The sequence below is a fragment of the Centrocercus urophasianus genome, unplaced genomic scaffold, assembly GCF_019232065.1.
Source record: "Centrocercus urophasianus isolate 14NV4802_14NV808 unplaced genomic scaffold, USGS_Curo_1.0 seq_12, whole genome shotgun sequence".
Lineage (NCBI taxonomy): Eukaryota > Metazoa > Chordata > Aves > Galliformes > Phasianidae > Centrocercus > Centrocercus urophasianus.
Window position 1 is genome coordinate 11,684,564 of NW_024884364.1, and position 68,178 is coordinate 11,752,741.

The following is a 68,178-nucleotide window of genomic DNA, read 5'->3' on the forward strand; positions in this document are numbered from 1 at the left end:
CAAACACCTCCAAAAATGGACATACCATCCTTCTCTGTAGTGGCAACCACTGTTTGATGTGCATGTATAAATATATATACTTCAGTCAGTGTATATTCAAACACACACACATGCATGCATACTTACGTGAAAAAAAAGTTTATATTCCCACCTTTCTCCTCCCATCTGTGGTGTTCTACACTTACAGCTCAATGCTTGATAAAAGAGATTTTTTTCTGCAGAGATAGGTACTGACATAGAGAACTGATCTTAGAATCATAGAATGGTTTGGGTTGGAAGGTACCTTTAAGATCACCCAGTTCCAACCCCCTGCTATAGGCAGGGACACTTCCCTCTAGAACAGTTGCTCAAAGCCACATCCAGCCTGGCATTGAATGCCTCCAAGGAGGGGGCATTCACAGCCTCACTGGGCAACCTGCTCCTGTGCCTCACCACCCTCACAGTAAAGAATTTCTTCCCATTGTCTAGTCTAAGTCTACTCTGTTATGATGCTAAATCTACCTGTTATGGTGCCATAACAAAACATCAGCTGGAACTGCAGCGAGGTTAGAGGTTACGTGTATTGCTCTTCAGCCATTCCTGTTGGAACAGAACTGATTTAAAATTCCTTTTCTTTTTCTTTTTTTTTTTTTTTTTTTTTTTTCCATTTTTAAAAATTTTTTTATTTAAAAAAATAAAAAAAAAAAGGGGGTGAAAAAAAAAAAAAAAAAAAAAAAAAAAATCAAACGATGCACTTGAGATGTATTGCACAGAGCCAAGGTACCTGCCACACACACAGCTTTAGGCACTTCGGTATTGCAATGCTCCAGAAGAGAAAAGCAAAAGAAGAAAAGAATACCACTTCTGGCAGAACAAGGTAAAGACTGACTGCTGTGAAAGTACTGAGCAAGAATGGAACTTGTGCCCTGCATCAGAGGGGACCTCTGAAGCCTTGCATTAAATACTGTAGCTCAGTGGCATGGAAACACCAAACAACTCATTTGACAGGACCACCAGCCCAGCTAAGTAACTTGTTAAATTTTCATCAAAGTTCACCCAACAGGAAACCTCAGGCTTTGATCCAGCACATCCCACAGAAACATCTCACCAGCAGCTCACTCTATTCTAACCTATTTATTTGCCAAAAGATCAATTGGGAACAGCCTCAATTCATAGGGCTGCATCTGCACGGCCCCGTGTGCAAGGCTGTTGGTCTCACCTCTCCCAGTGCTGTCCTGTACCTCTGCCATTATCCCAGTAACAGTTCCTGCACAGCAACAGCTGACTGTTTTTATTGGTGTAGCAGAGAGAAATGTGTATCATTTTAAAAATCGTCCCTGACATTTTTCAGAGAATCCAAACTTACAGCAGAAGGCTGAGCTGCAAAATCTGACACAGAATCTTAACAAAAATATCAACTATTTTGGGGTATGAAAACATGTTATGGAAAAAAAAAAAAAAAGAAACTTTATAAGGTGGATTGTTCGGATTGTTCTGTCTCTTGCTTGCGAGGATACTCTGGTTCTGCTGGAAACTCTGGTCCTTCTTGTCATGCTGCAGTTGGTAAACAGGGATTTTTCAGAGCAGAAAAACCCCACTTCACTAGTCACCTAAACATGCACCAGAAGAACGTTAGAGAAGGAATTGCAAGACAATTTCCATTGCATTTCCAGCATAATTTACACCTACACTCATCCTTTACTGACATGCCTTCATCCTTCACATCCTTCACAATGAATGATCCTTAGAATAATCATAGAGTCATAGAATGGCCTGGGTTGAAAAGGACCACAAAGATCATACAGTTTCAACCCCTCTGCTGTGTGCAGGGTCACCAACCACCAAACCAGGCTGCCCGGAGCCACATCCAGCCTGGCCTTGAATGCCTCCAAGGATGGGGCATCCACAGCCTCCTTGGGCAACCTGTTCCAGTGTGTCACCACCCTCTGCGTGAAAAACTTCCTCCTAATATCTAACCTAAACCTCCCTTGTCTCAGTTTAAAACCATTCCCCTTTGTCCTATCGCTATCCACCCTCATAAACAGCCATTCCTCCTCCTGTTTATATACTCCCTTCAAGTACTGGAAGGCCACATTGAGGTCTCCTTGGATGTCATGGTGATATGAAAATGATTGATTCTTTCTAGAAAAGAAAAGTTAATTGAAGCAAAGGTAAGGGCTGCATCCTGATTAGCAACAAGGTGTGTAGTTCCTGCTGCTGTCTCACTGTGGAGTTACAAAACTAATTGCCTCCATAGAAGATGGATTAAGCAAATCAACAGCAAAAGGCTGAAGAGCATGACAGCATGCTCAGGGAGCTGCAGTCTCCATGGTAAGACACTTCTGACCAAATGAGTTATCTCTTGGTCTAAAGAGAAGTGTCTTTAACAGTGTAAAAGCAAATGGCAAGCCACTCTTGCCAGACTAGTTTATTCTGAATCATGGAGAAAATCAAGATGTGAAAGGCAGACTTTACATTTTGAAAGGATAAGGAGCAACAGCACTGAGTGGCACTGTTGTTCAAAATAGAATAGGCAAATACAGTCAAATATAATAGCAAACCCATTATAATTCAAGCTACAGCACATTAAAATTTGACTCACTGTACACTGAATACACAGACTTGAATTGTAGCTACTTGCAGTGATCTCAACATTATAATGAATACACTTGAACTACGTCCAGTTTTCTATTGCCACATAGGGGGGGTGTGGGCTAGGAGTGATTTAAAAAAAAAACAAAACAAAAACAGAAACACAAACATTCAAATTGGAATGCAAGTTAAATTTATTTCAAGAAGAGAAGGAGTCAGAAGGCAGATGTGGATCCCTTCCACTTAGTTAAAGAAACACTGAGTCAATGAAACACTGAGTCTGAGCCCATCGGTAAGCACCAGCTTTGTCCCATGGCCATTGAATGCAAACAGGTCTAACTGACACAGGGCACATGTAGAGTTCAATGAGGAAAGAAAACATTAGCCAGAAAGGAAGCAGTCCTTCAGACTGCAGCTTCAATATGTGTTTTAGTGAGCATTACAGGCTATAAAAAAAGTTTGAAAGAGCACTTTCGTACCATGTAAAAAAGAAAGGTTGCAAAAGGGTAAATGGCACAAAACCCTCTGCTCTCTTTCCATTCCCCATCTCGCAGCCTGTTTGTTAGCAGTAACAACATGTGACATATCACACAGGGCTCTGCTGAGATGAGCTCCAGACCTCTGACACTAAATCACTGATAAAGTCATAATGTGGAGGGGGAAAAAAAAAAGGCTAAGTCTCTTCACAATAACCAAGCCTTGGTAGCAAGTAATGGCTGCCTTAATCCAGCTGTCTCCATTAAATGTCTCCCACCACTGTTATCACAACCAGAGGTGAAAAAGGCATTAGCAAAGGCAAGATATTTTTGCTCAGCACTCTCTCTGAATAGAGTTTTGTCTGCCTCACAGTTTCCAACTCAGCAACTGAAGAACAAGAAGAGAGTGCCTGTGCACCAGGGCATGCAGGAGGACTATCAGCCAGCTGTGAGAGCCACAAAGAGCCAAACAGTAATCATTCAGCTTTGCCTCTACATATGAAAACCCTTTAATTTTTCTTAGCATCATCTCCTCATTCTCCCTGCCTTAAGGCAAACAAGGAATCTGTTTGTGATCTCTCTCCACACCATTCTCTTTTTTGGAGCTGATGGAAAAAGATGGCAGAAGGACAGCAGCGTGGGATGTCAGCACTTGTGGCTTTGCTCGTAGAAAATAAAAGGCAACCTTATAAGGGCAATGAATGATAATTAGCAGACATCATTTCATTCTTACTCCTCCTTTATTCATTACTGTCTTCAGAGACTCCCACTTTCTCCCTCAAAATAAAACCCTCTTTGAAACAACAGGCAGAACACACTACCTTCGATGTCTTACAGCCTGACAGAACATGTTAAGCACCAACATTTGTTTAACATTCTCAAGATCCAGCACTTGTCATTTCTGGGTTTACCAGTCTGAAATCCCAAAACAGGAAGCCAGCACTTGCTGAGAGAGTACCTTCCTAGCCATGAAGAATTAGGGAACTTAAATAATAATAACAAATAAATGATAATAATAATAATAAAGCAACTTAAACCCAATAAACTTGAAAATCCTGTGTGAACTGATAATGGGAACTGTTCATTAGTATTAAAAATTACACAGAGGATGCACCATCCTCCTGCACTGACAGCATCTCTGATCAGGCTGCCTAGCTAAACTCAGCCTGGTATTTATGCATTCAACTTAAAGAGAAACACTTCTTACTGACAGAATTAAAACTAGGAACATGAAGAAGGATAAGACAAGGTTGCTGTGGCTATTTTCAAACCAAGCTCTTCAAATCAAGCATCACTGATTCAGGAATCTATGTGCTCAGATTAAAAGAAACTCGAGTAAATTAAAACAGATAAGATACAGCAAGGGTGCTCGAACAGCCTTAGTGCTGCCATACAGCAAAGACAGGCCATGACTAAGGCAATTGTTTCTGTTACTAGCTTTATTAAAGCTGATTCCACCTTTCCTGAAGTCATTAAATGAATGATTGCTAGCTTTACATTCATTTTAACAGGCTTTCGTTTCTACCTTTTTTTTTTTTTTTTCTCCCTTTCTTCCTCCAGGAAGTTCCTATTTCTAGAATCATTAAGGTTGGAAAAGATCTCTCAGGTCACCTAGTCTAACCATCAGACCATCCCCACTACGCCCACTTACCACATCCCTCAGAGCCACATCCACAGTTCTTGAACACCTCCAGGGATGGTGACTCCAACACCTCCCTGTGTAGCCTGTGCCAATGCCTCACTGCTCTTTATGAATATATTTTTTTCCTAATCTCAAATCTGAAAATTCCAGAAGGACTATGGTGAGACTCAACAAGCAACACAGGCTGCTGCTGTGCACCAGATTTCTGGCAATCTGGAGAAGCACAGAGCCAAACAGCACAGGACTATTTTAAGAATAGAGCTACTGAAGAAGTGTAAAGCAAGCAGCAATTGCCAGTCCTCTAAACAGGTTTTCACCTACTTTGCGTGACTGGAGCCTTGTAAAGCAGCCAGATCTACTCGCAGACTTCGTTTTTGCTTTGCAGCGGGAGAACACATACAGAGATATGGAATTAAGATCCTACTTTGAGTCCTGTTGGCACTGAACTTCTGCTGCTCTCTGTGGTTCTGTCTCATTTCCACAAGCAGCCAAGTTTCAGTGGTACAGGGGACATTCCCTGCAGTAGTAAGTGAGTCACTCAACTGTTAAGGTATTCAACTTTTAAGGACAAAAGCAAAGTGGCACAGTTAATCCAGCAGTGAAAATGTACATATGCTTTCCCTCCCCCATGAGTGGCATTTCAGCCAGCAACTTGCTTGCCTGCAGATAAGTTTGCAGAAGTCTCTTAAGGTTTTGCATTATTTCTGATACCACATTGGACTACTGATCTTAGCCTGGTTATACCCTATACGTAGCATCAAATACAGCCACTGCTGATATTTTAGCATAATTATTTCTAATTACTTTATATACATTTATATACATGCACTCACAAGATTTCAATTATTTATAATTACATGGAAAGTTTCAAGTTTTATTCTGCTAAGATCATTCAGAACTCAGTAAAAGCCACAAATGCTTAATTTTTGAAATGACAGTTTCTTATGAATTTGAACTCAGGCTAATTAAAGGACTTGCAGATTCCAACAACCTAACCCCTTTTCAAAAGGCAAATCTTTAAGCTTGCAGAAAATATGCTCTACTTTCCATTAAGATTAAAGATTCAGCCTCCACTTTAAGCGCAAAAACTTCTGCTCCAAGGTACAAACAGCCTCCTGAGGACACCCAGCTCCATTGCTCATACTCATATAAAAATCTCAGCGCGGGATACAGCCTTCAGTGGAGCAGCCTGGGGTAAGTACCTTCCCCTACTCAGCAGTTATGTTCGTACTGTATGAATAGAGAAAACAACGACCAGCTCTGACAGCCACTGGCCATCGCCTTGCAGCATAATAGCGGAAAATGAGTTTGGTAGATATCCACAGTAACACTAGATTCAATGGATAACTTCAACAAGGGAAAATAAAATCTTTCGTCATAGCCAACAAAAATATGGTTGTGTGGAGCTCTCACCAGCTACAGTTACTTTTACCCTCCCTGATCCATTCCAATGACATTTAACATAGGGAAAGTCAAAGAAATAGCCCTACAAGTCAGTTGCTGGAAACCAACATAGGCAGAAATTAGTTTTGTCATATTCTGTACTGTAACCATATACACAGGTGGGCAGTGATAGGAACAAGGGGAAATGGTTCTAAACTAAGTTGGGGAGGTTTAGGTTAGATATTAGGAGGAAATTTTTCACACAGAGGGTGGTGACACACTGGAACAGGTTGACCAAGGAGATAGTGGATGCTCCATCCCTGGAGGCATTCAAGGCCAGGCTGGATGTGGCCCTGGGCAGCCTGGTTTGGTGGCTGGTTACCCTGCACATAGCAAGGGGTTTGAAACTGGATGATCTTCATGGTCCTTTTCAACCCAGGCCAGTCTATAATTCTGTATACCAGAGCCCATTTGGCCAACCAGTCCATGGTCATCACGTGACATTTCTTCCTCGGTGAGAATATCAGTAGTGGCACAGAGGCAAGGAAGCTGAGTTCACCTTTTGTGGAACAAAAAGTGCCTTCGGGAGGACAAAGAACCCAAAGTTTTGCAGCATTCATCATGCATTGTTTTAAAATGCACGAAAACTTTCAAGTCATTGACTGGCATGAACAAAGTTGGATTTTAGCTCAGCAGCTTCATGCAGCTGCCAGCAGTGAGTTACCTTCCTATACAAATGAAGTTAACGGTGCACAGCTATCATTAGCTTGATTTCTCCATGCAGAATGAGCAAAACATACAGCCATAGTAACCAGACCCTCCCTCCAAGTTCTCCTGCTCTTCTGAAGGACAGGTATGCATGGATCTGTGAGGAGGAGCTTCCATTTCTCCTGATTGCAAGAACATGGGCAGGAGAGCTGGCTCTGCTGTTCTGTGACATGCTGCAGCAATGACATGGAGTGACCTTGCCTATCGGCCTGTAAGTGGTTTTCCAACATGTCACATGTATCTGTTATCGATCCACTTGAGTCCATATAGAACAGCCAATATTTTCTCTGCTTACTAGGGTTACTGAAAATACAACAGTAATGTGCAGCAATATCTCCAAACAAAAGTCCCAGTTGAGGTATTAAAAGACATTGGAAAACAATTTGAATGAATTCATGGAGTTTAACAGTGAGATGAGCTTATAACTAGCCTTACATTAGCATTTTGTTGGCCTAAAAATCTCACATCTGATGACACTTAGCATGTAGTGTTTGAAAGATAGTTTGTTGGCCTAAAAATCTCACATCTGATGACACTTAGCATGTAGTGTTTGAAAGATAGAAGTGTGTCAGAGCCTTTAACACAAGATAAAAAAATCCAGTCTCACTTGCACACATCAGCATGCATAAGTGTTGGCACCCAAGATATGAGCTCAAGCCCCAGACATACTAAGTTTTTATCCATTTCAAAACAGGTAAAAATAAATACATCCTTTCTTACCCGTTATGGAGACAAAAACATTTTAAAGAGGAAAGTTCACTTGCACTTCAAAGAGCAGAGCTGAGCAAAGTTACCTCATAGTGCATACAGCAAACACTGTTTCAGCTGGAGATCATTTCACACAGCTGTGTTTATATATAATTAATATTCAGCTGGTAGCAGAGCTGTGCCTAGAAGAGGGCAAGTCCTACCTCCATCTCCAGAAAGTGCTAAAGAGATAGAATCATAGAATCATAGAATCACCAAGGTTGGAAAAGACCTAAAAGATCACCCAGTCCAACCGTTCACCTATTCCCAACAGCTCCTACTAAACCATGTCCCTCAACACAACATCCAGTCTTTCCTTGAACACCCCCAGGGTCGGTGACTCCACCATCTCCCTGGGCAGTCCATTCCAGTGCCTGACCACCCTTTCTGAAAAGTAATACTTCCTCATAGATAGATAATACTTCCTCATAGATAGCAGAGACCTTTGCGTGAAGGAAGAGTATGGGTAGTTTAAGAGAAATCTCAAAGCTCTTGCAATTTTCTGCTGCTCCACAGTACCTTGCTGAGTGGAATGGAAGCTGACCATCAGTATGAACAGTGTACAGCAACAGATTTTACCTGTCAGTAAAAGAGATTTGACCTTAATTGCTGAGCTCAACTTTACCTTGGGCTATGGACAAGTGCAGAAGATGCTACCAAAGTCCAGCTGGCACATAATAATAATCTGTTGATTATTATTGATCAACATAATAACGTGTTGATCATCCCAAAGGTGTGCCCATCTAACAAAAACCTACCAGTTGCTATCAGTGGTATGAATAATCACTGCTTGATATTTCATCCATCTGGGGTTCTCATCCAATGTCTCCATGTTAGATTCATCTGAGACAGAGTCTGGGAGAAATCCAGGAAAATATTATCACTGAACAACAGCCAAAGTCTGGCACTCGTCTCTACCTGCTTTAAAATTTTAATCGCACTTCAACACTATGATGAATGGAAAGTACTTAGCAGAGATTAGCACCATTCCTTTCATTTCTCCTTGGATCACTTTCTACCTTAAAGTCTGAGAAATGGGAGAATTTGGGGGAGGTGATATTCCAGTTTCTGTAATGCAAGTCATCTCATCATGGGTGATCTTCAGGGTCCCTTCCAACTCAAACCATTCTATGATTCTATGATTTAGCAGTCTTTTGTACTCATCCTTGCTTGCAGACTCAGTAAGCTAGTAGAATTATATCTGCCATTTAGGTCTACTCCTGTCCTTTCTTCACATCAACTCATAAATAAAGATAATGGTAGCAGGCTGAGTTGTTAGAATTCTAATAAACAAGGCTTAGGAGCAGGAGAGAAAGGGGGAAGGAAAAAAGCTATTTGAGTACTCCTGGCTTCAGAAATAGAACTAAAATGGGAGGCTGCACGACCTCTCTCCAGCACCTGCCTGCGCAAACTCCCTGCTCAGCAACGTGATTAGATGCTATTTTCCCCCGGGGCTCTGCCTCACTGTGCATGAGGGAGGCCTGCATATGAGGGAGGCCTGAGTGGGAAGGAAGGCAGGCAGGTGACGGGGCAGATACTGCTGTCGGCTTGCCCCCTTCACTCTGTATCAGCAACACTTCTACATGACTCAGAAGTGAAAAAAGGAGGATGATTTTGAGATCCAAGTAACTGCTGGCTGCATGAGCAAGCCAGTACACTTTGCCACAGAGCAGCTGCGTGATAGCAAGCGAGGCATTCACACTAACCTTCAGACAGGCAATCACTATAGCTGGCTGTATTTTCAGTGAAACTAGGTTGAAAGTAGGGTCCTCCATCTAGGGAAGAATACCTGCACACGTCAGTATGGGCTGGGGGCTGGGATTATCATGTTGGCAATGAGTCAGCAGCATGCCCTTGTGGCCAAGAAGGCCAGTTGTATCTTGGGGTGCATTAAAAGCGCACGGCCAGCAGGTCAAGAGAGGTCCTTGATCTAGATCCTCCCTCTATGCTCTGCCGTGGTGAGGCCACATCTGGAATACCTTGTCCTGGACTCCCCAGTTCAAGAAATATAGGGATCCTCTTGAAAGAGTTCAGCAGAGGGGCACAAGGATAATTAAGGACCTGGAGCATCTCTTGTATGAGGAAAGACTGAGAGACTGAAAGACCTGAGACTGTTCAGCCTGGGGAAGAGAAGGCTGAATGTCATTGCTCTTCATACATATTTTAAGGGCAGGGGCCAAGTAGATGAGGCAAGACTCTTTTCAGCGATGTGCAGCAACAGAAAAAGGGGCAACAGCCACAAACTGGAGCACAGGAAGTTCCATACAAACATGAGGAAGAACTCCTTTACTTTGAGGACAACAGAGCACTGGCAAATGCTGCCCAGGGAGGCTATGGAGTCTCCTTCTCTGGAGGTATCCAAGACCTGCCTGGATACTTCCCTCTGCTATAGTAGGGGCTTGGACACAGTGATCTCTACAGGCCCCCTGCAGCTCTGTGAAATGCTCTTGTCTTGCAGAAGCCTGCAAGAAATGCTGAGTAGAAGCATGAATGTACTATGTGCCATGGACACAGCCAGTGCTACCAAGAACCACTTTTTAGAGATATAGATACTTGTATAAAGGCATATTTGTTCATGCATGTATAAAATAGTGAGTTTTGACATTTCACATAAGGAACTTGAAATTACCTCTATTTGTTTCTTGGATCTCTGCTGGTAACATAAGGGAATTGTGGGGAGGTACATTATGATAAGTACTATAATGAAGTTAAGTGATGAATAGGAGGTTGTGCATTAGATATTTTACTTTCATTTGATATATAGCTACAGGTCAGGTTCTTCACATATGCACAAGTGCTTGGGCACAGCAGCAGATGTCCAAGCATGTACTGTTGTGGCCACATCCAGCTCACAGGGAGAGTGGCAGTGTTTATCTTGGCATTGCCCAAGGCCTGTAACCCCTCCAGGGAAATACAGCCACCTTGTACCTGTCAGCCCAAAGACTGTGCTTCTTAAGTGCACCAAGCCTAAAAATACATGGCAATTCAGCCGTGGACATTGAACAGGTCAAGGAATGACAAAACCCTCATGTGCACAGGATTCTGCTTCCCAGTGTACTGACACCTCCCCAGTAAAAGATACTTTTGTTCTTGCCAGTGAAAGGCATGAAGGAATTTGCTTGGCCTTTGCAGAATTACACGCGAGGCAACAACAAAGAACCTGTATTAATTTGCCTCACCTTGAACATAAAGAAAATTAAGGGCCTCTTTTAAAACTTAGATTCAAATTCAATTGCTAGATATGTGATAAAGCAAAGACGTTTTGCTCAGCCTTATCCTCAAGAGATAAAAAGAGAAACAATTAAGGCACTTGATATGGCACACAAGCAGCAGAAAGGGCTCTTGACGATGGCCCCAACCCCCATTAAGATTAAACAAAATATTGTAACTGAGCAGCACTAGACTTTTTTTCACTGGGGCTTATTGTAAGCCTCTGGATTTTTAAATTACAACGGCCTTTTACTTCCTTCAAAGGTTGTAAGACTTTTTTGGCTGCACTGTAAAACACGGCCGAAATGCAACGCTTGAGTATCAATATGAGCAAATAATACATCCAAATAGATTATTGTGAAGTAAAACTGAGCGAAAACAACAGCTGCTTACCCACAAAATGAATTTTTAATAACTTAATGCAGCGCAAACCCCTAGAACACATTGTAAGCTCAGTTACTTGGAAGAAAACTCACTAAAGCAATATTTACTCTCATAAAGGCTCAGATACATATGAGGGAACCAAGGGCTAGCCCTTCCTGCTATGTGGGATATCTCAGCATTGCGAGGTGTCTGCTTTCCACGCAGAGATAACCTTCTCAGAGATGTACTTTGGCTCAAAGGGACGGGATCCTACAGAATGTAATCAGTGCGTATTAGGTGACAGCCTGCAGGCTGGAGTAAGAACAAAGGCTCCGCAACACAAGTCAGCCACATTAAAAGAAAACTGCAACCAATTATTATGCTGCAGTGGCTTAGCCAAGGAAATCTGGGGTTTTTCCACTCCTATCAACTTATTTAAGACAATATTCTCCCTTTCCCTCCACCCCACTTTTCACTTCCTGGAATGTGCTGGGAACATCCCACAAGATCACAGTTCTACTTGCCATCTACCTGGGTTCCCTAGCTCACGACAAGGGGTGTATAATCCATCTTCATGTTTATCAGACACTGAAGAGTTTGTTTCTGAGACTTCTTGCCAAGAGCTCCCGGAATTCCCTACTTTTATTTGCAGACAAATGCCATAAAGCCAAACAAAACTGGAAAAGAAGGAAAACGCTGTCTCTCCTTCTTTGTTCCCCTTTACAAGACAGCAAAACGCTCCAGCAAGCAAACGCCAGCTCACCAGCCTGGACTGCTGTCAAAGAGCAGTATGCCAAAAGGGACATAAGGTTGTTCCTTAGGAAGACAAGTTTAAGAGACTGCAAGGATGAGAACCTCAGGCACAGCACATTTAGGCAGAAGGTGGGTACAGAAATGAAGATCATAACACCCTATTACTTCTCTTCAGGGATGGCTACCTCCTTTGATTAAGATGTTGCCTATTTTCTGCAGTGACCAAACAATTCAGATTTTTTTTTTTTTTTTTTTTTTTTTTTTTTTTTAAGTTGAATGAGGGAAGATTTAGGTTGGATATCAGGGTTCTAGTAAAGTTCTTTACTATGAGAGTTGTGAGATGCTGGAAGCTCAGTTACTTGGAAGAAGCTGTCCAGAGAGGCTGTAGATGCCCCATCCCTGGAGGTGTTCTAGGCCAGGTGGATGGAGCCCTGTGCAGCCTGATCTAGTATTAAACAGGGAGGTTGGCCCTGCCTGTGGAGGAGTGGTTGGAGATTCGTGATCCTTGAGGTCCCTTCCAACCCAGGTAATTCTGTGATTCTGGGATTTGCCATTGGAAAATGGAAAAGGTCCTTGCTCCAGCTGTTAGGCTTGGTCCAGGATTACCAGGATATTTGCATGAATAGCTATACAGTTTTCAGTTCAGCAAAATTCAGCCTAATACGTTATGCCTCATTCCTGTGTACTCCTAGAAAATGATCCAGTTTATCTGGCATAGAGATACAAAAATGCATCACCAGGGTTGTAAAGACAACAGACTGATCCCACCTTCATCGCCCTGCAGAAGGGAAACTGGTGAGAAAGTCGGATGGGAAGCCTGTTTCAGAGAGCGGACAAAACTGATGATCTCAAAAATAACAAGATGGGAGTGCACAGAGCACTTTGTTTACATACAAACCAGATCTGCAAGGTTGAAAGCATTTTTTGTGAAACAAGTATTTGTCTAAAAATATATATTTGGCTGCTAACAATAACTACTTGTAAGAAAAAGCAGAAAACACCTCCTTAAATGTTCACAAGACCGCTTAAGCCAAACCAGACCCATAAGGCTGAGTGTCATAGTTTCAATAGAATTTGTTTCATTTTCACTTGCAGTTGTTTCAGAAAAGTGCACTGTTAAAGAATTCCTGGAGACGTACACACTCATGTCTGAATCAAGAAAATCATAAGCACAAACAATGCATCACTCCTGGTCCGCAGTTAACACTTCAGGCATCGATGAATGAGCACAGTAAGTGGATTTTCAGACTTCTTAATGCAGAATTTTATATTTTGCTTACACTACTTCTAAATAAGTCCTATGATTTACAAACAGTACGACTTTCTGAGTATCCATCAAAGAGGTTAACTGTATCACTCATTTTAGAGAGATTTACTTACCACCGCTTGCACTTAGGATCACTTCTTAAAGCAGTGCCTGGCATTCAATTTGTAAGGCTCAAAAGCTGTATTATTTGTGCAGGACATTAGTCAGAGCATGAAGGGAAAAAAAATAATCCAGCCAAGCTTTCTGACTTTTGAGTGGTCCTGTGTGGAGCCAGGAATTGGACTCGATGATTCCTGTAGATCCTTTCCAACTTAGGATATACTACGACAACGATTCATATGCCCGTGAGGAAAGGTTTTTTTGTTTAGTGTACGTTACATTGCCCATTTGATAACACAAGTAGAACAACATAGATATTTTGACCATGCCAATAAAGATATGTTCTGTCTTGTTGGTAACAGCAGTGAACATGGCAGAAGGACAATGTTGGCATGTGAACTGGTTCAGGAAAAGCTTTGTGTTCCATTTTGTTCACAAAGATGACCAACCGTTCTTACTTCGAAGTTTGAGTGAAGCCAACTTTTTTATCCAGAGGTGGAAAAGACTCCATACTATCAGATCCAAATAGCACACAAGAGAAGATTCCGGATTTAAATGCAAGCTAGACTTCATTAGGTAAAAGCAAGGGGTAGAGCACAGTCCCTTAGAGTCAGTGGTGAAAGGGGTGGAGAGATGGGAAAGTACGAAAAAGTGAAAGCCTGGAATAAACCAACAGCAGGGAGGCAGAAAAAGAGCAGAGGACACAGAGTTAAGACCAAAGAGAAGGGGAACAGTAAGATGAAGACAACATAGCACATATTATGTGTTGAAGGGCATCAGCTCACAACTGTTCATTGCCTCATCATCTCAAAGACGTACATCAAAAATGAGCTGAATAGAACAGCAATCAAAAGCTATAGAAAAAGAACTATTTTTTTCCACCAGCAGGACTCATGTACAAAGCTATTCAGAGCCACATGCAGAGTGAAAACCTTCTCCAGATTATATAGGATAAAAGGCATCCACTGTCAGATAAAAAGTACTAGAGTGCCCAATAATGAGATTTGATGGCGCTTTAAGACAGCTCAAGTGTCTCTGCACTTGTAAAACAGGCAATTGACAACCTGACACAACACACACATAATTAAAAATCGACTCTATTGAGGAGCTGTTCGTTGTGCCAGATGCTCTCTGCACTAACTGAGAGAGCCTGTGGAAAAAAAATATAGTTCAATAGCACACTATGTGCAACAAGAACTGCCCAGGGTGTAAAAAGTGACTGATTTATTTTTCTTTTATTTATATATCATAGACCATAGAATGGCTTGGGTTGCAAGGGACCTCAAGGATCATCAAGTTCCAACCCCATTGCCACTTTCAAGGCTGCCAGCTGCTAGATCAAGTGCTAGATAAAACTGCCCAGAGCCCCATCCAACCTGGATTTAAACATCTCCAGGGATGGGGCATTCACAGCCTCTATGAGTAACCTGTTTCAGAACCTCACCATTCTCTCAGTAAAAAACCTCCCCTTGACATCCAATCTAACCCTTCCTTCCTTGAGTTTAAAACAATTCCCCCTTGTCCTATCGCTATCTACCCTTGTAAAAAGATTTCCATCTTGTTTATAAACTACCTTTAAATATTGGAAGGCCTCAATGAGGTCTCCCCACAGCTTTCTCTTTTCTAAGCTGAGCAAATTCCTTCAGCCTCTCTTCATAGGAGAGGTGCACCAACCCTGGATCATCTTCGTGGCCCTCCCCTGGACCCTCTCCAAAAGCCCCATATCTTTCCTGTGTTGGGAATCCCAGACTGGACGCATTACTCCAGCTGGGGTCTCATGAGGACAGAACAGAAGGGGACAATCAACTTCCTCACCCTTCTTCTGATGGAACCCTACAATACCATTAGCCTTCCATGTTGCAAGTGCACACGCCTCTGGTTGCTAAGCTTTTCATTTACCAGGACCCCTGTGTTCAGCTCTGGTGAGGCCGCACCTCAAGTACTGTGTCCAGTTTTGAGCCCCTCAAGCCCCTCACTGCAAGAAAGATATTGAGGCCCTGGAGCGGGTTCAAAGAAGTGCAACAAAGCTGATGAGGGGTCTGGAGCACAGGGCTTATGAGGAGCGGCTGAAGGAGCTGGGATTGTTCAGTCTGGAGGAGGCTCAAGGGAGACCTTAGAGCAATAACTGCCAGAAGGGAGGTTATAGTAAGCTGGGGGTCTGCCTCTTCTCTCCTGTAATTAGTGACAGAATTAGAGGGAATGGCTTCAAGCTGTACCAGAAGAAATTCAGGCTCAACGTTAGGAAATACTACTTCTCTGAAAGAGTGGTCAGGCACTGGAATGGGCTGCCCAGGGAGGTGGTGGAGTCACTGACCCTGGAGTTCAAGGAATGCCTGCATGTTGCGTTGAGGGATATGATTTAGTGAGAACTACTGGTGACAGGGGGATGGTTGGACTAGATGATCGTGTAGGTCTTTTCCAATCTTGGCGTTTCTGTGATTCTGTGAGTCCTAAGTCCTTCTCAGCAGGGCTACTCTCAAGAAGTTCATCTCCCATTTTGTATACACATCTGGGATTACTTCGACCCAAGTGCAACACTTTGCATTTTGCTTTGTTGAACCCCATTAAGTTCACCAGGGCCCACCTTTCCAGTTTATCAAGGTCCCTCTGGACAGCATCCCTTTCTTCTGCTGTATCAACACAACACAGTGAGAAGTGCTACATATTTTGAAGAAAATTTTAAATAGAAACCAATTTATTTGCTAGTTCTGTTATCTACTACTCATTACTGACTGAGAAAACACTGCCAGGAAGGCACACAGAAATACTGTCAATGCAGCTAGACATGTCTACACATTTATCTGTAGTGTGTCCCAACAGAGTTCAGTGACACTTGGCTTAGAAAAGCATATTGACACAGCACATTTTTCCAAGGGAAATAATAAAAAAAAAAAAGCAACAATCAATATTTGTATACCACAATACAAATATTTTACTGTGGATTCTATAATGTAAACTCCAAGGATTCGTCATCTAATATTTTCTGGGCCCATGAGCCTCATAACAGTATAACCTTACTTTGTTGAGCAGCATGCCATTTTGGCCCTCCAGTGCACCATCTGAAATCAAAGTTAAACCATCATTTATCAGTTTAATTAGTAACATGCTTGACATTTTCTACTTGATTTTTTTTTTTTTAAGAGTAGCTTGTGGCAGAAAGTGAGAAAAAAAAAGCATTCAGCTGCCCTTTCCCTGTGACCAAGAGACTGAAATAGTAACGAATTCATGTCTGCAAACTTACTTTGACTCTCAAAGTTCTTAATCCACTACACTAAAGTAGAAATTTATAGTTAATGAGGCTTTCTTTCCCAATTGGGTTTGCAAAACTAACAGAAACCCTCAACTCAGCATTTTTAACACCTATTTTCTGACCATTCTAAGCAACAATGATGTTTTATGCAAAAAGGGAGCCAAACAACATGTTTTATATACTAATTTACCTCACTTAACAGAATACATAAGACACAGAGCAATTTGTTTTTTATTCACCTAGTCTTCACGGAGACCAGAACAACCATAAGTTAAAGCTGTAGACATTAAGACATAAAAATAAGTACATTTTAGAAACAGGTTAAAATAGATACAATTCATATGACTTGTATAATTGCAAGTGAATGCACAACATTATACTTAGTTGTGAATTGAGCAGATTCAGTAAAACGTCTGCAACACAACGGAAGGTTTTAAGACCTAGTCATAACAAATAAGATACAAATAAAACCAATAATGCTACAGAAGAGGACATATATGAAATAAACTCTGGTAGTTCTACCAAAATACATATATTAATGAAGTAATTCTGACAACTGCTAAAAGACATTCATGTCATATCTGAACTAAGGACAGGAAAGTGTTCAGCCATGCATATGAAAGTATCCTTTAGAAGAAATTTCCTAAATAGTTATGCTATAAAAAAAATATATGAAATCCTGTTTGAGCAGAAAGTGGCAACGTTGACAGCAGCTAACAAAGTATCAGATAGGATTGTTAAAAAACTGCGGAATCTTTTGAAAGAATGAAAAAAGTGATGTAGGAAAGCATTACCTAGTATTTAAGAAATATTTTTGCATTCATGCATTTCATTTTAGCATGCTTTCTCTAAACGTTTCTACTTTAAAAAAAAAAAAAAAAAATCACTCAAATTCAGTGCTCTGCTTCCTCAAATTAATCTCCTCAAAATTAGAAACACATCCGCATATTTATTTCAGGAAGTATTTGCACTAATATGCTGAAAAACAGCTTTCAATATAACACATTCTAATTAACATAATCCATTTCATTTCTATTCTTGTGCCTTAGGCATCAGAAAGCAACGCTGCACAAATAATAGGTGGTATTCAGAAGAGTGAAAATTATCAAGATTAAATGATGAAAGCACTTACCCAATGAAAAATGCTTTCCTGATGGCCAATAGCAGAGTAAACTAACAAAAAGGCTGAGTGACTCCCATTTTGCTATCTATCCACTTAGGAAGGTTAGTCACCAACAACAGTTATATCCAAGTCCCAGTACAAATAAATAATAGATCTACCAAGATCGTCAGAACATCTATTTGCTGTACAGTAGCTCGGTGTTTTCAAAAAAAACTTCCATAATTCTATCTTTTATTCTCAATTGATATTGAGCTACTGCAGTTTTTAGGTGACTGTTCTTTAGCCAGATAGTATATTAGCTTCATGTTTTAAAAAGTTTTTGTACATACGTTAATTCATATGTATTTCCTACTATAACCTAGATGACAAGAGCCCTATAAACTGAGGTTCACTGCTTCTGTGCTTAACTTGCCACCACTTAGGCTGTGAATCATTGCAATCATAGCGGAATGTTTGTTCAGTTCTTCCTTCTGTAATTTTACAAGTGCTTCTTTTTCTTCCAAGCGTACTTCCAATTGGGATTTTTGAACTTCCAGAGAAGATGCCTGCAGAAACAGCCGAAACGTTACTATTCACTCCATCATTAACTGAAAAAACATACAAACACAGTAAAAGCTAAGTAGTCTGGTGATGAGTTTAAGCAAGCAATTAATTACAACTTTGTCTCAGAAATACTTTCTTCAGGTGTACATTTGGTGTACATGGACGTTTTACAGCAACTGATGCACTTCAAAACATTGCATACCAATGGGATGCACTAAACCCCACTTGATCATTCTTCTACTTAAGTAACAAGAATGTTCACAGTTCATCCATCCATGTTTCATTTCAGTCCACACACTGATAAATATTTACCAAGAAGATGGGAAGTATTTGCTGTATACTACATAGCATTGCCCTAGGGAGTGGGAATACTGTAAATGCTTTGACAGACTGCATACTTCTTTTTGATTACTGATTAGCTTTTATGTAAAATGAACCACACATTATCCTGTTAACTTCGGAGTATGGCCAAACTGGTCTCTATTTCTGCTTTGAGAGAAGACATTCTTTTTCTTGGAGATGAAAATTAAATGTTTTATTAGAATTTCAAATATCAAGAAAATCAGAAGTGTTTTGGTACATCCCTATGCAGTATCCTAATGCAGACTGCAAGAAAGGGGAAGGAAAAAAACAGTAACAAAAAAACAACAAATAACTCAGATTTTATATATATAATAACTCTACTCACAGTAGACAACTAGAAACTGAAGAGGAATGTGCTGTTTACTTACTTAATATTGCGCCACAGTTTTTTTTTCTTTCCAAATACAATGTAGACTATGTTTCACACAGCCCTTAGACTCTGACTTTGCTCTTAAATTCAAGCTCAGCTATTAGAAACTCAAAAGTTATATAATTAAGAGTTCATTCTTCTTCACTATAGGGTCAATTCTAGTTTTATTGAGTCATTTCGAAACCGAAATAATGATTGTTCAGCTCTATCAGTCATATAGATACTTAAAACTCCAGTCTCTAGCGTGCAGGTGGAAATAATTCCTTACTTTAATACTCAGTTCCTTCCTCGCTTGTTCTGTTTTGCTCAACTCCTTTCTAAGAACATCAACAGTTTCTTCCATATTGTTTTTTTCTTTCTGTTGAGCTTTCAGTTTTTCTTCCAGAACTTTCATTTTCTGTTGCAAGCCTTACAAAAAACAACATGTTAAAACATGAGTTGTCCATCTTAAAAAAGAGATACCGTATTGCCTCAGAAACAAGTATATACACATTTTTAGTACTGAACATAGCTGCTAATAAGTGCACTACTGAGTGCCACCTACTGCTAAGTTTTAGCAGTTGTTTTTTGGTACTTGCTGAAGAGTTAAATTGAACTCTTTCAAGTTGCGATTCCCACAGAAAATGGGTCTAAATGGACATGCTGTGAAGAGAAAGCACAAATCATGCTGTGTATGGATTTAGTGAAATCAATATAGTCTTGGAAAAAATATATTTATATAGTCTTGGAAAAATATATCTATATTTTCTTAAATACACAAAGATATATCTGTCTCATCAACTGTCAAATTACGCATGGCTGGCTACCTTTTAGATTTACAGGTTACTAAGAAAAACATTGCTGCTTTTCTACAGCACATAACAGCATCTTTTAAATTGAGCTTTGTAGGTATAATGATTTTTTAGTTAAATGACTTACTTGCTATTTTGCTATCTCTATCATGTAGCTGTTGCTGTAGTTGTTTTCTATGTTCTTCAGATTCTACCAACTGTGCAGCAGTCCTAATATTGAAGAGAGAAATTTTTAATTCCCAAAGCAAAATACATCACCATTTTTTTGCTCTAAAAAGCTAAAACGATTTTCACATCATTTGTAACTCTTGTCAGGAGCTTAAAAATCAAATCAACAAAAAGATGAATTTGCAGGGTGTGAGCCCAGTCTTTTTCTTTTTTCCCTCCCATGAAAATTATTTATCTCCCTTAATCTAAGACAATGTGGAAATTTCTGGAAATGTTTCTTTTTGCTACAGCCTAGACTGTTGCTCTTGATTACAGCCACAAGACATTCAAGATCACATGGCAGAAATGAAATCACCTTTCAACCTGAGTCAGAATTCACTGCCATTAGTGACTGACAATACGGGCTTTTAGCTCTTGGTACGCTCCTGAATTGACAATGCCACTACTAAAACCTTGTTTCAGGTAAGTGTTATCATCTGTGTGCACACTCTGTGCATAAGGATTTTCTGATACCACACTAAACATTTCCAAACAACTGTGCAACATGCAGGAAAAAAAATGAAGTGTCAAAAGACCTCACTGCAGCTCATACATAAGTTTGCTGCAGTCTTTACTAGTTAGAATAATATTTAGATCTTACAAAATATATAGGCACTGTCATCCGCCAGCGTTACAGCTGTAACCCAAGCACTTCAAACTCCATTAAGTTAATTTACTGTCTCCATTGCTAGCTAGCTTCTAAGGCATATTCCATCTAACTTCTAAGGCATATTCCATCTCCCATTTGCCCCATTTAGGTGACACCTATTGTTATTCTTGCTGGCCTGTTTATCCACTTTCTTATCTGCAGCCTCTGGCAACAAGAGGGGAAAAGGATAGTTCAGTCTGTTTTATGTAACTAATCAAGAATATTTATACAGCAACTGCTATCCCATTTGCCTTAAAAAAGGGAGATCCTTCTCAGAACACTTCCCCAATTATACTCAGCTGCATATTGCTCCAATGAAAGTAGGCGCCCACATTTATTCACAAGCAAATGCATCTCAATGAAAGTTTTCCATTTGAATCAGAACTCAAGGCAGAAGTCAAGAGCAGTCCCAGTCACTAAACAAGGCAAGAAGCTGGAAGGATGAAGTGAACTTTGAAATCAAGGATAGCACTTTATCTCTGAAGTGAATATAGGGTCTGACGGTAAGCATATTTTAAAAACGTGTTCTGCAAAATTAAGTATCAAACAAAAGTTCTCAAATAAGAGCCCTACTTATTTAGCTAAAAGGGTGAAAGATACACCAAGTCTCTATCTTAAGCCATCAGAAAGAAAAAAGTTGTAATTTGTTCTCAACAAGAAAGAAGTAGCGCTAGCTTTATAGTTGAAGCACCAAGGATGGAATGTCAGTCATCCCTATTTCTAGTATAATTTTAAAGTGTATTAATTTATTAGGTTTTTTCCCCCCCCCGCCTTGTCCCTATTCTCTTTTTCTTCCAGAAAACAGAATCACAGAATTGTAGGGGTTGGACCTCTAGAGATCATTGATCCAACCCTTCTGTTAAAGGTTGTTTGACAAAAAGGAATATGTGAAAATCTTGGCTCACAACAACATTTAAGAATTCAGTAACTACCAAGACACTCTCTCCTCCCCTCCAACAAAAACCCACTCCCAAAATGACTTCTTTTCATTTGTTTTTTAAATTCCTACTGTTGCTGCAGTCTGTAGGGATCCCCTCCTGCTCTGAACCGACACAAGAGAAAAAAATCACAGAAATCACTAATACAGATTCTCATCTAATATACACATAGAAAACCACTCTAAAGGATCTATTACTTCTTCTAGCTACACTTAGAATCATTTAATGGTTTGGGTTGGAAGGGACCTTCACAATTACTTAGTTCCAACCACCTGCTATAGGCAGGGACACCTCATACTACAGGTTGCTCAAAGTCCCCATCCAGACAGGCCTAGAATGCTTCCAATGAGGGGGCATCCACAACCTTGCTGGGCAACCTGTTCCAGTCTCACTACTGTCATACTAAACAATTTCTTCGTAATATCTAATCTAAATCTATCCTCTTCCAGTTTAAAACTATTTCCCTATGTCCTGTTGCTACCTTCCCTTGTAAAAAGTCCCTCCCCAGCTTTCCTGTAGGCCCCCTTCAGGTACTGGAAGGGCACTATAAGGTCTACTCAGAGCCTTCTCCTCTCCAGGCTGAACAGCTGCAACTCTCTTAGCCTGTCCTCACAGGAGAGGTGCTTCAGCCCTCTGATTATCTTTGCAGCTCTCCTCTGGAGCTGCTCCAACAACTCCATGTTACTCTTGTGTTGGAGGCCCCAGAACTGAAAGCTGTACTCCAGATAGGGTCTCACGAGAGCAGAGTAGAAGGGCAGAATCACCTCCCTCGACCTGCTGGTCACACTTCTCTGGATGCAACCCAGGATATGGTTGGCCTTCTGGGCTGCAAGCACACATTGTTGGCTCATATTGAATCTCTCATCAATTGACAACCTCTAATCTTCCTCCTCAGGGCTGCTCTCAAGCCATTCTCCACCCAACCTGCATATGTACTTGAGACTGCCCCAACCCAGGTGCAGGACCTTGCACTTGGCTTTGTTAAACTTCAAGGACCCATCTCTCAAGCCGATCCAGGCCACTCTGGATGGCATCCCTTCCCTTTGGTGCATCAACTGCACCATTCAGCTCAGTGTCATCTGCAAACTTGCTGAGGGTGCACTCAAACCCACTGTCCATGTCACCTACAGAGATGTTAAATAAAACCGGTCCCAACAGTGATCCCTGAGGAACGCCACTCATCACCGGTCTCCACCTGAACACCGAGACAATGACTGTACTGGTGCGACCATCCAGCCAATTCCTTATCCAGCCAACAGTCTATCCATCAAATCATTTTTTTTTCAATTTGGTGATTTGGTGACCATGATGTCATGTCAGACAGTACCAAACACTTTTGCACAGGTAGATGGCATCAGTTGCTCTTCCTTTAGCCACTGATGCTGTAACTCCATCACAAAAGGCCACCAAGTTAGTCAGCCATGACTTACCCTTGGTGAAACTATGTTGGTTAGCAACAATCACCTTGTTTTTATTTTCCATGAGCCTTAGTAAGGCCTTCAAGACGATCCGCTCCATGATCTTGCCAGACACAGAAGTGAGACTCACTGGCCTGTACTTCCCTGGATCTTACTTTTTTCCCTTCTTGAAATATGTTTCCCCTTTTCCAGTCAGTGGGAATTTCACCAGACTGCCATGACCTTTCAAATATGACGGATAATAGACCTCTAATATTCTACTTGAAGCACAGATAATTGACAAATTGAATGCTGAAGTGCTATTTAATTTTACTGTTTTTCTTTAATTTGCTTAGAGACTGAACCTAACTTACCTGTCATTCTGCTGCTTCAGTGATTCATTTTGTTTCTTCATTGCTTCAATTTCCTTATTTAGGGAATTGCATGTAATCTGTAGATCTTTATGTTGTCTTTCAGTTGTTTCATACCTACAAATAAATTAGAGGCTTATGGTTGAAGATAAGTGCTTTTGAAAAGCTTTTAGTTTAATAGTTTGTAAAAAAAAATACTTGACTTCTCTTGTTCAGCCATTCCACTCAAGTTAAAAACAAGACACATTTTTTAAATGTACATTCTTGGGGGGAAAAAAAAAAAGCTTCATTAATTATTATTGATCTTCCCTCCTTCCTCCAGTATAAAACTCTTCAAGAATAAAAAAAAAAACAAAACAACAGAGACGTATTTAAATGTTCGATATGAACAAAATGTTACAAATAAACTTTTTGTAGTCACTTTTTTTTAAGAGATCCTCTGAGACACCTTTCAGTTCTACAGTGCTCAAGTTTCTGGAACTTGAAAATACTGAAGATGGTGCAAAGTGCAATTTACAAAAGTTTGAGGCACATCTCACGCTTAAAGCAAATCACTTTACTGCTTTCCGAAAGGAAAACTCTCTCCTCCCATGTCAGCTTTCTGGTTATGTTTAAGGAACAGCACTTAAAGTCTGCAGATTGAGAAAGCAAGTTTTTACTTTATAAAACCAGTGCAAAAATCACTAAGCTATTTTATTCCAACTTTGGGAATTTACAGCTTTTACATAATAGATTAAAAGATGCTTTCTTCCAAACAATTGCTCATAGAACATACAATTAAATACAACTCAAGCAGAAAAGGAGGAACTTCCACAGTGACTATACCAGATGTATGCATCTTGTCCATTGCGGATTTTCCTGAACAAACATTTTTCCTCCTTGAATGACTACTATTGGCAGAGATATAACTTCAAAATTTCCAATACAATTCCTGCACCTGTTGTAAAGCAAGTAAATTGCTCTCAATTTTACCAGCTTCTTTGCCTTGCTGACACCTAGTGATGAAAACAACTCATGCAAGTTGAGATGCCAAAGCTCTTTTGAGCCTTTATTCTTCCTAAGCATGTTATTTCTCCATTAAAATTTTCTACCCTTACGTACTTTTTATTTCTCCCATGCCTTAGGTGTTTTTTAGCCTACAATCCTGAGGAAATAATGCTTATAAATAATTTAAGACACACACAATACATCTTTCCTCCCTACATCACTTGATTTCAGTCAGGCTTACTACAGAAGCAATCAAACATACAAACTCCTACATTAAACAAACATATTTTGCTGACTGTTTCTCTAGACAGTTTATAGCATGTCATCAAGACAGCATAAAAGGTAAAGAAAGAAGCCAAGAACATGCTGTAGAACCATTAGAAATTAAGCTCTGTTGGTTTGTTTTAGAAAGCAATACACAAAATTCTTGTCATTCCCTGAATTAGATCTTCAACATCTACTACTTCAGTTCTCATCCAGTTTAACCAGGCCATTGAGGACCTTCATCATTCTAGCTGAATATTTCAAATTTCTTTTAAGATCCTGAGCTTCTTACCTCTGAAGAAGATCAACTGATGATTTTTTTAGCATTTCATGTTCCTCAGCAACTGTTTGTAATTTCCTGTTGTGTTGAAAGAGCTGTTCAATATCAGTCTGTGCCCTTTCAGATTCTACCTGCTGAGCTTTCAGCAAAACATTAAGTTCTTCATTTTTTCGTTCTGCGTCCTTCAGCATTGCAGCAAGAGTTCGGGCCTTGCAGTGGAAAACACCCCCCAAGAGAAAAAGCAATTATAAACATTTCTGTCTTATAAATCATGTCTTAATAGGCATATTTGAGGTCATACATCTAACACTAAAATGCCATCAGCTACGTTAAGAAAATAGTTTATGTCTCCTAGTATTAAATACAAATTAATTAATTCATTCTAATTTCCTTCAGCTCCCTCTATAGCCAGTGCTAGAAGTGAAGAAAAAAAGAAAGTAAAATATGATATAGTTTAGCCATGGCTTCCATAATTTGCAACCCAAATTATCAAATCTTTATTTGAATAACAGAAATTACGAACCTTCATAGCACACCTCAAATAAAGCTTGCATCACTGCAGTATATATTTGAGAGTTAGTCTTCGTATGAAATGACAAGTAGTTAAAAGGCACAAACAGTAAACCATTCATCATGTACCAGTAATATTTACATAGAATACTAATTAGTGGTTTTATTCATTTTTGAATTTACTACCATTAAATAACACTAATGGCTAACAAATGTTCACGTACAGTAAGACGGTTTTGTTGGCTTCTAATATGAAAGGGCATTAAAGAAAAGAGTTCCAAAGAAACATCTCGTTTTTCTTTGCATTGTTACAATGAAAATTAAGATTGTCCTAATTTTTAAGTATAGGTTAGTTAAACAGTATAGGGTTTCCACATGTGCAAATACAGTCAAAGCTACCCAGACAGTCTTTACTTTGCCCCAAAACACTGGGGAAATGGTTTTAAGTTGAAGGGGGGAAGATTTAGGTTGGATGTCAAGGGGAAGTTCTTTACCAAGAGAGTGGTGAGGTGGTGGAACAGGCTGCCCAGAAAGGCTGTGGATGCCTTGGCACTGGAGGTGTTCAAGGCCTTGGATGGGGCACTGGGCAGCCTGGTCTAGTATTAGATATGGAGTTTAGCAGCCCTGTCTGCTGCAGGGGGCTTGGAACTTCATGATCCTTGAGGTCCCTTCCAACCCAGGCCATTCTATGATTCTATGATACCAGAATCCCAGAAGGAGATCATGCTCACCTCAGATTCTGCCTGAGCCCTTTGACATCGGTACTGGGCCATCAGTCTGTCAGCCTGAGCCAGAGCCAGAGCCTTTGCTTCCAAAAGGTCTTGAAGCCGAGTTTCCTTTGACTGTGCAAAGGAAGAATGTTATTCATTAACATAATCTGAATCTACCAACAGCATCGTATCCATACACATTAGGTTGTACTCACAGCTAATGATGAAAGCTTCTGCTCATAGATATCCATTATGTCAGAAATCCTCACGTCAGTGATTGGTTCCTTAACCTGTGGAAACGTTTTGCAATTACTGCTACTATAAATCTGCATTTACTTGGACAGATAATGTGTCTGAAAAGCTTAGTTTTGTGAACTTTAATCTGTCCACTAGAGTTTTTTTTAATTTTATATTAATCTCTGAGACTGACTACTTAATTATATTCATTTGACTCTTGCAGAAAGCCTGTAAAATAAGTTTACTAGGGTGAAGATTACTCATCTTCAGAGGCAGAGGCCTATCAAGTCAAATCAATCATACACTATGAAAAGATAATATAATGACTGTAACTTTGCTCCTATTCTTTGCTACTGGTCTATTCTTTGCTGCAGAATTAGCAATCCCCTCATAGAACATTTGCCTCAATATCAACAACCAAAAATGCAAAGATGAAAATACTGTTCACAATACACAGCCTTCTCAGCATTTAGACCATCAGAAAAGGTTGAAGCTCTGAAAGAATACTAACTGGAACAAAAATTGTTAGTTTAATCCATCAAATTACTAGAGGAGTACTTCACATGTATTGTTCAAGAAGTCAATTAGTTCATCAGAATATGCCCGAGTCAAGGAAGTATGCAACTGGGTAACTTTAGGATTTTTTTTTCCCTTAGGCAGTACTATAATAATGCCAATTTTGAGCAGGCATTCATGTGCTCTCTCCTGGGACTAAGTGTAAGCTATTTCTCTGTTCATAAAATGGACACCTAATAAAAATGTACCCTCTCTGCACTGCTTTGAACCATTGTGCAAGATATATACTTTTGGGCATATTAATAGTAGCTCCCACATAGCTCCAGTTTCTTTTCCTGCTTGCAAAGATGCAGTAACACATAAAAGCACATAGAACTGACTACAAGAAAAGCTTCTGTAAGTTCCCTTCATTTTCTCTCCGCAGTAATACTACTGAAAGTGATTCATATGTTTTTATACATATTTGAGCCTCGTGGAACACTAATGAAGCATCAGGTATTTCAAGTGATCATGTAAACTAATTTTTAATTAATGCACTGTTAAAGGAAAGTTCTACTACTTAGAAGGCCTAAGAAAAGATTCATTGAACACTAATGTTTTCTCTACTTCAAAAATTTAAAGAGCTGCATGAGCTGTCACAAGACTGGGAGCTGCTGCATGTAATGCCATTAGGTACTTTGACTGTGCTGACTTCCATTAATGCATACAGAGCCACGCACTTAGGAAGGGGGAACTCCCTGTACACACCCCACCAACTCCAGCTACTTGCAACTATATCTGACACCTACCTCCACACCCAGCATTTAGGAAAGGGGTGGGAAACCCAATCAGAGAAGGGAATTCCAACAAGGGAGCCCAACTTAAAATACTTCACAAAGAAACATCACTGACCTCTGCTCAGGAGCTCAGTAGAAGAACTCTTAAAAAGGTAGGAACATAAACTGAGCTCAACTGATATACACACTGTAGCCTAATACTCTGATTAAAAACAGTCAAATATGTAGCAAAGATAACATAAAATTATACTAACTTCTAGTCCAGAATGAAGTTTTTGTATTAATTCCTGAACACTTGGAGTTGTGGATTCATCACCATTAGCACAAGATGAAGAACTTCTCACTGTAATGTTGCTGATCAAGGGTGACTGCAGTTGGATTCTTTTTGATGCGTGTTCTTTTTCCTGTTGTCTGTAAGCATTATTTGCAGCAATGCTTTCACCAAGCCTGTGAAAACATGACTGATATTAAAAACAATCTGCTTCAAAGACTGCTGCAAGGATTGAAGACGAGAAATATTTCACAGCATAATTAACTTATCTTTCATTGAAAAGACAGACTAGAGAAATAATTACATTTGAATTACCACACAAACTTGAGAAAAGTTAATCCTGAGGTACAGAAGTCACTATTATACTGTCAAGGATCCGCTGTTAGTTGTGTACCAGTCAGTACCACCTCCTCCAGCCTCTAAAACCACTACTGTCTCTTACCTTTAGATTAGGAGGAAATGACAATTTTTCTTAAAGTTTCTGTCTCATATAAACTGGAAGTAATAACTCAAGAAACGTGAGCATCACTAAGGTTATAAAAACATCAAATCTTATTAGATTATCACAAAAATAAACTTACACTATAGCAGGAAAATCTGGTAAGGGTGCAGCCTCAAACAATATTCTAAGCCCTACTTGGACTTGTTCTCTGTAGTCTGACGTTAAAGCAAACGTCAAAGGTGTAATCAAGCGCTGATCCTAAACAAGAAACTATTTTGGTCAGCACAATACATAACAGTCAAAAAAAACAACAACAAAAAAACAACCCCAGACATCACAATACCAAGGCCTATGAGAACAGACACAAATCTACCCTTCTGAATACTGCTCTTCTACATTTCAGAACACTAAGATTAATGAAACGATTTAAAAAAGAAAAACACACTTCACATTTTGAAGTGTTTAGAAATTTGTTTTCGTTAGTCAGCATGACCCATAAAGAGACTACATAATTCCTTCAAATTTTCATCTGCTTGATTTTCATCATAAAGAGTCACAAGCTTAAGTTTTATGAGGATTTTCCAATAACTTTGAAACTCTCACTGTAAACAATTCCCATTCTTCAAAGAAAACTCTTCCAAACAATATGAAATGCTTGATTACCCAGATTATTTTCTATCTACAGAGCAAACATCTTGACCAACAGAAACCAAATACTTACCTGTGCAAAGTCACAGAGTAGGTGGATATGTTTCATGCTAAATAACCTCAGAAGCTATTCAACTACATAGCTGTGTTAACTTTTTCTTATCCCTCACTACCCTCAAACCACAATCCTAATGTGGCTTTAGAAGGATAATTCTTAACAGGCAACTGAAATATTTCACGTGCTTTACTGAAATAAGAGATGTAATAGCAAATTAGTCTTGTTTTAGAAGAATTAACAAGATTAAGTTCTCAATCTTTAAGAACTGTAGCTTTTCCCTAAAATTTTTAGCGTGACAGAGATAAGCATGAAAAAAGATTCAGAGCTAGAATGACTAGAGCTCCAAAATACTTTCCTTCACAGATACCCTTTATAAGACATTCTACTTTATAAGACGCTTTAAACTCATACCTGTAGGATTTTGTAGAAGCTGACTTCCATACCAGGTACATCCTGCTTCAGTCTGCTCATAAGATCAAGTGTTTTCAAAATAATATCAGCAGCAAGTTTGCTTTTAGATACACAAAAGCAAAGTGGAAAAAAGGCAAACAAATTTGTCAGATCAGCACTGATAAATAAATTAAGACAAAGCAAACATGTACCTTCATAAATAAACCATCTCTAGCAAGGCATGAGTGCCAATACCATGAGAGATCATTCAGCTCCTTAGATGCTCTGTTGAGCTTTTCCAGCATACTGTGGATAGCAGTGAAGCTTAAAGCACTTTCACCTTGAAAGTAAAGAGGTTTTAATCACAGGTCAATTTATTTTATTGGGAATATAACTATTAGTTTTATTGACATTCAAGTCAATGACTCTGAACTGAAGGGATGTGTTTTCTGTTGTTTTGGTTTTTTTTTCCCCCCACTGCAACCATAGCTTCCTTGTTTCCCCAGTACTGGTGGATGATATTGTTTCTGAAAAGCAACAACTCAGATAAACTTGTGGATGAGATTTAAAAATCACTGTACCACATAAATGGAACTCCAACCTACACACAAAACAATACTAGAATGTTTAGGCTAGGTTTATTCATTGAACTGACTAGCATGTTACATCCTATTGGTATAAAAATACTAAATTTGATTTTAAAACAGTGTAGACTTATTTGCATTTAAATAGTAATTTCAACTATGGTATACTTTCTACTAGAACAATATCACAACTCTCAAAAAAGTCTATGTAAATTAAATTTTAGATAAATTTTTGTGCTCACCACATTTTAGAGTCCACTACCTTGGTCCCAAAACCAGCATCAATCCCACTATAGGTAAACTGGTGTTCGATTAGAGACACACATTGGCTGGCAGTCAGGAGCTTTGAGGCATGCATTTTCAGTACGTCGTCTCTACACAGCAGTAGGCTGAGTTAAGAATAAAACTTTATCTATGCTTAGGTATTGGCATCATAAGGCACTGTTTTAATAATAAAAGAGAAGCTAGCATATCAAAGCACGATACACTAAAAAAATGCTTTTGAAGCCCAATTACATAAACCTCTCAGGTCATGCTTAACACACATGTCAAGCGTTCAACTGTTCTGTTCAACTGTTCAACTAAAAAAAAGCATGCACTTGGAAACAGACAGCCAAGGAAACTACAATAATATGAGTTGCATAAAGAAGATGAACAAGAGGGATTGAACAACCAGTACCTAAAAAAAGGACTAGTTCTAAGGGAGAGCCAGTCAAGATACTTCTTCAGAGAATTCAACTGAGATGCCAGACTACATCCTGCAGTTGTGTTCTCCTTATTTCATTACACCAAATTCAGAAAAGCAACACAGAAGCAGAAGGTAGCATGTTTCTCAAGGAATTCATAGCTAGATTCTTGAAGATGACTTGATATATTTGCTTACTCACCAAACTCACCCCAAATCTGGTCCAAATCCTGTCACAGACAGGAGGTTAGATTGAAAAACTGCTCTTAAATTCTAATGAAAGAAGTCCCATTAAAAACAGGGAGTATAAAAAGAAACAATTTCACATCATTCTTCCTCTTGCTTCACTGATGAAAACTGTCACCATTTTTGGCTGGACACTGCAATGGACTTAGCTAGACCAAAATATTACACCGATTAAGAAGAAGCCCACCCAAAAGCCTCTTGTAATTTCAGTAGAAAACACTCATTTTTTAATCTGTAAAGTGCTTCTATACTGTTGAACAATCACCATGTTTTATTTGGAATCCCTGTACTGCACAATAATTTCACAGCAATTATAAAGCTACTAAGGGTCCTTCAAGATGACAGTCCTAAGTAAGATTAGTACAGTTATTGCCATTAACAGCTGTTAGAGTGACCCAAGATGGATATTTCTTCTAATGCCTTAGAGCAGATGATAGTGGAGAAATAATAAATTAGCAGACAATAGGCACATAAAAAAGGATATCTGTGAGAACGTTAATAGCCTTGACCATTCTTTCACACTTTTTCTTCACTAACAGCTCATCCACAATCTGTTCTGGCATCTGAAGATGATCAAGAAGAGCAGGCAGCAAAAGATCCACAAAGTGTTCAGCTGAGGCACTGTTCCCACTACTAACAACATCCTGTAATAAACAAATTTTATGTCAATATTTAGAACTACAGAATAAGGAAGACAAGTCGATTCTACTCCTTGTATTCAAGCTTGTATTCAAGTTTTCCCAGACTATTTCTATTTCAGGTTTAAGACTTATGACCAGTATCATACTGGAGAATCAAGTTTAACAAATAATGCTGGAAAAGCAGAAACTCACTTCTACAAGTCCTTGAAAACAAGTACTGAATAGTTTTGTTTCTACTTCATGAACAGCCAACATAATTTTCAGAAAAGATATCTTTCTAATACAGTCCTCAAAATATATTTCTAATGTGCTTAAAAACAGATGTTTGATAAAGTATGGAATTTTAAAAACATTTCTGGTATATTTTTATGTCCCATTTTTCAAGTAAAACACTAATAAATACTTAAAAATTGATCAAAGCAAAACTGTAACAGCTAAGTAGCACTTTAAGCTCAATCATTAGCATTCATACCTCAAAGACCTCTTTGAATAGCTGCAGAGCTAGAACTGAACAGTCTTCAGAGCCTTCCAATGGTTGGTTTGACAAATGCACCAATGCAACAGATGGTTCAAAAGTCTTTGAGCGAGTCACAAATCTGGTATTTCCAGAGACTGGCAAGCCAGATGGTTCCAATATTGCCTGCCGCAGGGTATGACGCAGTTCTACCACAGAACAGAAGGCAAGCAGCAGTTCTAAGATCTGTATGAAGTGAATGAAAGAGTTCAAATACTTCTAAACCAGCTACTCATATAAAAATTGCAACTCCCGTGGCACAAATCTAAGAGATATCTAAGTTATAAACAATTGCTCTTGACATTTTAGAATTCTATGAAGGATATTTTTTCTGTGAAGTCAAGTCAGCAGCACAGTCCATTAGACTAGTCATTAAAAATAATTTTAAAAAAGGACCAACTGCTCTCTAATTACTCATCAGTTGTAGAAATGCTATTCTGAGATACAGACAGATAGCCGTGAGATGAAGACCCCTGGAAAGCTCCATGTCAACACATTTCTCAATAATAACCAATAATCAACAAAAAAAAACCATACATAGAAACATTAGCTTTCATCATTTACTATGATGCAAAAATGCTTTGATTAGAAAAGTTTAAGATTGGTCAACATATATCTTTGAAACATTTTCAGGACAAATCATATTTTAGCATTTAGCACCACGTAGCCAATGTTTTAATTATGTAAAGTGGTAGTGAGACAAAGTTGAATGCAATAGAGAAATGTTTAACCCAACGTGACATCAAATTGTCCACATACTGTGGAATAATGTGTTTCTAAGCTTTTAGAACTACTAGGAAATAAATACCAAGCAAAAAACAAACAAACAAACAAACAAACAAAAAAACAACCAATAACCCACAAATAAACAAATTCAACCATAAAGTCTTTTGAAGAATTAGATTTAAGCTGATAAACACTGTAGGGTCAATAAAGAATCCTTATGTCAATTTACTTCATTATCAGTTCTCACACACAAGGAATCTATTTATGGCTTCAGATGTGGAACTATATTATGACTTGTACCCTCTTGGTCTTCTGATGAAGTACCTTAGATAATGAATCTGGATCCTTTCCATGAAGGAGATCTAATACTTGACCAAGGCATGAGGTGAAGTGCTCATATCTACAGCACAAATGGAAGCAAAGATGGAAAAAAATAATTTAGTATCAATAATTTGGTATCAATATCTAATAATGTTCAAGTAATGAATACCTGAGTCCAATTTTCTTTTCACCCCCAAACACTTCAAGCACAGTAATACTTTTGATGGTGTAGTTTCAATGCAATATAAGCTAAATTTTAAAAATATTCTCAGAATTAGAACAAGTATTTTTACTGCTAGAGATTTGGATTGAAGTTCAGCAACTAAGTTTGGCTAGCGGAATGTGCAGAACCAGTAGACAAGCATTTCACATAACAACTCTGTGATGCCCTGCAGGAAAATTCTTATCACTTTGCCAGCACTACTACACTTCAAAATATTGAAGGACTATAAAAAAAACGATAGCTATTCATCAGATTGTCTGACCACCAATACTGACCAAAGAATTACTGAACACAATCATTAAACATTTCTTAAGCAGCAATTAAAGCGCAGGTTTTGATTCATGCTTCTGTGTAAAACAGGTAACACAAGAACCTTTTAGCTTCGGATAGAGCAGATACTCATCTAGCAACACTCAAGAAGCAACCATGAATTTTTAATGAAGCCATACCTGCTAAGATAATCTGCAACTTTGGGGTTTTTCAGAAGATCCATAAGTAGATCAACAGAGTATTTTCTTGTTAGAGTACCATCTCCATTTACAACAATATTGAATATTAACTGAAAAGTCTGATGGATATTCCGTGCATGAAAGAGCTGAAAGGAAAAATAAAATTACGCATGTGAACATGCCTTGCTTGCTCAGGTCTCTTGCATATAAAAATTAGCTAGAATTATTTTCTGAGTTTGGCCAATAGATTTATCAACAACTTGAAAATAAAACTGATTTCAAAATATCACTTACTTTTTCTCCTACTTCTTCATTTAAAGTCAGGCTTGATAATATTGAAAGTGCAAATACAACCACAGTCAAACTGCTGTGCGCCAGGAAACTTATTAAGGTACGATAGAAACTCTTCACATTATTCTAAAACACACAGAAGCACAGGTATTAAAAACTGTATTTTGTTCTGTAAGAGCACCAAACTTACATATTGCAAATATTTATAAACAAGAGATACAAATAATGAATAACACAGAAATATGCCATGACAAATGTTCTCTAGGAAATTTATTTTAGTATTCTTCTACTGCACAGTTACAGAGGATGACAAAAATGACTAAACTCCCTGTTGAATTTGTTGAATTTGTATAGGATAGAATGGAAAAAAATAGGAAGGAATTACATCATTATTTTACAGGCTGACGAGAAAGTCACGTCACTAACATCTCTAAGATAAAACAACCACTGAAAATTAACCCTATCTCCTATCTGCTCTTTGAACAGACTTGGACATAGTTATTTCTTTTTTTGTCCTGCATTTCTTCCAAGGTAAGTAGTACAACGTTCAGTGCCGTGTAGACGAGTTTGTATTCCTCCACCGAGGAAATAAGCTGTTTGCATTGACTGATGAACAGACACACTGCATAGATCAGATTTGGATGTGTATTTGAAGATTCAAAGGTCCTGACCACTAAAAGATCAGCAGTATTTTATTGATTTATCTTTTGAAAGAGCAAGTCTCTTTCCAGGCCAAACTTATTACAGCTTAGAATAAATATATATAACATAACAACATTTAGTTCTTCTAAGGAAGAGATACTCAAACATCAGGTTCACCTTTTGCTTGTAGAGAACAGCTGGAATAACTGAATGCATAATGCAAGCCTGTGCAACAACACAGCAACAAAAAACAAAAGAGAACACACAGCTTTCAGTTCTACTGATTGTATCCTCTAATGTGAGAGAAATATCCACCGTTGTTTGACAAAACAGTGAACAACAAGGTCAGGATTATTACTGCTGCAAAAAAGAGCTCAGTGAAGTAACTCACTCTCACCCCTAAGTCAAAGGATCACTCCACTAAAACAAAAGACTTACCAAAGATTTTATCTGAGTTTGAATAGATAAGTTGTGACGACAGAGATTTGCCAGAAGTCCTAAGCATGGTATTGTTAGCTCATCTTCTGTGGACTGACTTAAAAGACAAATCCGGAGGTTTAAACAAAGATGTTTTCATTAAAGCATCCAGAGATTAGTTACAGTAAAATTGCTTTTTTCGTGTATGTAAGTTACCGTTCTTCCAAGAAAAGTGCAACTAACATTTGCAGACCCCAGACTTAAGGCAGATTTTAACTGAGCTTAAGAGGAAGAACAAGTATCAAAATAAATGCTATCAGAGGTCCTTTATTGCTGGTGTCTAACAGTCATTGGACGTGCACAAAATTTGTATTATTCTAGAAGAAGGATGTTTACAGTGACAAGAATGATTTTTTTTTTCTAGCTTTTGTCTTCATTAGCTCACCCTCCCTGGGGATGGGCTAAGAAGCCAATTAATATTCAGCCACCTAAAGTTGCACAGCCATAACATTAACAACCTTTAAAATGTATTCCAGAAACATCTCTGGCAACTTCAGAGCAAAAATATCACAGCAACCTCTGCAGACCATGTTAGTGCAATAGGCTCACGGGCTTCAGAAAGGTTAGAAACCTAGCTAGGTATTTCCCATGAGCAAAGATAAGTGAACACAAACTTACACATGATGCATTAGAAATGAAATCAGTTCATTGACGTTGGCACCAGCGCAAAAGATGGGAACGTTGTAGGTTAGCCTCTGTAGCAACTGAATACTCTGAGGAAATAAAGAGCTATTCACATGCCTTTCCATCAGAATCTCACTGAAAAATGTTAAGTACATAAGGTATTTTCTTACAGCTGAAACTAAATAGAGACATAAAGCACGACAAATCAATTCATTTTTCAATTGTAATGTTAATATCACAATTACGCATGCTGCTGCAAGCACACTGAGTAATATCCTACCACACTGATCTCCACGTACTTAATAAAAGACCAAACATATTAGTGAGGTTTTATTTTGGCAGAGAGGCAACTTTAGCCCATCCAATTCTCCCCTTTTTCCTCATCAGTCAATTCTCCATTCTGTCAGTGAAAGACCTAGAAGTTTCACAAAAAATCCAAAAGCACTTTGCAGCCTCTAGCAGGAATTATGTTTATAGTAAAACAGGTGTGTTGTAAGGACTGCCAACAGATCTAATGATAGTACTGTCTTTCATCCAGGATTATTGGGCATATAACTTATTTAAATGTGACATGAGTATACTCAGACATGACAAAAACCACAGCATAGCTAAGGATAGCAGCTGAAATAAAATCTTACTGTGTAGAATAGCTGACATAAGAGCTTAAAGGTCTTATAAATGGGTTATTTGGTGGCTACAAAATCTTTTCCCTTGACTGACAAGTCAAGTGGGATTCTTAAAGCTTCTGGAACTCCTAGTACTTTGAGAAATATGCAAAACATTAGAAAAGTTGCACTGCACTGGATGTTTGACTAATCTTCCCACTGAGTAAGGGCAATGTAGCTGATAGCAAACTACTTTTTTTTTTTTTTTCTTCTTTTTTTTCTTTCCATATGCAGAAAAGAGATGTGACCACAGATGGCCAGCAAATACATGCTGAAAGCTGAAACCTACATATGAGAAAACCTGTATGTATTTAAGGGGGGGGGAAGGGGAGAGGGGAGAGAGAAAAGCCCAACTTTATTGTTTAGCACACAGAAATTATAGGTGCAAGTTGGTGAAACTGGCCTGGGAGATGTAACATACTCACTGAAAATAAATAAATGAAGCAATAATATAATGATGTCTGCACTAGGCTCCTAAAAGGAGGCTTCCATTAGCACAGTCCCTTTTATTCGACAGCAGATACCACTGACTAAAGAGAAGGAGGCATATACACTCTGCAAACCTCCAGAGAGCCAGCAGCCACAGCCCTTTGCTCCTTCACAATTGCCAACCTACTGATTAGACAAAACAGTATTCAAATTTTTGTTAGGAACCTTAGAATGAATTAAAAATAAAATGAAAAACAGAATGAAAAATAAGCTTCCAAGCTCTCAATCAGTAGTGTCACACAGTAGAAGCTTCCAATTTAAAAATGTTTTCTCTTTTTTTCTTCAAATGAATTAGAACAGGTAAGAAGCACAAGCAATATTGCAGACAGAATACATAGAATCTGCAGTGCTAAAATCCTGTCACACTAGACTCACACAGCAAACAAAACATCCAGCTTGTCAACTTTTACTCAGTAAGCAAACATTAAGCATTAATTCCTGTTACCTGTAATAAGACTGGATCACTAAGATTAGTAGAACTTCGATGAACCACTCCTGCCAGCACACTGGTCAGACTATAGGTATCCCGAAGAGCTTCTCTTGTCTCATTGTCTGAAGCTAGAATTTAAGAAATATTTAAGAACAAACAAACAAACAAAAAAAACCCACCAACCCACAATCATATGTAACAGCAAAAGCAATTATCATTTTAGCAACTGATCTAAGCATAACCTAAAGTCTTTCATCAGTTTTCCATAATATATTTCACAAATAATTACAAACCACAGCTCCTATACACTTGAATCTCCACCTCACTTCTGAACTTACAGTCAGTTAAGACCTTTCCTTGAAATGTTTGGACAGTGAAGAAAGCATCCATCTCCTCCCAGCAAAGTTTAAGCTTTATCTGAAATCTTGAATCCTGCACTTGAGAAGCTTTAAAGCTCAAAATCAACGACATTAGTTTCCTCCTTCATGCCAAGATAGGCAAGCAAACTAAAACTAATAACTTGATAAGGTTATATAGCAACAGTAATACAAAAAAAATCTGTTCTGCTTAGACTCAGAAAAGACATAGCCAACAAGGAACTCAGATAAAACAACAGACCAATTGGAGAACTGATTCTTAAAAGTTTTCCAGAATCCAAGAGGTTGGGAAATACATTTATGAAGCCCAACAATGTATCATTTTACAGTAATCATTAAAAAAGAGAAGATAAACAATGGGTCATCCTAAACAAATCTCAAAGAACTACCCATATCTAACAAGAAAGCCTAAGTTGAGGGATAAGAGAATTTTTTCCCCATACATATAACCTACATATGCCGTTATGGTGAGCACAGAGTTCCATCGTTAAATGAAGAAGTCACACTTCTATGAAAGAAAATCAACCCCACCAAACAAGTGAAAGGCTCTAGGATCTGTTTTCTAACTGGGAAACTTGAAGCATGTGGGCCTATGACAATTCTGACAAATATGAAACATTGTCATTTCACAATAATGATTTCACATCTGTTTTGAACAGTGGTTTAACACCTTTATCTGATCTTGAATGTATTGTCTAGTGGATCAGGCAAGCACTTGAAAAGCTCCTTATTTTTCATACCTTTGGTTTTTCTAAGAAGTTCATCACACATGCCACAGAATCAACACCTGCCTTGTCTTCTCTTTCTAAGACCGAAGATTTAATGTTAAAATGCAAATCTTACCTAGCTGTGATAGTAAAGTCACCAAAGACAATGTCAGAGAAGGATCTATATTAGCGTCCTCGAGGAGTTCTACTAGGCAATTAAGACATTCACTTGGTAGAATCTGGTTGGAAGCAAATAATCTTGTAAGCTTCAGTCCTGAGATTACCTGGAGATAAAAAGGAGAAAAAACTTACTTAACTGCTAGGTCTCATTCCTCTGTATGCATCTCTGGTACTTCAACTCAATAACCTCTTTTCTGAAGAACTGGACTGAAATACAAAGGTTTTATTCCGCTTGAAGATAAGTCGTAATAGATTGGTGCTGTTTTGTGAGAACTCTATGCTTATAATGAAAAATGGAATCCTGAGTCAAAGAAAAGCCCATTTAAAGGGATATTAAAAGTAATAGACCTGCATATAATTGGACTTGTGTTATATATGCATGATAGAACAATGTAACTTCTTTTTTTCCATATCCTCTGTGTACTTTTCTACAATAGATCAGAGAAGGAAGTTAACTGCAGAATCACTGAAGTTGAAAAAGATTATGAATGGTATATCCTGTCTGACAAACCTGATTTTGTTCTACGACAAGATGACCTGCTTAGTGGACAGAGGTAAGGCTGTCGATGTGGTCTACCTGGACTTCAGTAAAGCCTTTGACACTGTCCCCCACAACACCCTCATGGAGAAGCTGGCTGCCCATTGTTTGGATGGGCATATGCTCTGCTTGGTGAAATACCAGCTGGATGGCTGAGCCCAAAGAGTTATGGTCAATGAAGTTAAATCCAGTTGGTGGCCGGTAACGAGCAGTGTCAATCAGGACTCAGCAGTGGGGCTGCTTCTGTTCAACACCTTTATTGATGATCTTGATGAGGGGATTGAGGTGAACCCTCAGTAAGTTTGCAGGTGACACCAAGTTGGGAGGGAGCGTTGATCTGCCAGAGGGGAGGAAAGCACCTACAGAGGGATCTGTATCAATGGGATCGATAACTGGATCGGTGGGCCAAGGTAAACAATAAGAGTTTCAATAGGGCCAATTATCAGGTCCTGCATTTTGGTCACAACGACCCCAGGCAACTCTACAGGCTTGGGGAGGAGTGGCTAGAAAGCTGCCTGTCAGAAAGGAACCTTGGTGTACCAATGAACAGTCAGCTGAATACGAGCCAGCAGTGTGCCCAGGTGGCCAAGAAGGTCAAAGGCTTGTACCATAAATGGTGTGATGAGCAGAACTAGGGAAGTAATCCTGCCCCTGTACTTAGCTTTAGCATAGGCCCCACCTTGAGTACTGTGTTCAGTTTTGGGCACCTCAATAAAGAAAGAGGTGCTGGAGCAGGTTCAAAGAAGGGCAACAATGCTTGTGAAGGGCTGGGAGAATATCCCCCTATTCCCTATGAGACTGAAGGAACTGGGAAAGAAAAGGCTGAGGAGAGACCTTATTGTTCTCTTCAAATACTTGAAAGGTGATTGCAGCAAGAACAGAGTTGGTCTCTTCTCGCTGGTGACAGGATGAGGGGAAAAGGCCTCATGCTGTGCCAGAGTAAGTTTAGGTTGGATATGAGGAAAAACTTCCTTACATAAAAGGTTGTTAAGCACTGGAGTAGGCTCCCCAGGGAGGTGGTTGAGTCACCACCTCAGAATGTGTTTAAAAACCATTTGGATGTGATGCTCAGGAACATGATTTAGCAGAGGGTTGTTAGAGTTAGGATAGTACGGTTAGGTTGCAGGTAGACTTAATAATCTTGAAGGTCCATTCCAACCTGAGCAATTCTACGTAGTCCAACAATCAATCCATTGCCACCATACACACACTAATCATGTTCCTCAGTGCCACATCTACACAATTCTTGAAGGGCTAAGCCAAATAACATCTTCTATATTGATGTTTTAGTAACTATGATTTTTAAGAAAATCTGAATTTGAGAAAGGTAATGCAGATGAAGCAGCTCCGTCACTGTCCCAGTCACTCACCACAGTACAATGCCAGCTGTAAGGGCTGCATCAGGACAGCAAAAGGTATGGGTGGCTACAGCAGCTGGCATCTGTGAATACACATCACTTGAAACCGGCTAAAGGCAGGTACAAGGCAAGTTCATCGCTCAAACTGTATTTTTAAGCTGGGAAATCACAATGATCTTCATGGGCCAGAGAGTAGAAACATGCCTGACTTCTGTGAATAGCACACACATATGTAAACATCCAGTACATCTGTGTGCATGTATATACAAAAACAGCATAAAGCGCTACGATAAAGGACAAAGCAATAGTACGAGGGACAGAAATAAGCTGTTTCTCCCTCCCCCGCCCCGCAGGAGACAACCCCGACAGGGGGTTTCTCAGTCTCCAACCGCTGAGCCGAGAGGGAGGCCGCGGCCGCCTCGAGGCTGATTCGACCGAGCCCACGGCAGTTCGGAGCCCAGGCCGACCGCCAAGAAGTGGAGCCAGCCGCGGCCACTGAACAGTGCCGAGAAGAGCCGCTCACGCACCTACGCCCGAGAGAACGAACGCCGCGGCCAACCCCTCGCTCGGACCAAGGCGCTCCGCTCTCACCTCCAGGCTGCGCTGGACCAGAGCAGCGTTGGACGGCGTCTTAGCAGCCCGGTACTGCGTGGCTGCCAGGAGCAGGGACTTCATACAACCTGAAGCATCCATGACGCCCCGAAACGTTCCCTCAGAGGCGCGAGCAGCATACCCCATTCGTACTTCCCGCCGCCGCCGCCATTTTGACGGCAGCGCCCACTGAACGGGAGTGCCCGCCTACCCGCGGGGCACGGCGGGAGGCAGCGGCGCCATCTTCCTGCCGGAGGCACGGAATGGGAGTGGCAGGGGCGGTGCCGTGGTGTGTTCTGTCGTGGTGTGTCGTGAGGCAGTTCTGTCGGGATGGACGTTAGTTTGCCTGAGTAAAAGCTGTAGTGTTGCATGCAGTTAAACATGGAGCTGCTGTGTGATACCGCAGTCTGACACAAATGATAGCCCAGTTTCAGGCTCTGCAATGTACAGGGACACCTACAGCTAGGTCATGTTGCTCAAAGCCCCGTCCAGCCTCACATTGATTGTCTCCAGGGATGGGGCAGCCACCACCTCTTTGGGCAACCTCATCGCCTTCATTGTAAAAAACTTCTTATGTCCAACCTAAATGTCCCTGCTTTTAGTTTGAAACCATTTTCCCTTGTCCTGACACAACAGACCCTGCTAAGGAAAGTCCTTCAATAAACAGTAAAGATACATAATAAGAAATAAGTCTATCTGGTATTAATAAGAAATCTAACTGATATTACTAATACAAATACTCATACAAATTGACATAGCTGAAATACTACCCATATATCCCCACTAAGAAGTAACATCACGAACAAAATAACAATTTAGAAGTTTAAAGCATCAATTGATGTCAATGGAATTTTTATTGCATCTATTTTTTATCAACATATATCAGTTTTGCCATAAGCTATTGCTTTATGAACGTTCATTTATTATATTCACAATGTTTTCTAACATTCACAAAATCACAGAATCATAGAGATTAGAAGGGATGTCTGAGATTATCTGGTCTGTGTATGTTTGACCTACTGAATTTATTTTGTTGTCCTCTTTTTCTTATATTTTAATTACTAAAAAAAATGCTATTTATATAAATTAACTATATTATATATTTTACATGTGGCCCAAGACAATTCCTCTTCACTCACTGTGGCCCAGGCACTCCAAAAGGTTGGACACCCATGAGTCCAAACCCCAGCTAAAGCACTTCTCTACAGCTGGTTGCACAAGAAAGCATCCAGACAAGCCTTGAATATCTCCTGAGTACAAACCTGCCTCTCTGGGCGGCGTGTGCCAGTTCTCTGTCACCCTCAAAGTGTAAAAGATCTCCCTCATGTTCATATGGAACTTTCCATGTTCCAGTTTGTGCCCATTGTCCCTTGTTCTGTTGCTAGACACCACTGAAGAGAGCCTCGCCCCATCTACTTGACAGCTGTCTTTACATATATGATTTATAAAATAACAGATTGTATGTTTCAGCAATAGGCATCTTGGAAAGTTTGCTAAAAAAAAACCCCAAAAAATACACAAGCAAATAAGTACACACACCCTTTCCCCCATATAATTATCCACGTCAGGAAAACTAATTCTCTTAATGATGCACAAAAAATACACAGTACTTTGAGCTGGATCTACTGGGGCAAAATGCAGTTGCTCTGTTAATCTACAAAAAGCACTAATTCCAGAGGTACAGATACATAGCTTTGAATGTCCAACTGTTAACTCTCTCCAGTTGATGTGCTGTGGCACAGCCTAAGATGGAGTCTTTCCAATTCATCAGGTTGCAGATCATTCAAGGTAAGACATCAACATAATCACTTTCATCAATTTCTGTAAAGAAATAAAGAAAAAAACAGATCTTGTCATTGCTAATTGCTTTTCTGAAAGACTCCTCTAAGCAAGATGGCATGTTGTCACGTTGCTATGTAGATACTGTTAATTCAGTTTGATTTCTCAGTATTCTGTCTGCTATTTCAGAACTAGTGTTTAGACTTAGTTTCCTATGGACTGGGTCTCCCAGGCCACTCCACATGTGGAAGCAAAGCCGGTATTGCCCTTTCTGAATCAGCAAGCTCTGTAATTAAATGGTTGTATCCACATGAGACCCTGCCTTCCTGAGAAAGTTAAATATCCTAAATCATATATAGTCAGTAATTCAGATCAATAGCACAGGTAGCTATGACTGTAGTGTAAGACAGCTTTTGTTCTGTAGATGGATATTCCCAACAGAAAAGCCCTTAGCTGGGAGGAGACCTTGAAAAAACATCTGAGACCTTGTTACAGTTTTTATTAGTGTTGTTATTTTTTTAGAATCCAGGGAAAAGGCAGAAACAGAACACTTGTAGCCACCCCCAGAAAAGTGGTTCTTGGTCTAGAACACAATGTTAAAAGCTGGCTAAAAACCAGTACCAGTAGTGAACCCCAGCGACTAAACTATCTGATTCCAGATCTGTAATCCTGAGCACAAATCTGTATAATTCTTATTTTCAACATGATAACTAAAAAAGGTCACGTTCTAACACAAATCACAATAATCTACAAGCTAGATTTTGGCATAAAAGTAGCTTTTGATCTGGACAACAAAGTAAAGGACAGCCTCAACTCTCACTGAGATATAAGGGCCTGTCAGCTTGCCAGAAACACATTGTGTAAAATTGTTTCATAGCTTTCTGTAGTCTGATCACTGATACTCATGGAGTGAGTTTTGGGCAATACCATGCTTTGCCATCTGTACCTTTTTTAGTTTTATTCTGTTAATTTATGGTGGATGAGTGTATGTAACCTGTGACCTAGAACTAAGCAGTTTCCAGTGAACGTAAAAAAGAAGGAAGAATCTTGAATTTCTGTCCATGCAAGCTTGTCTCAGAGGACACATAGCAATTATTCACCTGTCAATGCAATCATTGTCTTAATGAAACGACAGACTACACTAGACTTCTCACCATCATAAACATCATCATTTCCTAACTTGAGCTTCTGGCTTCTTCGTGAGGAGCTTGTTTTCTTGACTGGGTAGCGAAGCTTTGTGACTAGCCCTTGGTTTGGCTTTTCATAGTTATATATTAAATCCTTTAGCGTTCTGAAGACCTTTTCTGGAACGCCTTCAGAAGTCTGTAAGGAAAGAAAAACTAAGTTTGTTTGAAGTTGTATTTGTAATCTGTAATGAAAAGAACTGTGCATAACTTGTTCACCAAAGGACATTTCGTAAACCTGTATGGTGACAGAATACTGTTCTAAACACAAGAGGGACACCTGTGTGGTGGCGTGGTTATGGTACCAGGCATAACCTCCTTCACCAGCCCTGCTTGTGTGTGCTGCAGCCAAGGGAAAGCTATTCAGTGCTCCCTGCCTGGCTTCAGATCACAGGCTTCCCATCCTAGCAAGGACAAATTTTGCCTCCTTCATTCCAATGGCTGATGTCTGTAACCATCCCCCTCATGGCGCTGCAGGTCTGACTATGTCTCAGTTCTTCCCTTTGGGAATTCCTGAAGGGGCTTAAAACAAAATTCAATTGTTTCACATCATATTTAGCCGTTCAGAAAAAAAAAAAAAGGGGGGGGATTTCAGTCAACTACAGTCCAAGTGCTATGAAATTTAACTCTTCATCACAAGCCATGTGTTTTACTCTTTCCTTGCAAAAGAACAGAACCAGTTGCTGCCTCCTGGGAAGCCACGGAGATCACAGTCCCCAGGCAAGTGTCTTGCTCCCTGCATGTGTCCTTCAAGACTTGGTCTATGTCACCAAAGAAGTTTTATGATATTGCTGTCTCGGAAAACCACTTAAACATAGATCCCTACCAAGACTACTGAAGAAGTTTCATACTCTGTGTTGAAATGGTGATGAGGATAAGCAAACTATCTTCTGTATGTATTCTGGGGGTTTAAGCTCCAGAAATTATTGCTATGGAATCAGAACTAAAACTGATAACAATTTCTCGGTTGAAGATCTAAAACCATTCACCATTACTGCTTTTAGATAGTCTAGAAGATATTATGACTTCTGTAGCTATTTCTTTATTACTAAATATGATAAAATACAAAGTTTAAGCTTGGCTCAATCCCCTACAGCATTGTTCAGTAGTGAAAGCATTACAGACTTCCCTCTGGTCTTAGAAAACAAACTTATGGAGAACATATTTAATTCCAATTTAAAATGTTGGATTTGGACAACTACGCAACAAGCAGAAGCCTAGTGTTTTATGTTATATTAGCATGAATGAGAAAGGACACCTGCAGAAGCAGCTAATGCATCTGGGGGCTCAAATGAGCACCAGCTTTCACTTAACAGCAACAAAATGTAATGGAATATTGGTGGGAAGGTTTAACTTCTACTACCATACCACCGACATCCACTTCTGACATTGCTGGCCATCATAATAAAATAGGAGGCATTACTTTCGGAGGAGCCTTCTTGTTTTATTAGGTAATATTTTCAAGCATATTATTTTAAAAAATTCATTAAAATTTAAAATAATGAGGTCTTTATAGATGAAATGAGATTTGCTTACCTGTATTTTATAATTTCCTTCATATTCCCTGAAGATACGATAAGTGTAGATGACTTTTTCGAAGCTGTGAAAAACATTGTTGTATACATTAAGTTTGTGTCAACTGTCAGACCACAGGAAAGGGCTTAGACTACTACAGCTGAATATGTCACTCAGGTATTGGTTTTGTCTGCTTGCTTGTTGTTTTTTTTTTTTTTTTTTGCTTGGGAGAGATCTTGAGCAATCATGTTCACATCAGCTAACTGCCTGAGCTCTTCTCCTGCTTCTTAGGTCCATTTTTTATGTTGAGTTAAGTTTCATGTGACTACAGCTTCAATAAAACAAATCTGGTAATTCAAAGTAATGAAAATGTTTCTGGTTACATCCAGAAACGGCTGGAAGTCGCTGTTACTTACTTGTTCATAGATAGTAAAGCACAAAACAAAGCCTAGAAACCCACTGAAAGCTGCTATGCATGTAAAAGAAGAGTCTTTGCTTCTATAGGATGCCTAATTTCTTGCTCACCATCAGCAGAATTGCTTTACTGTGTTAGAAACCATTTTGTGCAAATGTCACATGGAATAAAACGCAGGCAAAGGGCAGACTCATGCATCATTGATAACCGCAGTGTCTCCATCAGCAGCGAGACAAGGGGGAGCTGTAGCTTGGATGTCTCTCAGATTCCAGCAAGGTTAGACCTACTATCATACAGCCTTTTTAGGCTGGAATGACGTTGTTAACATGTACCCCTTCTAAAAAAAATGGAGCTACTGTGAAGACCGAAATTGCTACAGGGGAAAGTGGAGTATCCTTCTTTCCCTGAATTCATACCCTAGGGGAAAAAGAACGGGCTTCAAACTACCAACTCCATAGGAAACGTCGCCTTTCAGAAGACTGATCTGCACCTTAAAACAGGAGAGAATTACCTGGGGTACGACACAAGATTACCGTGTTATATGGAAACAAGAACAGTGGCGTGAAGTGACATTCTGAAAGGCTGTCTTTGGGAATGTCTTCTACTGTACTACAGAAGTTGGGAAGGATGGGAGAGGAGAGAGAGTGAAAACCACATTAGTCAAAGTGGCAGTAAGGAATGATTCTCTAAGAAAACCTGCAGTTCACTTTTCAAATGAGATCTACTGGCATTCTTCTGTAGAGAACAGGTGATTTATTTGCTGTGGCATACACAGGAGTGAGAAGTTGTAGAATGTTTTTTCTGTAACCAGCTTTCCTTGGGTGAGCCCACAAGTAATCCTCCCACTGAGCCATCTATGCTTCCACCTGTTCCAGATGCAATCACTATTTCAAACTCAAATGTATTTGATTTGACTAGATATGATACTGGCCACTTAACAGTGAGCATATCCAGAAGAGAAGATATGATATTAGGGACAAACTAGTGGGCTAAGTCTCTGACCCACAATGCTAAAAGAAAAAACATTGGAGGAAGGAATGGAAACAGACACTGGGACTGGAAATATCTGCAATAGCATTATCAACACATGATTGTTAATTAATATGTATAAGACTGAGATAGAAAAGCAAAACAAATGGGATTCTAGAGTTCAAATATTGAGGAAAGTTTTCATGTTTTGGAATATGTTTACTCTAAAATTTGCAGATAACTTACAAAGTAAACCCAGCTCAGGCCTTTATATAAATAATTTGATTCCATGTACTTCCCATTTCTCATCTGTTTTTCTTGCCTTCCAATGTGATACCTCTCTGAACTGTACCTTGCATTTGTATTACAAGAAGAATGTTGAATTCTTGGAGAAATGTCAATAGAAAATGTCCTCCATCCACCAGCACACAAAACGACAACATGGGCTCTACTTTCAGGAAATTATTCTTCTTTAGCATTTCCTAGAATTTTGATTATTATTATTTTAATAATGTTCAAGTGTTAGAACATTAGGGATACTGATGGCTTTGGACACATTCTATCAACAGAAATGAAAACTTTTTATCAAATATAGCAATGACAGCTGCTCAGAAGATGAACTGGAGATCATGATAATCACCAAAAAAGGCAGTAAAGCTGCAGAGATATATAAACCACAATAAAACAGCAACAAAAAAAACAATATCTGAAAACAGGTAATTTTAGTTGGTATGCATGTTCATTGGAAAGATTTCAGCTATAGCTAAATGAATTGAGCTGAGATGAGAGGGAGAATCTTAGGGCAAAAACTTAGTTATGGGGACTTGCATGTAAACGGATGTTTGTTCTGCAAAGAACCTGCTCTGCTCTCTGAAGAATTTACTATGGACTGGGACTAGTTCTAACTTCCACTTCGACTTTGACACTAACTTAACTTTGACTATGTCTTTTTTTTTTTTTTTTTTTTCCCTCCATGAGGTACCTGTAAACATTCACAAGTATCTGGCTTATGAGCATTTATAAAAGTCAGCCTTCATTCTTTAAACATAATATGCAAGTAAAAATGAGACATCAAAGTGAAAAACAATAATCTAAATGGTTGTTTCTAAACTTACTCTTTGTCAATCAAAATTTGAAAAGTCAATGTCTGTAAATTACTTGGCTGCTACAGTTATTTTAACATAAAATGAACATGAAACTGCCATTACAGTGAAAACTTCTGATTCCAAATAAACTATTAAATGCTTATAAACAGCTGCATATTATGATTCAAATTAACAAGCTAACTGGTGTGAGGACAAGGGAGATCTTGTAGACTCGTAACTGATTCGTATCTCATCTGCCATTTCTCCTTACTTGTCTTTGTTATTCCCAGATGATCTTTTCTTCTACTCACCAACCCAGCACTATCCATTTCCTCCCCCCTTTTTCTCCCTTCTCCTTTGATTTGTTTCAAAACCAGTGAGATTTTGATTATTGATAAAAAATATTTCCTGACATTTCTAAGCTAATTAAATGTTGTGCTATTTTTTTTTTTCATGTCACTCTCGAACACACATCAAGGAAAATGTAAAATTTTATAGGTTCACGCAAAAAGGACTAGTGACTAGTTCATAAACTCTGAACATATTAAGAAGAGATTGATTACTTATGAAAAACGTAAAACAGTCTTTATGAACAGGAAAAAAATACTGTTCCCAACAGGAAAAGAAAATAATCCAATTTTAGTTGTTTTAAGCTAAGCAGTTTTCTGTTCCTATCTTGTTCATGGGCTTGTCATGAATTTGAGTAGGACATGACATCTTTCTGTCTCAGCTTATCTTCTTATATTAGATAAACTTTGTGGGAAACACAAGGCTAATGTTTCATCAGATAATCAGCATGCATATGAAGAAGAAAATGTTTTATATCCTACTGTGAGACTTTTCTGTGTCTCAGTAGTGCTACAATGGTATTTACTCCTTTTATAACAGAGGTAGCAACTTTGAGTGAGGTTCTTCTCACCGTGTTTTAGCAGGCTAAGGTATTTTCTCTGGGCTCTCTCCGTTGTCTGCAGAGAGACAACAGCACCAGCAGACAACAGCAGTTCATCCATTCACTGTTGTATGAATTGTTTTTATAAATGCCACCCATTCACCACTCACTGTAAAGAAAACCTAAGGCAACCAACATCGCTTGAATACATCTACGGACATACTGTTAACAAGGAAGAACTATTAATATTAGAAAAGGAGAATTCTTAGTTTTGAATCTATTTGAAAACTCATACGAAATTTAGTATTAAAATACTTACAAAACACACAGACACAAGGCTCCAGCCACACTTTCACTCTCTCGTATTAAATAACTACCATTCTTTCCTTTCTTGCACAGCAGTTCTTCACATGCTTTTCTTGATATCTTTCCATGAAAAAATGGGAACTCCATGGACAAATAGAAACAAGATCTCTTGTCTTTCAGACCAATTCTAGAAAAAGCCAGAAGACTAGCATTAAAAGAAGACTTGTTCTAAAAGCAGCTGTTGAGAAATGAAACTGGAGGTGTGAAGTACGGTCATGGCTTCATGTTGCTGTAATTGGTCTGTCTGTAGTGCAGTTAGTCATCAGCTTAATGCTAATGAGCACAGTGAGGGCGGGAAATGGGAAATGATTCTTCTGCACTGTTAACAGTCCATGTCAGAAGAAAAGACTCTTCTGGCACATTGTATGACAGAGCTAACATTTGGTTTGTGTATCATGTTTCTAAGCTATGCAGTAGTTTAGCAGACACCTAAGCACAGTCACATTTTAAAGTTAACTTTTATATTTGAAGATCCTCAAAGCCTTGCTGAACTGCACCCTTTAGCACAGCTGTTGGTTGTTGTTGCTGTCCTTACGGTTTAATGGATTATCCAAGTTTCAGTGAAAGTTGGTCAGCAATATTTGAGAATTAAATTTTTCAAGAAGTGTTCTTTCTGCTGCCTCCTTCTCATTTTTAAAGTGTAACAATTTTGTCAAGAAGTTCTGCTATGTCTATGTCATGATTTAGAAAACATAGTAGGAAGGAGACGATGGTCAGACAGTGCCTTTTGGTAGCCTTAGGAAGCTGCTGTCAGTTCAATGAGGGCAGGATACAGCCGTGTGAAGAACTGCTGCTCCCTGATGGAGGAAATGCTGCCCAGCTCTATGGGAGATGCTCTCACAGGCACTTAATGCTTTCCTCACTGGAAGGCAAGGACTGGGAAAGGGTGGAGGGCAAACGGACCTAGAGAAGCAAGAGCTAAAAGCCAGGCTGAGCAGTATTAGTGAAGGAAACTGAGTGAGGACCTAAAGATACAGGAGTAGCTGTGATTCAGAATGTGAGACTGGAAAGAAAACAAGCACTGGCCTTGCAGGTAGAGTGGGTTTAAGTTACCAGGGAAAGGGGACGGAACAGAGAAAGCAGGAGAGACAGTCTTCAAAGCTGAGAAAAAGGATCAGGGACTGCTGCAATACAGCCTGATTTTGAAGTCAAAACAGTCCAAGTCCACAAGAGCTGGAACTGGGTGGGGTCTTCTTGATTTCAGAGATCACTGTTTGCAAGTACACTTCCCAGTTTTGTAACCTGAGGACAACTCTGAAGTTCTCATAATGTGTCACCATTTCTCTATCACGACGCAGTACTGGTGATGTCCTTGCTTCATGGCAATGATCCCACAGCACCATGACAGTTGCTTACGCTATCAGTGCTAGTGGCATTGCGCTTTTGTTGTACAGTTCTGGGATCCACCTTGTTCACGATCCTTCACAATGGTACCATAAGCGATAGTTGGCTATTTTCTCTCTTCTTCTTTTACAGATCCTCCTCCATTTAACAAAAAATCCAAGAAACTTGTGAGTGAAAGTACTCAGCAGTTAGATGTCAGAGTTACAACATGCTATTGGCAGAATTCCAGTTTTCTTCCTTTTGTGCAAGTGAAGTGTGATAATGGATCAGGTATGATAAGGGCTGGTGGTCAGTAATATGAATGTGTGTTATAGTTTTCTATATATCTCACAAATGTAAAATTTTCCTGGAGCAGTGCGAGGTGGGTGGCCCAGAATTCCAGCTGTGAAAAGGAACAGCAGCAGTTGCTTAACGCTGCCCAGCTTCGGATACATTATTTCTCTCCTTTGCAGTGATAGGAAAGCTAACAAGCAACAAAATAAATAAATAAAACTAATATAAAGTATCCAAAGGAGGATTACGGAAACAGGGAACAGTCCAAAGGGTAAAGATGTATGAGGCACAGATGATGTTGCTGGGCTTGTCCAGCATAAAGCAAAGTAGGCTGAGTGGAGGCCTGATGGCGGCTGCAGTTCCTCCAGAGAGCGGAGGGGCAGCGCTGAGCTCTGTCTGCGTGTCAGCGACGGGGCCCGAGGGAACGGCATGGAGTTGCGTCAGGGGAGGGCAGCTGGGGGTTAGGGACAGGGTCTGCACCACAGGGTGGTCATGCTCTGGAACAGGATGCCAGGGCACTGGGCACGGCTTCAAGCTGCCAGAGTACAAGGAGCATTTTGGACAACGCTTTCAGACATAAGGATTGAATTTTGTGTGATCCTGTGTGGAGTTGGAGTTCCTTCCAGCTCAGGATATTCGAATGGAATGATTCCTCTTTTGGGAACATAACGGTAACATGTTCTTCCCTAAGGACCTCATTATCTACATGCAGAAACAGAATACAATAAAATCAGTCAGTCTTGCAGGCCTGCATCTACAAGGCTATTTAAACGGAAGTGGCAGCCACACATTACCCACTGATCACTTAGTCAGGTGCTCCTCTGCTGATAAAAAGCCCATGAGAAGAAAGTGCTGTGCAAACGCCATAATGGCCACGCTTCTCCTTTTGCATAATGGTTGTGGTTGGGGTTGAACCTTAAGCAAGACAACTAACTTCTACTTTCCCACTGTGCTAGGGTACAACAGGTCTTTGATCTGGAACTTTCACAAGAGCATTGCCAAACAGTTTTTGTTTTGTGGCCTTTACAGGATTGTTATGGTTTGTTACTCAAGTCACCAGTTAGACAGAACCAGAAGGGGTCTACTCACAATGTTACAGTTCCAAATAGTGCCATCACAGAATCTAAATCTGAAATCAGATCTAGAATCCAGATATAAACGTCACTTTATTCTTAGAATACGGCATCAGAGAAGGGGAAGCAGATAACAGGGTTTGGATGGAGAAAACCGACCACCAGCAGGAAGAAAAAATACGGACAGGAGATTCTGTGTGAGGCGGCAACAGCAGCCACAAAAACTGGAGGAACAAAGGAGAGAAGAAACAAAGTTACAAAGAGGATCCTGAAAAACATGAAAGATCTCAAAAAAGAGTGGATCTCAAAAAAGTAAAAAATACTGAATTGGAACTGGGGCATAGAAGATAGTTTATATACAGGGGCTTTGATGAAAGGGAATATATCAGAAGGACCTTGTAGCAATTTCAAGAGACACAAGCGGATGAGTAATTTTGGAATAGCAGTTGAGAGAATGGCTGATATTGTAGTGCTATGACAGCTAAGGAGTAATAGAAAATTAATGAAAAAATGTTCTTTTTCATTTCTGTAATGCTTATAATACTAAAAGACAACCAACCAACCAGAACCAAAGCAAACAGAAAACAAAACAAAACAAAACAAACAAACAAAAAACCCACAGAAAAACTAAAACAAAACAAAGAAAGAGAATAGGGATAAGTAGACAGGAGCTTGAGGATACCAAAAAGGAAGATTTGAAAAGGGAAAATTCACTTTAACGGGAAAAAGGAGTTAGCTGTGACAATTCAGTATTCCAAACAGAAAAAGCTTTTGAAGAGAATGAAACAAGTACAGCAGAAGGGGCAAAATTGGGAGAAGGGCTTATATAACTAAAAGACATTGGAATGAACACTAAAGACTAGTAGATTTTGTAATAACTGAATGTAATTAAAGACAATCATAATTACCCATGTTCACTAATACATGTAACTTCCTTCTGTATTTCAAGGTCCTGGGCAGTTACTGAATTCATATAGTACTGGAGTAACTGTACTGATGAAAAGGACATTCAACTCTGGATACTACTACTGATGATACTCTGGTCAATCTTCTTTGTTTTTAAGTCTGAAAACCACTGAATCAAATAATCTTTAGAATTTTCTGTGAGCCAGAATTTGGGCACCTACAAGGGCCAAGTGTTATAATAAACATGCTAGGACATCTGAGATGCTACACTGGGCTGGCAGATGTAACATTGGACTGTCATGGGCAGACCCATTCCTTTTTGGAGGAGCAGATGGAGGTCACTTGGAGTGACTACAACACCTCAAGAGGTACTAGATGGTGATGAATTTGCTCCTGTTGTATCTATGGAAGCCAGCTCCTTTTCCTGCTTCTCAAATAATTGGTTCTACTCCAGACACAGAAAAAACGAAGGTGAAACCACCAACTTTGTTTAAAGATAAAATATGATGGGCTCAATATCTTTCCTTTCGGAGGAAAGCTTGCTTCTCTTACAACAGTTGCTCACTTATCCAGGAATTCCTCCCTACAAAAATTGTACTGTTTCTATTCCTCTTTAGAAACACTTCTTATTTTTAGGAGAAAAGCTGCCTTTTCTCCTTTCCCATCAACTACACGTTTGAGTTACAGTGTGGGACTGAGTACTCTTCTGGTGTGTAGTTGCACAGCTAGATTTGCTAAACTTCAGAAACAATCTGAAATTTTCAACCAGCACAATAAGATCCTATTAGGAAGTGAAGAAATTTCTAGTGCCACTAGTTGGGCAGTTTACACCGTGTAACACACTCCATTTATTTACAAGCATGTTCTCATTTCTTGCATATTTATTTTGGTTAGAGACAGGGTCAGTGGTGTGTTTGATTGGGAAGATTGGAGCTTTTATCTGTTTAATATCACTGTTTTGATAATCTCTTGCCTTAGAAATCATCATGGGAAAATGAGGTAAGAATTGTGTAATGGTAGATTTTCAGCTCCTTTTAGGGTTTTCAGTTCTTTGTTCAAATGACAAGTAATGATCCCAGACAGAAATTCTCACTGTGAAGCCATGGTTCAATGTGCACAGTGCAAGCACAACTCAAACAGAGTTCAAAACTTGAAGAATATATCAAGACAATTTGTTCCTGCAGCTTCCCAGCAGGGTTCAATAGAAGAGGGTCACCTAAGGATTGAAGTGATCCTTTTACTTTACCAATCTGCAGTACTCAAGTGAAGTTGAAGTTTGGCTTAGAAGCAGAAACCACAGAAATGTACAATGTAAGAAAAAGGAAGAAGAGAGATGCCATAAATATAATCTGGTCTATCACTAAAATACCCAGGTAACAAACTGATCAGACACAGATTCCTCGCTCTCCCTCCAACGCATACACAGGTGTGAGTATATATGTTTTACTCTAGCACTGGTGGGCTAGTTCATGGCAAAAAGACACTGGCAAAGACATAACAGGACTTTCAGGTCACAAATACCGGTTGACAGATGCTGCGTATATTGAGGAATGTGGTGAGAAGATGTCCTTGTCAGCTACCTCAGAGCTGTGTCATGAACCTCACTCACCATGATCTGCAGCATGTGACATTTACCTTTCACCGTTCTATGTTTGAAACATATAATGATATACCTCCATGGGCCAAATTCACCCATAAATTCAGACCAAATATTTCCTATTAATTATTTTTGGCTTATACAACCCCGCATATCCAGGTTGCCTACTCTGAAAAGTCCATGGAGTGGCCAGAAACAGGAGTTAATGGTATTAACTTTGATGAAATTCAGGTGTATTTCACATTATAGGCCAAGGAGGGCAACATTTGGGTTTCTTCACAACCCTTCACTGACAGAAAATTCTCGACTGCTTTAAGTCTAAGAGGACCTCATGTGAAAAAGAAGAAAACTGAAAGTGTTGCCTGCATGATGGCGAGAAGCAGTCTTCATCAGTGGATTCAGGGTACTGCATGGCACAATTCTGGGGCATCCAGGCAGGAGCCCTGGCTTCTTTTTGGTGGAGAAGGCCCTTCCTGTCAGCTGCTGTAAGCTGTTGTGGGTGAGACTGTTCCTGTTCCTCAGATGCAGCTACTTCTCAAGTTGTCTGTGCTTGCAGAGTGGCAACAAAGCCTGAAGCCTAGATCTAGATCACAGTAGGATAGTTTGTGACAGGAGAAAGAGACTGAGAGCTGCTGCAAATTCTGTGTAATTTATGACAAAAGATGTACGAAGGTAACAGCAATGATACCCCAAATAAACATACCAAGGAATCCATGGTGCATAACTGCCTATTTGAGAGCAGGGGAAGGCACAAGAGTGGCACAGTGCACTGGCTGGATCCTTCTAAGTTGCAACATATTTTGTGCAGTGGAGGTAATCGCATCAGAATAAGCCTTTGGGCATTATCACTAACATTATTAGCAACACAAAATCAAGCTGTGTCTAGTGTGAATCTGCTCTTAACGTAATTTTGCTCTTTCCCAAAACAGGACTAGAATGGGTTTTTTTGTTTGTTTTGTTTTTCCCATCATTCACTGAAGGAAGGAATGTTTCTAGGCTAGACTTCTACAGTGACTGACTGACCTTTTGCATGTTAGAGAAAGGAAAAAAATGCTAAGCACTTTTTCCCTCTCTCACCTCCACATGGAGAAAAGGCTAGATTGTCACTATCTCCTATACCTGAAAATACTTCATACTCTAATCAATCTTCTGTATTCTTAACAAAATGCAACCACTTCCTGCAGTCTTTCACCACAGGTTCCTTTTTCAAACCTTGCAGTTGTTCTGTTTGTTGGACCTGGACACCACCTTGTCTGCCACTTCTATAAAATGCTGTGCCTCTGTCTCAACAAAGCCTTTTGACTATAAGAGAAAATATACACTACTGAAACGCATTTTCATGGTAACATCTCCTATTAGCAAGCACGCTTGGCATTCTGGTTTTGTCACCTATATAGGCTGCAGCTCTAACACAGAAAAGCTCTTAATGCCTTCAGTAAGAAAAGTAAAGCCAAAGAAAAACTGAGTTGCTGAACAGCATGAAAAAAAATACGTTTTCAGTGGATAACCACGGGGCAGAGATCAAAGTTAAATTGAAAGCTGTGGTCAGAAGAAGATAAAAGTAAAGCCAGTATGCTTGAAAATGGCTGAATTTATGAATAAAGCAGGAAGTGCAAGTGTGGGATGTAATCTGACCAGGTAGTGAAAAAGATAAGATGTGGAAATAGAAAGAAAGCTGACCTGACTACTAGCTAAGTCTCCTGAAAATCTGAGTTCTTGGCCTATGTTAGTAAGTAATTATATTACTGTACAAACTGAACCAACAAGAGCTTTAACAAGAAATAACCATTATAGAAAGAAATTGCATTTAATTTGGCAAAATTCCTAACTCTAGCATGGTGTCTACATCAGTCTGTGGTTTTGCTTTGGACATTACTTGTTTTGTGTATTATTAAAATTACTATTATTTCTTCCTTTCTTTTCTGCCTTAGTAAATAGTTTTCATCTCAATCTATGAGTTCTACACATTTCCCCCTTTCCCCAGTTCTCTCTCCCATCCCATTGGGAGGAGGAGTGAGCAAAGGGCTATGTGGTGTTCAGCTGCCTGTTGGCTTTGATTTTAACAGAAGCTTTTTAACTATAAGGATATGTCAGCAACTTATCAACAATTTGCATTTGTGACCACAGCAAAAAGAAGCTGAGAGAAGATATCAGTAAGAATTTACTTAGATTCCTCAAAGTAAAGCTAGAGAGGAAGAAAAATCATCAAGGAGGGTGCTACAGAAGAGTCTTGAGCAAAAAGAAACCCAAGAGACCTGGAGCCAGTGGAGCCAAAGGACAAGAAGCCTTCAGGATTAGCATGTTTCAGGGCATTGAAAAGGTCTGTCAGGTCGCTGCCCTGTACTTAAAAACTTTAGCAAAAACAGTTTTAACAGAGAAAATTGCAAGGTAGAAGGGACGCAAAATGAGGAGGACTTAATAGGAATCCTAAGTGAGATCACAGGAAGAGTGCTTAAAACTGGAGGGACTAATCACACTGGAAGAATATCACAGTACTCGAAGACTAAGTTACAACCCTACAAAGGTCAGCAGATGAGGTAAACCACAGGGGAAGAGAGAGGAGGGAAGGAAAGTGAAACAAAACCCAGATCTTCCATAAGGGCTGAAGAATATGATACAAAGGGAAAAATACATAAAAAAAACTATTTAATTCCCTCTTTTTAAAGAGATACATAAGCAAATGTTGACATACAACAAGTAATTCATTAGAGCAATATGAACTATATTTGAATCATTGAAGTGAGCAGGAACGTAGCTGCAAGGAAAAAAGGACTTGAAGTGCAGCAGCACAGCTGTAACTCACTAACATTTGTTGGTGGAGTTCTCAGTTCTGGTTCATTTTGACTCTTTGACAGATAAAGCCTCCTACTGCTGCTGTTGCTACTATCAAATTCATATTCAAACCCAAATGCTCCATCTCACAGCGTGAAAAGCTGTGTGAAATGATTCTCTGACTTGGTGCCTCTGAAAATAACTCTATTGCAATGGTTAAGTTAATCATGAAGAAGGAAGGAGGAATGAAAATTAGCGGCATGAGCACTGCCATTTTGTGTTGGAAATCCAGGAGTATAGCAATAAAGCTCGCTTAACTCTGATAGTGGACAGTGAGATGAATATGTGATCACATGAAGACTTCTCTAATCTGTATATACAGATGGACTGCATTAAAAAGTGCAAAACTAACCTTACTGTGCAGTTTCCCAGTGTTTCAGCTCATAGCTCTTACAGCCTGACATGCTAGCCCCCCCACTGTTTTGTTTTCTCAAGTCCATCCATCCAACTTGCTGCTCCCTGCCTCAGTTGTGTATTCTAGAGAAGACACTCACTAGATGCGAATTCACGAAAACATGTTTTCTCACCTGTGAAAAAACCTGCCATAAGACATTGCTTAACATACACACCAAAAACAACAACAACCCAACAACCAACCACAACCAAAAAGACACCTTAATGCACTGCAACCATAATTAGGACAAGGAGAAAAACAAACTGCAGTACAGACACCCTCCAATTACAGATTACAGGGGCACCAAGCGCAGCCCCCAAGCAGATGATACCACTATAAGGGTGCCCCTGGAAGCTGTGAACAAGGCTGTGAAGCTGTACAGGTGGAACACACAGATTTACAGCAAAACCAGCTTTTACCATCAGGCTTCTCTGCAAATTTGAAGATCATTAGTGCCAAAGTCAAGCAATTTTTTTTACAAAGCTATCAGAAAGGTATGAAATAGATCTGGTTTGCTTTGTGCCCTTCGAGGGAGGCCAATTAAAGCTCTCCGCTCCACAACTCCCACACTTTACTACATACTGGGTCTTGTGTGTTAGATTAGAGTTACTTCTTGATTGTTGAAAAATAAGGAAGATCTGTCACACTGGTTTATCACATCGAAGTGATTCAACAAATCATCCTGTCAAACTTAAAGGAGCTCTGCAGGTTTCCTGAAGCTCTTGTGAAATAATAGCTCACTTGGCTTCTTACAGAAAGAATTACTATTTTTACACTAAATACTGGGCAAACAGGTGGTAGATTTCGACTGCTGGAATACTTCAGAAAGGTCCTCAAATGTTAAAGACTTTAAACTCTCAAAACATACAATAAGTTCCCTCCATAGCAGGAATGAAAACAGATTTCTGGGTAATGTTACTGAATTCCTCCAGTTCTTTGTTTTAAATTAGGACTAAGTTATATATAAAAACTAAGAAGGAATCATCAATGTAAGAAGTGGGTTGGTCCATCTCTTTTTCCTTTCAATGGCAAATATACACACTTCCAACTGACTCAGGAAATATCAAGCCTTTCTTTGCATGGGGATCACGTGGTAGATCCTGGATGCACGTAGGCACATTTCCTGTTCCTACAGAATGGTTATCCTGCATTAGCTGTAGTAGTGATTTTGTTCAGTGCAGCAATCCTTCTTCATCTTTAGAAGACAAAGTCCTTCCACTAGACAAAAGCAACAGGGAGATCAGCAAAGGACAGCTGAGCACCCTCACACAGTCATCATGGAGCAACAAAAAGCAGTGCCTCCCCCTGCTAGGGGAAGAGCAATTGCTTCAAGAAGACACAGAGATCTACCTGGGGCAGACAAGGGGGTCCAGAATAGACCAGTGCCTGCCAGCAATTCTTCTGCAACACACACCAGTATTTATCGTTATTGAGATATCCTGTCTCCATTTACGTTAGAGAAAAAAGTTTTGTACTTACATGGTATCCAAGGAAGACCCATGCATTGTCAAGCACCTTGGATTAAGACACTGGAGGGTATAGTCATCTCCATTTTTAAATAGCTTTACAGACACTGAGAAGGGCTGAGAGAGCGGGACTGCCAGTACAGCACAGATGTTGTGTGCCCTTAAATAATGTGTAAAGCACCCCAAGACTCTAAGTCTTCCTCTCCCTTCTTCTTCAAAGCACAAGGATATGAAGCTTAAGCACAAGTGGCAGCAGCTTTGTGTGTCCTGACTGCCCTTTTGGAGAGTAAGTGAAAAGCTTGTATGTTCTCCAATAGAAACAAGAGCACGTAACAATGTTTTTTGGATGTCCGACTGAATTGAACAAACCATGGCAACAGTAAGCCTATAGGGCCCTGTGGCCCAGCTCCTGATGCTCTCTTTGCCACACGCACCTGCATCCCAAGCTGCCTGTTATCACTGCAGGGGGATGTTTCCACTTGCAGCTCTTTGCTCACTTTTCACATCTCAGGAAAATTCAGACCAGCCTCTTGGATGGTATTTAAGTCACTTGAGTTAACAAAAGCAAGTGTAGAGTCTTGAATCTGGGGAGGAATAATTCCATGCACCAGTACAGGTTGGGGGATGAGCTGCTGGAGGGGAGCTCTGCGGAAAGGGACCTGGGTGTCCTGGTGGACGACAGGTTGGCCATGAGCCAGCAGTGTGCCCTTGTGGCCAAGAGGGCCAATGGCATCCTGGGGTGCATTAAAAAGAGCGTGGCCAGCAGGTCGAGGGAGGTGATCCTCCCCCTCTACTCTGCCCTGGTAAGGCCTCATCTGGAGTACTGCGTCCAGTTCTGGGCTCCCCAGTACAAAAAATACAGAGATCTCTTGGAAAGAGTCCAGCGGAGGGCCACAAAGATGGTGAAGGGCCTGGAGCATCTCTCCTATGAAGAAGGGCTGAGTGAACTGGGTCTGTTCAGCCTCGAGAAAAGAAGACTGAGAGGAGACCTGATCCAGGTCTATAAATATCTAAGGTGTGGGGGGCAGAATGGCGAGGCCAGACTGTTTTCAGTGGTGAGTGGAGACAGGACAAGGGGAAACGGCCGGAAACTGCAGCATAGGAAGTTCCGCACAAATGTGTGCAAGAACTTCTTTACAGTGAGGTGACGGAGCACTGGAACAGGCTGCCCAGGGAGGTGGTGGAGTCTCCTTCTCTGGAGATGTTCAAGACCTGCCTGGATGCCTACCTGTGCGACCTGCTGTAGGGAACCTGCTTTGGCAGGGGGGTTGGACTCGATGATCTCTGGAGGTCCCTTCCAACCCCTACAATTCTGTGATTTCAATTAAAAAATTAAAACACATTATTTCTCATCATTGCTCATCCCAGATTGTTTACCTCAATCCTTCTGCTAAATAGCTCTTGCCAACCATTTGTTCCCGGCAGGTTACAGCACAGGGCAGAAAAGTATTCTCCCCAGACATTCACTTAGACTGAAAGCAGCGTGTTGGCCGACGCCAAACAGTCACACTTCCCAACACAACTCGTACCAGGAAGGTCAGAAAAACAAAGTACTTCCCATCTGAGCTTTAACCAGACCTGAAAGCTGATCAAAGGCTCTGTGCGGTCTCTAGATGGCACTGTGACTCTAAATAAAAGTTAATCTAAAACGAACAAGTTTTTGTATTGCCAATTGGGCAAGAATTCACAGCTGCCAAGCGACTACCTTCCAGATCTTTATTTATCAGACGTGCAATAATTGCTTTATTTATAGTGTTTAATTACTACTTGGGTCACAACACAAGCTTCACAAGATAGCCTCTTGAGTTTGTTCACAGCTCATACTGCAAATACAGCCAGATGGCAACTGTTGCATGTTCTTTCCTCAATAAAGCGCATTAGCTAATTGGGGAGTCACCTAACTGCCATTCAGTCCCTGCAGTCCCAGGTGCGGTACGGATTGCCAGGTTGTTGTGTGCTAGAAACACTTAACAAGGCGTTAATTGGCTGCTCGCAGCTGCTGGAGATCTGTGTGATCCGTCAGCGCTAGCGAGTCCACTGCTAGCCATCATCTCAATAGAGGCATGGAGGGATGTATTATCCCATTATTTAAGTCAGTAGATTATTTTTTCTCCTCAGCTTCTGAGTTAAATGTTAAAATAAAAATCAGCTTTCCAATCTGTTAGTGTTCACAATCACTACTTCCAGAAACACTGCTATAAGTAGTGGTACGCAGACCAAAAACAAGTTCAAGATCATGGAAGGGGAGGGGAGGAGGTCTCCTGCGTGATCAGGGAGACTGGTATTTAAGCACCTGCTGATTTACATTGATTAAAAAACAGTAACGTTATTTCCTTGGTGGAAAGCAGAGCGGCAGCTGTCATGATGAACACTGAGGCTTAGCATTTTGTCTAATTATTCTGCGTGTTTGGGTTGCAGTTGGATAACAGCTTTGAGAATGGTACAGAATTAGAACGAAAGAACACATTTTCCCTCATGTACAAGCTTCGTCTGTTACAGTCCTTTAGGAAGGCCTGTGCATTATGTTATCCATATTATCCTCTCATTTGTAACAAGTACTTCTAAGAAGTGGTATGCGTTGTCACTACGTGGGCTTATGTAGCACACTGTATGTCAACAAGGCAAATGATAAAATGAGCACTCAAAGGAAGAGTAAAGTTAAAGTACTAAAATTCTTTGCTGTCTGAACTCACCAGAGTATCCCTGTTTTATTGCCAGCTCTTCTACTGCTGGGCTGCAAAGATGATTTCAGTGCAGCAAAACTGAGGAAGCCTAAGTCAAGCACATGGTGCTACACTGGAGGCAATAAATTGATTTCTGTTTCTCTCCTCCAGAAGATGGACACAGTCTGTGTTCAAACTTCATTTTTGTGATTTCTTGGCACACTCATCAACCAAGATGGTAAGAGGACTGTGAGAAATAGTGATCACAAATGTATTCCACTGAAGCTCAGACAAATCTCTTGATGTTGCTAACTTACAATACTCAACAGGAACCAGAGACTCTTTCAGTGTAAAGATAATTCACAAGTAAATATTGCTAATTCATGATTACATGTTTTAGATTTCAGTGGGAAAAAGGAACTCATCAGTTATAAGATATAATTAGCAAATTCTCAGCTAGATTAAGAGAGAAAACTTAAAGCTCCCCCTTGAACAGTAACAACGTTCTTATAAAAAGCAAGACCCTGGATGCTTGATGTCACTTTGCTCCCTGCATATGTGCACGCACTTGCTGCAAAAGCAAGAGAATATAACCCAAACAGAGTCCTGTTCTCACCCCTTTTGTGCAGAAAGATCAGGGTCAATGGTTTTGGGCTTTGTGTGCTCATGGGCACACAGTCACGCAGAGCTCCAGCAGCTATGGACCAGCAAAGATGGTTTTCAAGTGCTGCATTTAATTCTAATGTTTCTGGATGAGCATCCTCCATGATGGACCTGTTTTGGACTCTTACAGTGGCAAATGCCTCTGCAAGAAGGAGCTTTAGCAGGTGTCTCCAAACCGAGCAAATCTGTGCCTGGTCCTCAGAAATAGGTTTGATTTGCATGGAAGGAATGGTTCAGTGCTGTCAGTGTCGTTTAAACTTGCTGCTCTTCAAGCACTAGAATGGTGAAATTCCCAATTGCACATGAATGACTTATGAGCCCTCTCTAACAATTAGGCATTGCCTGCAATTTTGGTGCCATATAATTCACAGAAGCAGGCGGACACAGGTGGACAGTTACAACAATAAATCAGTTTCTAGCTGGTACTTGCCTCAGTTTTGATGAGAATGCGTTCTGTCCTGCTCCTCGACAGAAGTTCAAATTAAGTAAGAAGCCAGTCTAAAGTAATCTAGTTGTTTTACTAAATGAATCCCATCTATTTATCATTCATGTCCAGAATGAAAACAGAAGTGAAGCCACTTATTTATTGAGCAGTAGTTGAAGCTTTTTAGACCAACTCCCCTTTCCCATTGCTTTGTCCATAGACAAGAATAAATTGCACATGTACAGTAAAAGAGGAAGAGGAGAAGAGCTTCAATAATTCTGCTTCTCATTTGTTAGCTTACACTGTGGTTCCTTGGAAATCTGCAGATTCATTGGTTTTAATGAGCTGTATTATACCAATAAGCTATGACAAATGGCTTAGCAGCGAGGTCTACTTTCTTCTTGTTCTTAAATGACATATACTTAGAAATGTAATTCCAGAACACGAATTCATATTTGACTACTTGTACATTTTCTGTTATGTAGCAACACTGCTACAACAGTAGCAACAGCTACTACAGCTGCTGACAACAAAAGCTTGTTCTCTGACAAGATGGGAATTATATTTTAGAACTAAAGTAACACTCAAAGACAATTCACAAACTAGGCTTGCAACTCCATCATGGAAAGCATCATTACAAAGGCTAAGAGATGTACTGAGAAAGACTGGGAGAGAAGGAGGAACAGCACTTTATTTCTAAGGTATCTGTGCCTTAGATACCTTAGATGCCTTAGATTTACATCCAAACTTACCCACTTAGAGGGGCCCAGATTTCAATCCAAAACCATTCATTTAAATACTCCAGACTCCAGGTTTTCTTCTTCTTCCAGGAACATGGCTGGGAAAAAAAAAAAAAACAAACCAGAAAAATAGTTTATTTCAGTTCAAAGATATAAGAAGATTATTTTGTTTCAAGATTTGTGCTTTGAAATGTTTCAGAGCTTTGCTTTGAGAAGGGACAGCATTTAACTGTCTCCTTTCTTCACAGGAAAATGAATTCCTTTTCACAAGTACCCAGATTTGTACCAAGGTTTTCTTCTGCTTGGTTGAGCAATCTTTGCTCGAGATTGCTATGAGGCAATTATTTAAAAATGTTCTCTGGTTAAGTAAAGAGAAATTGCACGGATTCTTCAGTTAGATGAGAACACCAAAAACTCCAGCATAAAAATAGTCATTAGTTATGATCAAGCTGTAAATTTCCTGAGAAAATAAGTGAAGTTTTAACGAATGGTACCTTGCATCACAGAGGTTATTTTGAGCGTGCACTAAGCTTTTCCCCCAGGATCCTCAGGATTAATTAAGGATCAAATGCTTTAACCACAGTCTTCCTGTAACTTGTGGTGAGCACCCTGCTAAGCAGAGTTCCTTTGGGTTATACCAGCAGGACTGTCTGTGTGCTGCCATCTTAAATGAAGCACGATGAATGGTATTTCTCTGCCCTCAGAGCACCTGCTGCATCCCACAGCTGAGGTGTAGAGATGGGGAAACAGTCAAACGCTCTGTCAGGAAAGTTTCTCAAGTATCATTATGCCAATTTGCACTTTGCCTGCCCCAGAACTGTGAAACGTGTAGCCAAGTCTGCTTCCTGCACACAGAGTAGGAGCTTGGGGGGTTTGCATAGAGAACAGCCCGCCCTACCACTTGCGATCAGCTACACTGCAATCTCGCCTGGCTGCTAATGTTTGTTATCTTCTCTGATAATTCTAATTCAAATTACAGAGTTTTGTTATAAATTAGTATTTGCTATAAATTAATTCAACTTACTGATGATAATAATTGGGAGACATTTTAAATCTATTTTGCCAGTACTCTCTTCAGAGTCCTGAACTTTGCAGGAGCTGTACAGAACTTCTAAAATAATAATAACAACAATCAGAGGACTCATTACAAGCTTTCAGCATTTTAACCCAGAACTTTCCTTGAGGCTCTCCCTGCCTTTTACTTGAATTTCAACTTTCATTTATTTCCTTGTGCAGTGATGGGGTTAGTTGAGTGCAAGTAGTTACTGAAAGGTAACGTTGTTTTTTGGAGACTTGCTTCTTCTTCTGTCCGTAGTTCCCCTTACTTAAGCACTAGAACTACCGTATTTGTACACATTTACAGACTGATAATTGTAGTGGGTCATATCTTTCACTACCCCTCCTCTAGCAATTACTTCTGCTATCTTGATATTATCCATGTGCTTCTGATCTACTTCATATCTACTGCTCTATTTTTACTGCTATCTTTTCTGTCTCCTATAGCAAGAAACATGATTTGCATGTTGTTTACCTTTTTAAGATAGCTTTTGGACTTACTCATTTAAAAAACAACAACAACCGCACACAAAATCACCCAAGCCATCAGCACAGTGGCAACATGTCACAGCTAGGCTTAAAAAAAGGATCTGAATTTGTGTGTACAAATCCAGCTCTTCCGAAGTTCTGCTCTCTATTGCAATAATTTCAAGTAATACTAACATATTTTCTTTAACTGACTGCTGCTAGCTATCTCAGAGCTATCTAGCATTTAGTTCCTTAGAGTTATAGAATAGCTTAGGTTGGAAGGGACATAAACAATCATCTAGTTCTACCCCACTAGCTTAGGCTGCCCAGGGCCCCAACCAGGTTGGCCTTATATGCCTTCAAATATGGGGCACCCATAGCTTCTCTGGACAGCCTATGCCAGTGCCTCATTGCCCTCTGAACAAAGATTTCTCCATAATGTCTAACATACATGTACTCCTTAGACTTGCCATAAAGCAGGTGTGTCTGCATTTGATGTCAGCAGATCAAACGCTGGCATTTCCTTTCTGCTGTTAAAGAATGAACCTTGGTTTGCTGGCCACATCCAGGCCTCATACTTGTGGCTTACCAAAAACCAGTGCGGTTCTTGTTACTGGGTTAGTGTGTTCCTAACTGGTTTCAGGTGTCCTGCCCACTTCTTAATCCAGACAGTAATCACATCCCACGTGCAAGCCCCAGGTAGGATTTAAGCATAATCTCTTCACCTTCAAGAGGGAATAGACTACAGCCTGTTTTATCATGGCAGAGCTCTAACTAAAAGAGGACTTGCATGGTAATCAGCTTCAAGGGAAGCAGCAGTCCCTGAGGTGAGACTGTCTTTCCCTCAGGCCAGCAATAGGAGCCTGTCAGAAACCATTCTTGCAGGTATGTCTTCCTAAGGCTCAGAGATCCTAGGGAAAAAGGGAAATCCTATCTGATCAAACACTCTATCCTGCTCATAAGGAGTCAGAACAAACTTCTTCTGACGGTATGATACAGCTCAAACAGCAACCAGGACTAGCCTGCTTTCTGTTCCATTAGTGCAGCTCCTTGCAGAGGAAATATTAACTTTAATTATAGCAGCATAAAGGAGAAAGTTTTGTGATTGCTCAAGTTGGCAGTCTGTAACTTAGGCATTAGATCTCTGCCAATACAGAAATTTAGTCATAATGCGAGTCATTGCTAAATGGAAAGAAGGATTAAATTTTCCTTTTATTCTGCTGCCAGTCAGGAGGGAATCCAGGGCATAAAATAACAGTGCAGAACTGTTACAAGTGAAGGGTCTTGGGTTCTTTGTAATTCCCTGTAACAATAAGGTAATTACTATTTTACAATTAACATCTTCTATACTTTCATGCTTCATATAAATATCTACAATTGAGTGCCGTGTTTATGGTAGTCAACCTCATACATTTTATAGAATAGTACTTGTAGATCTTGATTTCTGGAGAGTATATCCTATGGAATTAAAGTTTGAGAACTGAGTAACAGTATTATTTTTCTCTGTAGTGAGGATGAAGACAAAATGCTGCATTTATAAGGGATGTTCTTTTTGAGCATTTTGGAGTGTGTTCCAGTGAGATTGTATAGCCCATGGACAAAATGACTTTTTTGTGTGCAGAGAGAACTTCTCAAATATCAAATGAAGTCCCGATTTGCAATGAATCAGAAGGCCCACTCTGTAGCAATCACAACATTTTCTTAGAGAAGTGCAAATACATCAAACCAAGGATGCAGGCTAAAAGGATGCATACTTACACTTAAATTATTTTGAGTAAAATATTTAATGCTCATTTTGTAAGTACAGAATTCAACAGCATATAGTTGATAATAAGGCACTGAGATCATTTGGGGCTCTTCCCCCATTCCTCAAGCAAAGTGTTGTTTTGCATTTGAAGGTGTCTCTGTGACACAGACGAGAGACCTTTCATAAGGTCTTTGTCCTCAGTGAACTTACTCAGCCACGGAATATATTCTCTGCACTTGGGCTTCAATGCATAACTTCAGTTAGATCACTAAGGTCAGAATAACTCAAAGTCTTGAGCACATTTCTGTATTACTACCATGTGCTTTGAGACAAAAGAAAAGCCTTAAGTAAAAACAAACCACAAAAGCTAAGTGGTTCTAGGTCAGCTGATAAAAGCATTCCTTTCAGATGTTACACAAGACCATCTACTGTCCACACAAAACAGTAATTTGAAAAGCAGACACAGCTACGTCATGGAAATTTCTCAGGCACACTCAAGGCACAAAGACAATGACTACATTTAAAAGACTTCTTCTTTATGTCAGTTATTAGTGAAACATTTTATATGCAATCCTGATCTGCCAGCTTGAAAAAAATGTATATTCCCCATATAGTCCAAACCTTTCTGCTATTGCCCAGAATGGCTCCATAGGTTGGCCAGATTTGTAGAGAAGAGCTGGTGCTACATGATCTGAAGTGCACTATTTACTTTTTATGTACCCTACAAGGCTGCCAATTTTTAGCTGTGTATCTGTATAAACAAACAGTCACCTCAGAAAGAAAAAACACTTCAGATAGAACAAAGGACAACAGTAGTGTAGAAGACATACATTAAGGGTTCTTAACATCTTTCCACATCTTACCCTTGCTTTTTAAAGGATAAAGACTGTATCTTCAAGTATATAACAAAAAATAATGCAGGCCAACACTGGGACATGAGCTTAAAAGGACAAGCAGGTGTGTCTTGGAGTGGTCCATATTTTTGCTTTTGCAATGGAAGGCCTAAACCATTGGGCTCCCATGACCAGTCAGAAGCAGAACTAAACTTTTGTTTGTTTTTCACGCATACACATTTGTTGAAAAAAGAACTCAGTGTCACTGAAAGTAGCATGTAGCTCTTCATATGAGAAAAGGGTTCTCATGTGAAATTCAGCACTTTGTGCTACATGTTTCATTTTAGACCCCTAGGTAGGCCTGAAAGA

General features: G+C 39.7%; 2 protein-coding genes across 2 annotated transcripts; both read right to left on the reverse strand.

Annotated features, from left to right (window-relative positions):
- Positions 1–16,337: 16,337 nt before the first annotated feature.
- On the reverse strand, positions 16,338–41,280 carry CIP2A (cellular inhibitor of PP2A). The gene is made up of 21 exons (XM_042810128.1): positions 41,129–41,280; positions 38,598–38,745; positions 37,393–37,505; positions 35,788–35,882; positions 35,131–35,227; positions 34,054–34,176; positions 33,760–33,905; positions 33,091–33,166; positions 31,999–32,226; positions 31,370–31,529; positions 30,197–30,338; positions 29,392–29,491; positions 28,414–28,532; positions 27,816–28,008; positions 26,248–26,322; positions 26,054–26,164; positions 24,825–25,021; positions 23,285–23,398; positions 19,847–19,929; positions 19,197–19,336; positions 16,338–18,197 (listed from the first exon to the last, which is right to left on the reverse strand). Exons 1-21 carry the CDS (start codon positions 41,273–41,275, stop codon positions 18,027–18,029), a joined length of 2,778 nt encoding a protein of 925 aa, XP_042666062.1. The 5' UTR covers positions 41,276–41,280; the 3' UTR covers positions 16,338–18,026.
- A 949-nt stretch (positions 41,281–42,229) lies between these two features.
- SH2D1B (SH2 domain containing 1B) lies at positions 42,230–49,562 on the reverse strand. Its single transcript, XM_042810228.1, has 4 exons — positions 49,284–49,562; positions 45,628–45,691; positions 44,062–44,230; positions 42,230–42,949 (listed from the first exon to the last, which is right to left on the reverse strand). The coding sequence occupies exons 1-4, from the start codon at positions 49,415–49,417 to the stop codon at positions 42,912–42,914; spliced, it is 405 nt and encodes a 134-aa protein (XP_042666162.1). The 5' UTR covers positions 49,418–49,562; the 3' UTR covers positions 42,230–42,911.
- Positions 49,563–68,178: the final 18,616 nt, after the last annotated feature.

Excerpts from the sequence above, each read along its gene's own strand:
- CIP2A (XM_042810128.1), bottom strand. The coding sequence starts at position 41,275 with ATGGGGTATGCTGCTCGCGCCTCTGAGGGAACGTTTCGGGGCGTCATG. Across the intron at positions 35,228-35,787 it reads TCATTTCTAATGCATCATGT|TCAGTCCACAGAAGATGAGC; the intron begins GTAAGTTTGTGT and ends TTGTCTTTTAAG. Across the intron at positions 18,198-19,196 it reads GGAAGGAACTGAGTATTAAA|GCATCTTCTCTGGAAGTTCA; the intron begins GTAAGGAATTAT and ends CTGTTTCTGCAG.
- SH2D1B (XM_042810228.1), bottom strand. The coding sequence starts at position 49,417 with ATGGAGTTCCCATTTTTTCATGGAAAGATATCAAGAAAAGCATGTGAA. Across the intron at positions 45,692-49,283 it reads GCCTTGTGTCTGTGTGTTTT|CTTCGAAAAAGTCATCTACA; the intron begins GTAAGTATTTTA and ends TGTTTTTCACAG. Across the intron at positions 44,231-45,627 it reads AAGGAAATTATAAAATACAG|ACTTCTGAAGGCGTTCCAGA; the intron begins GTAAGCAAATCT and ends CTTTCCTTACAG.